The sequence below is a fragment of the Papaver somniferum genome, unplaced genomic scaffold, assembly GCF_003573695.1.
Source record: "Papaver somniferum cultivar HN1 unplaced genomic scaffold, ASM357369v1 unplaced-scaffold_131, whole genome shotgun sequence".
In the NCBI taxonomy this organism is placed as follows: Eukaryota; Viridiplantae; Streptophyta; class Magnoliopsida; order Ranunculales; family Papaveraceae; genus Papaver; species Papaver somniferum.
The window spans coordinates 937130-1008450 of record NW_020622270.1 but is presented as its reverse complement, the minus strand read 5'-3'; the positions used below and the strand labels follow the sequence as shown (position 1 = coordinate 1008450).

Sequence of the window (71321 nt, the reverse complement as noted above, 5' to 3'; positions counted from 1 at the left end):
CAAGCTAGGACAATCCATTTAGTCAATGAACAAGGTAATCTAGGCATCTAATCATGTACCATTTTAAGTATAAGCTACCGCGGTATATATGCTTTTGGATATGATCCTTCCACCAAGGAACACAAAGTGATCTCTCTTTGGATATCCAACCGGGAGCCTAGAAATCGCGAAGATCGGCTTTGCCAGGTTTTGACAGTAAGAAACAAATAATAGATGCCATCCCACCAATATTTATAATATTCTTACCCACCAGTCTGTTTACTAGTGTCTTTACTAGAACAAAAATGATTGCCATATCTGGAATAAAAAATACAATTGTTCTACTTCTACAACCTAAAGGAAAACCATAAGTTTCACAGTTCACATATCATTTATGACAAACAGATAGGTAATAATGAATTAAGAGCACACGACGTTTGCATGGGGGACACAAATTTTCAAAACTATAATTAGTTTCTTGATTCAAATGGTTTTGAAAACTGGACTCGGAAACAGGTGAGCCAGTAATATTTTGAATTCGGTTTGAGCACCAACTCAGTGATTTGTTGATGCAAATTTCCAAACTTTAATTGGTTTCCTAATTCTAATGGTGCAAAGTTAGGAAAGTATGATCGTCGATATTTTGTGTATAAAAAAGGCTTAACCTGTGCCGTAACGGCACGGACATAATTTTTATTTAGTTATGCATTTTCCGACATATGAATATTAAATATAATATGTATTAATATCAAGTTTATCCTTGTTATCGTTGCAAAAGTAAAGGGAAACCCGATAGACATTTTTATTCTTCACTTCACAAATTCTTTCTAACATTTTCCTCCTTGACATCCTCCCATACTATGTCTCTCCTTTTTCGAGTTGTATCCTCAAGTCAGCAATGAAATTATATCGAAACTAATTTTTACATATTTTGTCCCAAAAAAATAAATATTATTTGCTATGTTTTTTAGTTTAAAAAGATATCTTATCGATCTTTTGAAATGGTGTATTGCCTTTCTGCATCTTCCTTATTTTAGTGAAGGATGTTAGGATCTTCATGGACAATACGAACCTATTATGGGCCCGACAACATAGCACCGATAATGTCCCTACTTGGACACCTTGGGATAAGAGGTGTGCGTTTTTAATCTAAAAGGCCTCAGTGCTACGTAAGGAGATGCCCAAGCTTATTAAGCTCTACATGTACTCCTATTTATTCCATGTGGGACTATGCCTAGCTATACTTAAGTGGTTTATCGCGCCACATACTCCAACAATCTCCACCTTGGCGATATTAAACCGCTTCACCAGTCCAATCAGACTTCACCATATGATTACCATCTGCATATGCTACCAATCGATCATGATTATTGTCACTATGCGTCCTACAATCCTACTATACCTTGAGTTAATGAGAAGGAAAGCACCAACTCTAGCTTGAGCATTTTCTTGCCCACATAGAATCCTGCTACTTGAGAGTTAATGTGTGAGACACTAACTCCACCTTGAGCGTCAGTTCAACCTTGAGCATTTCCTTGCCGATCTAGAACCCTGCTCCACCTGAGTTAATGGGTGAGACACTAACTCCACCTTGAGCGCCAGTTCAACTTTGGGCCTTGCCTTCTTCACCTTGAGTATGATTCCACTTGCACCCTAAACCGGGTGACATCTACAACCACTTCTACGTTCGGACAGTAGCCCCAACCACGGGCTCTGATACCAATTGTTAGGATCTTCATGGACCATCAGAAACTACTCAGGGCCCGACCATATAACACCAAACCCCACTTGACCACCTTGGGATAAGAGGTGTGGGTTTTTTAACTAAAGTGCCTCCGTGCTATGTATGGAGATGCCCAAGCTTATTGTATGTTCTTACTATTTCAATGACATAATTAAAAGCTAATTCATTCACTTAAGATATTATATTTTAAAATATTAAGTCATTTCCGATGGTTACCGTTTTACTCACATACAATGTAGTTTAGTTTTTCAAAATTCTCATATATATTATGTACGTAATTCAATTTGGCAGGAAGAGTTCACCGAATGGAATATAGGTAATGGCTTGTCCTTTCGTAACATTGTGGCCTTTTCAATATAGTTGGATCCAGAGTTGGTAAAAGTCACTGAATTTATGAGTTCTCGGGCGAGAGTAATCTAGGGATGGGCTACATCCCAGAAAACTGGTGGCGGATGACCACATCAGTTTTAATTGAAAATCCCACACTGTCGAATAACTACAATAACTAAGTGGGGACAGTATTGGCGGAGGATCAGGTCATTACAAATGGTATTAGAGTCGACCACGGGTTACACGTCGAGGGAGAAAGAATATTCTTGGTGGATTGTGTCGGGAAAGGGTCTCACGAGTGAGATAAAATGCCAGAGTCTAGGAATGAACATATTACGTACCCGAGGACGGATCCAAATTAATTTGGAATATAAGCAATGGTTTGTCATTTCCTAACACTGAAACCTTTTCAGCATAATTTGCTTCGTAGTTGGCGAAAAATCTCTATAGTTAAGCATGCTCCGTATTGAGTAATCTTGGGATGGGTGACCTCCTAAGAAGCTGTTGCTAGATGACCGCAATGGTGACCATTGAAAACCCAATACTGTCAGATGACTGCAGTGGCTTAGTGAGGACATTACCGGTAGAGGGTCAGGCCATTACATTGTACGACGTTTTGCTTCCAAATGTGAGGTTATTTGTTGCATAAAAATAATAAAACCATGATTAGCTAGTAAGTCAAACCATTAAGTAATTAACCTAATAACAATAAGCTCTACTAACAGTAAACTCTGCTATCCATCATCATTGAATAAAAATAACGTTAAACCATTTATCAAGAAATACGTGAGGCGATGCGAAATTACTCACTGGGCACCAATACTTGCCACCGTCACTGTGGTCCACTTATATAATTGTTAGCCAATTTAACTAAGTTTGGTTCTGTTTTTTTCATTAATAAAAAAAAAACTTTGAAAACTTATTTATAGCAATATTTTTTCATCTTAGTGTTTGGTAAAGATTTCATAAAGTGTAAACTTCCAAAATCTATCAATTTTAAAAGTGGGGGGAGAAGGAGCTTTTAAAAGCTTCAAAAGCAAATGCTATAGTTCACCCTAGTTTCATATTTTATTTTCCAATTCTATCCCATCTTTTTTATAACTGACAACAATTATCCTTGAATCTAGGGATGGCCATTTGCCCCACCCAAACCCATCCCCATGGGTACCCGCCCCTATTGGGTAGGGTTTTACCCGTACAAACGGGTTTGGGGTTGGGTATGGGTAATACCCGAAATTAGTGAAGCGGGGATGAGATTCTAGGTCCCCGCCCCATACCTGCCCCGTAAGTTCCCATTTTAGGATTTTATATTTTTATTAATTATTTATATTATATTTAAACTAAGATATTATATTATATTATATTATAAAAGAAAAGGTAAAAGTATAAGATATCATTAATTATTTATATTATATTTAAACTAAGAAATTATATTATATTATAAAAAAAGGGTAAAAGTATAAGATATCATTAATTATTTATATTATATTTAAACTTAGAAATTATATTATATTATATTATAAAAGAAAACGTAAAAGTATAAGATGTCATTAATTATTTATATTATATTTAAATTAAGAAATTATATTATATTATATTATATTATTTAATTATTGTATTGATTATATTATATTATTCAAGCTTTCTTTATTATATATATTATATTACTTTATGTGCATATTACACAGTGATCCCAAAATGACAACTATATCCACACGAGGTGAATCCGAACAGTCTGAACACCATGTCGAGACAATTCCAAGTTCTCCAATGGATGATGACCATGGTGAAACTGCCGAGGCAAACATTACAGGTGATTGTGATAATGCCGAAGGTGAAATTGCTATAGTTTCAGGGAAGAAAAGATCCATAGTGTGGAACCACTTTGAAAAGAAAAAGATAAAAGGGGAAGACAAAGAAGTTTGCAAATATTGTCATAAACCATTAGGAGGAAAAAGCACAAATGGGACTAAGCATCTACACGTACACATGAAAAGATGTCCTCGACGTAAACAGCAAGACATAAGACAATCAATAATCACTCCGAGTAAAAAAAGTGACGGAAGAAGTCAGCTTAGCACGTACAGTTTTGATCAATCGTTCGCTAGGAAGGAACTTGCTTATATGATAATCATACACGAGTATCCGCTTTCCATCGTTAAACATGCAGGATTTAGACGATATTCAAATGCGCTTCAACCGTTGTTTAAGGTGGTATCTCGGAGCACAATTAAAAGGGATATCCTTAAAATCTATGATGAAGAAAAAACTAAAACAATGGAGGTGCTACAAAAACATCAAGGTAAAATTTTAGCGATTCCAGTTTCAACGATAGCTTCCGAATCAGCTTTTAGTACCGGAGGTAGATTTGTGAGTGTCCAACGTAATAGACTTCATCCAAAAACGTTGGAAGCTTTGATGTGCGCTCAAGACTGGCTATGGGATATGTTGAATGGTAATGAAATTCTCTTTTTATTGAAATGTTTTTTTTTTTACATTTAATACATCATTATGGTTATATGATACACTTTCTTATTTTGGCTAGGTGGATCAAAATTCGATGGTGAAACATTTTGGGAAGAAACTGAAGCAGACGATGAGGTGATCAACATGGAGGAAGATAATTGATAAGAAATAATTAAGAACTAAAATGAGTGATACTCGTTTATAGACCAATTTGTTTTTCTTTGCTTGTTTTACGATGAATTTATGAGTTTGAAATTTTAAATTATTATTATTATTATTATTGGTTGAACTTAGGTATTGATTATTAAATTAACTCATCATATTCGAGCTTAATGTTATGGGTAACCCGTAAAAAACCCGCCCCGTACGGGTATTTCCCATACCCGCCCCGTCCCAGATCAAGCGGGTAATGGGGAGGGTGTGGGTTTTATTTTTGAACGGGGCAGTGACTGGGATACAAGATCCCCGCCCCATACCCACCCCATGACCATACCTACTTGAATCTATTTATGATCACCAATTTTTATTCCTTATATTTTATTTTTTAAAGATAATTATTTTTTATTTTCAAACTACATTTTATGTTATATCGTATCACTGAAATATACTTTATTTTCAACAACAAATATTAAGAAATTATTAATTTTTAAAAAGTGGTTAAGAAAAATAACACTTTTTAGTAATAATGCTAATTAGTAAATTTAATACTACATGTGTATGTACTCTAATGGTAGAAAATTTAATTATTTTATTTTATACACAATAAAATTGAATAAACAATTTTGAGAGATATGTATGCTTTTGTCATTTTCTCACTAACTATAGTTGAACCTAATATTTTCAGAGATATGTCTGTTTTTTAAAATAGTTTTAGCTTTAGTTGATAATTTGCAACCATTCAATTGCTTTTTTTACAAAGCTCGGCACAGTAACGTCCATCGACAACCAATTGCTTTTTTTACATAGCTACGCGCAGTAACGTACATCGGAAAAACACTTTTGTAAAGCTCCCTGCAATACTAAACTAATTCTAAGTATTAACTAATAAAAATATATTTATTATCATCATTAGTAGAATAATTTATATATTATCATTTTTAATTCGACATTTAACAAAATATTATCATGGCTAATTAATGGACTATTTATTATGAAGAATTATGGAACCTTAATGACATGATAACTTTTGTCCATTAGATGCATTTCTAATCTCAATCACAACCATCACTTATGACAAACGATTACATCCCTAGATTTATCTCTTGTGAGGAAAAATTTGAACCGTCATTTACATAAGCAAAGTTATCCAAACTGAGCTTTATATTCTTGATTGATGATAATAATAAGAAAGTGAAGTCGCAAATTATTAGTATTGATTTTGCTTAATGGGATTGCATAAAAAAAACATAAACTGTTCCATTATATGAGTTACCGAAATATCCAGGTTTCTTGTAATTGTTCCTTAGATTAGTGGTTATTTATGTGTTTATAGGGCTTAACCCGTGCCTTAATTTGACATTTAACAAAATATTATCATGGCTAATTAATAGACTATTTATTATAAAGAATTATGGAACCTTAATGACATGATAACTTTTTTCCATTAGATGCATTTCTAATCTCAATCACAACCGTCGCTTATGACAAACGATTACATCCCTAAATTTATCTCTTGTGAGGACAAATCTGAACGCCACTTACATAGGCAAAATTATCCAAGCTGAGCTTTATATTCTTGATGATAATAATAAGAAAGTGAAGTAACAAAGTATTAGTATTGATTTTGCTTACGGGATTACATAAACAAAACATAAATTGTTCCATTATATGAGTTACCGGAAGATCCAGGTCTCTTGTACTTATTCCTTAGATTAGTGGTTATTTATGTGTTTATAGGGCTTAACCCGTGCCGTAACTAATATCTACTGATATTATTAGATTAGCGATTCATTCGACCTCCGCCACCGCTTCCACAACCTACGATCGCAACTAATACCCATTGATATTGTTTCTGTTTTTATCAAAATTACTTATTAATAGAAATACAACTATATTAATTTAATTAAGAGAAATTTTATAATGAAAAATTATTTATTATGAGTAATTAGTGAACAAATATTATTATGAGCAATTAATAAATCATTCAATATCATCAATCAGTGTGGAACACTAATTAGTTAGCTATTTATTATATTAATCATTTACTATATTTATTATATTAGATTTCCATTAATGGGTCATTAAATGTTAGTTTTATGGGAGAAATTACAGCCATAGATTTATCAATTGGGAGATGAAATCTTGGCCACCACTTACACGTGCGAGATGAGGATGTTGTCAAGAGAACTACATCTATAGATTTATCTTTTTGAGGACAAATCTGGACCACCACCAACACGGACTAACTTACCCAAAATGTGTTTTGTACTCAACATAGTGGACATCTGACCAATTTGAAAGCACGCGACCGAAGAAGAGATAAGGAGTTAAGAGAGAGCTCCTCGACATGGCAAAAGAAGAATTAACTCCCTACCAAAAACCAACCCTCCCCATCTTGACGATGATTGGAGGTACTGTACATACATTGTAGATCGTGAGGGGTGTGCAATCAAGGATGATCATTTTAGTGAAGAAGAGGTATCCAACGAATCTGATGATGAGGCTGCACTTCGAACAACTTCAGCAACTCGGAAACCAGATGTAGCCAGTATGACCAAGAAGCTTCCGATGAATCCTATCCCCATCAAGATTTGCCTCTTCATAAACCAGCAGATGGTGTATTCCTACTCACTTTTGATGGGTATCACAGAAACAAGAACAACAATGGAGGTTATGGGGCAATGCTGCGTTATGGCGATGGTACTCCTCTTGCTGCTGTTGCAGGAGGCTGTAAGCACTCTATTTCAGCATATTATCATATGTCTTAGAAGGACTCCAAAGTGGGATAAATCTTGCTATGCAGTTTCAAAGCATTCGCTTCATCTACTTTGTGCGCAACTCGCAAAGAGTCTGTGAGACACTACGGGGCTGCTTCTTCAAGAATGCTGCGGGTGCTTGTCGTTATCACCCTAGTCATGGTGCATGGAATGTGGTATGTCTTCCTTGTCTACACCAAAATCTGACTAGTGATGAACCAATTGAGTTCGTCTCTCCTATCATCAGGGATATAATAGTCAAAGGACAACGCTATTATCGCATCGAACGTCCTATAAAAGCTCATCCGAAAGAGTGGAACAAGCCAGCCGATTATCTTGATAAATTGGTGCGCTCCCCTGGGGAGGAAAAGAATTTTGGACAAGGTGAATTTCCGAAGGACTTGATGGCTCTTCTTAATGAGCATGGAGGGCGTAACCCTTCTCTTATCAATTAGTTATTGTTCGGTTAATTATTATCCTCAGAAATGTGAGTATAGGAAGATTACTTTGGGTATACCAAGTAAAACAAAATAGGATCATTAGAAATAAAATTAAGCTAAATATCTTTGAAAATAACTAAATTATCCTTATCCTGGCATTTTTAGGGGCGACCCAAAAGGAATTAGGGGCGACACTAAAAGACAAAAAAGATCACCCAAACGTAATTCTAAGCTACCTCTTATCTATGATTTTTCGAAATGGCCAATATGCCCTCATATAATTGGGAGCCTACACCATAATCGGTAGGTTAGAGGTGAATCGATAGGTTGAATTGAAACTATACCTACTGATTATAGTGTAGATACTTCGGCTAATAATCCCTTGTATAATCGGTAGGTTATCCAACTTGTAAGACTACCGATTATAAGGAGCCACGTATTCAACCTTGTCCAAATTCCATAGGTTCTGAGGGGTGCAAAGCCAACCATAACCACTTGGCTTAAGTTGTTGGTGTAGCCATAATTGGAAACTAAATAGGTTACAAAACCTACCGATTATAAGTTGCCCCAAAATGAAGTTTTTCTAAAATCCTTCACGTAATGAATTTTGAAACCTGTTATAATCGGAAGTTTGTACAACTTAACAACCTACATAAAGATAAATCTTCTTCAATCGTGAACTCCATAGGATTAATGATGGTTGTGCCATTCTGTTGAAGATGATGTTGGAGAGAGTTTAAAGGTATTTGTGTTCCATAGAGGGTAAAAGGATACAATCCTTGTATAGAGTTTAGAGTTCAAACGACTCTATTTTGCAGGGGAAACTGTATAATCGGTTGTTAAATAAGGTACTTTCCCTTCCAATTATACAGTTGCCCCAAAATTTGTTTTTGCCGAAATCTCAATTTTCTCGAATTTGAGAACTAGTATAATCGGTAGTCAAATAAGGTACTATCCTTCCGATTATACAGTTGCCCCAAATTTTGTTTTTGCAGAAATTTCAATTTTTTCGAATTTGGGAACTAGAATAATCGGTAGTTAATACGACTTCCGATTACACAGTTGCCCCAAATTTCTTCTTCGACAAGATCACCAATTTTGGGATTTAGGAGCTACTGTGATCGGTAGCGTAGTGAGGTTATTATTCTACCGATTGTTATACAACCAAGATACACATTTGGCACAAAAACGAACTTAATCGGTAGTATAACCACGTTAAGAACCTTCCGTTTGAGATATATCAATCGGTCAAAAAATAGCTTCCGATTATGTAAGGGAATTAACGTATTCTCCGCGTTTTTGGACATCCCTTAACGTTGTGTATGAGTTGAGAATAAAAAAATCGCCCCTAATTCTTTTGGGGTCGCCCCTAAAAATGTCAGGTTAAATATATAATCATTTCTCATTTTTTATTTATCTTTAAGTCTTTTTAATTTTTTTCTTAATTTTTCCCCCGAAATCATCATGGTCAATGATTTGCAGCCGAGATGTCTTTCCAATGGTGATATTTATGGAAAATTCGTAAAAGTAATCATGGTTTTGAAACATCAAATATTCTTGGAAAAAATTGTAAAAGTCGTTATGGTTAAAATTTAAGACCATGACTACTGTAAAATTAATGGAAAAGCTTTTTCATATTTTAAAATTTGCAAGAGTATCGTCATGGTAAATTTGTAAAAAAAACATTCATAAATTTTCAGAAAGCATCGTCATGGTACTGAACAATATCGACCATGTCGACTGATTAAGTGTGGTCAAATAGTGAAAGTTAGACCATGACGACACATAAGGAGAAATTTTGATCCATTTTGGTTGAAATATATAAATGGAAGTCATGGTCCTAAGATATCGACCATGATGATTAATATTGCGTCGTCCAGGTATTGACAATTGTTGAAAAAATCATCATGATCAATATGTATACCATAACGATTTTTCATGTATCAATTTTTTTCCCGGAAGAAATAGTGAAAAGTCATCATGGCATTGGTACTTACATGATGACGACTAAATATAAAATTGGACGTCATGGTCCTAAGATATCGACCATGACGACTAAAGTTGTGTCGTCAAGGTATTAACGATTGTTGCAAAAATCGTCATGGTTAATGAATATACGTGGAGTATGGTAATTCCCTGTTTCTCTTATCGGTAAAGAATTTGGTTTTAACAGTTTGAACTCAGGGCACTGATATCATCACCCCATAACTTTTTCATCAGTAATTCCATGTATAATATTTGATGAAGAAAATTCATCCAAAATGAAGGTAATCCATCCAAAATAATGAATTTGTTATCAAATCTTTCTAAGAGCAACCACAATCACGACCAAAATTTGGAGACTATAACCAAATTTGGTCCGAAAGTGAAGCACGATGGGATGGACTAAAGCTAAATTTGGTATGATTTTCTAGGGTTTGAGACTAAATGTAATTGCCGATCGAGACTATAACTAAATTTAATGGGGCGTAGGTATAGTGAGCGTTGTAGGTTAGGCGTGAATATAACGAGCGTATAAGATTGGACGTAAGTATTGTGTGCGCTTGAGAGTGGAGCGCTAATCCAAAGAACGTCTCAGCGGGGCGTTAATATAAACTACACCAAACCAAACGTTCACAAAATGTATGCATGATATCAGGCGTTGATATTATTGCCGACTCATGTTTTTTTCCCATCAAACTCACTTGATACTCTCGTCTCTCACTTGGAATTAACACTAGGTTGGTGATTTTGTGAACGCCCCACGTCTGGCGATAATAATACTTACGCCCCACATGAAGCGTGGATAATACTTAGGCCCCGTTCATATGCGTTCACAATAACGACGCCTGACCTCCATATGTTCATTATAACTCCGCTCACTGTCAAACGCTCATTATAACAACGTCAGACTAAATTATAGTCTTTCACCGCTGCGCTTTGCTTCTAGAAAAGTCAAAATATTTTAGTATTTAGTCTGTTTTTTACTCCCTCCGTTCCATTTTACTTGATGTTTTAGGGTTTTTTGATGTTCTCACTAATTTACCCTTTCTTTGGATTCATTACCATACCATTAATTTTCATTGATATCAGTAAATGGATAATTAATCTAATTTTTAAATCCACCCCATGGAGGATAAGTACTCCATCCCAAGTAAATTACAATAGGATTCGTAATTTACACTAAATATAGAAACTAAAAACTAGGTACTTTTAATTTTTAGAAAGCTATTAATATGGGTAAATTTGGAAAAAAATTACTCTCTACGTTATTCTTAATCAGCGTGAAAAACTCTACAACATCAAGTAAAATGGAACGGAAGGAGTAGTATTTAGTCCCGTTCATGGTTGTGGTTGCTCTAACACATAAGGGAAAAATTTATTAGTGTCTTAATTTTCTCGAACAAAAACAACTTTGATATCAGTTATAAAAAATATACTACCTCCGTTTCAAAAAAAAATAGACTTATTTACACATGAAACGGAAAGAGTACCGACTACTGATACAATTAATTGTTCTACCTCTGCGCCCTAAGTTTCACATTTCACATAACATAGTCTTTGCATCTCTCGGAATAGAAATCTGTCCACGAGATTTGCTTAAAAATAACACCACACTCTAGAACTCTCTCTAAACCAAGTTAATGCAATTAATTATCCACATAATTAGGGGTTGACTTGACTAAGTATATTGTATTTATTCACTAAATCATAACCGTACATCCGAGCCACGTGTGACGAACTGTCCTCAGTTTCAACTCTCTATTTCTCAGGAGTATATTCGTCATCCATGGTTCTCAATCAAAATCACATTTTTCTCCTCCTTTCCATCAAAGACTGATAGGAATCTGATTCATAAAATTTCCCCAGTTCAAACCCCTTTAAAAAATCCCCAAATCCAATTCCAAAAACCCTAGTTATCAGCACACAAACCTTAATTCAATCAAATTCTAATTTGGGTCAAAACAGATTTGGAAACATTCTCATCAGGTATGATAAAAATCCGATCTTTTTGAATTTTTTTCTTCATTTTTCAATGAATTCATCAGATTCAGAAAAAGGGTTTTTCCCAGAAGAAGTTATACTTCAAATCCTTGCAAGATTACCAATCAAATCACTATACAAATGTAAATCAGTTTGTAAAAATTGGTACAGGATACCTTCACAGAATTACTTTATTACCCTTTACAATGATATCTCCTCAAAGAATCCAATGATACTAGTTGAAGTCATCAAATCATTTTATGTCAAATCTAGTTATATATGTGTTGATAGATTTAAAGGTGTTGGTGAATTTTCTTTGGATTTTATTAAGAGTGACAGGGTTAAAGTCAGAGCATCATGTAATGGTTTGTTATGTTGTGCTAGTATTCCTAATAAGGGGGTTTACTATGTTTGCAATCCAATGACTAAAGAATATAAGTTGTTGCCGAAGACTCGAGAGAGGCCTATGACTAGGTTTCATCCTGATGATGAAGCTACATTAGTTGGTTTGGGTGTGGATATGGTTAAAGGGAAGTTTAATGTTGTTTTAGCAGGGTTTTACCGTCCGTTTGGTAGGAGACCGCTTGATTCATTTGTTTGCTTGGTGTATGATTCTGAGATGAATTGTTGGAAAAGATCGGTTACGTCGTTGAATGAGGAATTTACACATATGAACAAGAATCAAGTTGTGTTTGTGAATGGGTATTTGCATTGGTTGACGTATAATTGTATGTATGTACTTGTGTTTGATATTGAAAATGATGTTTGGAGGAAGATTTTGTTGCCGAAAGAAGTAGTGAATGGGTGTGGACATAGAGTTCATTTGTTGGAGTTGGATGGGTTTTTGTCAATGGTTCAGATCTCCGATTCCTGGATGACAATTTGGGTGTTGAAAGATTATGCAGAAGAAGAATGGTATGAGACGGATAAAGTGAGTCTCAGGTGTATCAAAGGACTTGTACCGAGTGTTTTTCCAATTAGTCAGACCAGTGAATTTGTATTATTGGCAACTCAAAGACAGGTATTGGTCTATCATCGAAAGAGTCGATTGTGGAAGGAAATGTATTCTGCGAAGAACAGTTCGACTTATCCATTATGGTTCTCGGCCCATGCTTTCAAAAGCACTATCTTCTCTTGTCGTGATGGTGCTGTGGACAACTCTCCTTAATGCAGGCATGTTTCTCAGGTTAATTGTGTTGTTGTATATAGGCTTTTACTGTTATGTTCTTAAAAGTTTGATTTTTTTTCTTTTCCCTTACTGACGAATCCTTGAAAATAGAAATTTCGTTTTAAGGCTTGAAAATTTCACAGTTCGTGGTTAGTTTCCTGCTGTAATATTAGTAACATGTTTGCTCAAATGCTGGTTGTCTGGAGCTTGTTATCTAACCTATTGTCAGTTGATTTCACTATTCTATATGTAACAAGTACTTCGTTGGTTTGAAATGTCTATCAAGCATGTTATGTTTTGCATTATGTCTGTTTGAAAGAGCTATTGGTTATGTTCCCATCCTTTTTCTATAAATGAGATCATGCATAAATAGTTTATAATATATTTTGCGTTATTGTTATCATACTGTTATCCCATTGGTATACTGAGATACCCATATCTGGTCATGTTCTGCCACCTGAATCTCAGTATTTACTTTCTAATTCTTTATCTTTTCGAGAACTCCTTTCTTTTTCCCGTGGATCAGAATTGGGGAAAGTTTTATGGGGAACCTACGACCCTTGTCTCCTGCAGACAACTTCAAGACGGTGGAGTTTTGCTTAAATTAAACACTTTGTAGTGTTTAACATTATAGAAATTTTCCACACACTAGCAGATGGCCCAGCGGTCACCCTGCAGTGACTGCTGACGTATAGGCAATTCCTGGTCCTGCATTGACATTTTGACCAATATGAATATGCCACATAGAGCAGTCAAATTCAACTTACTTAACTTGCCTGACACAGTGTACTTGTTTTCAAGAGATTTGTGTTATTGAACGGCTGTCCAAGCTTTAGACAGTCTAGATTACTGCAGCTGGATCAGCTGGATTATATTCAGCTCAATTATCTAAACTGCAGTCAAGTAAATGCCTGCAGCAGTGGCATATTCGAAAGCTCAACCTTGAAATTAGTCTTGATGCTAACAAATACAAAAAATGATTGGCAAGCGATTCTAACTGTCTTTTAACTACCTAATAGCTTGGTTATGTGATACCAGTAGGCCACCATGGAGGGAAGCTCATGTTGACACTAAAAATTCCCCCAAAATGAATACTGTATATCTTCTTGCGTGGAGCTCTTCGTTTGAGAGGAGTTCCTGTGAATGCAGGTTCTGATTTTAATGAAGTTGTTGAAGCTTTTGGGTATGAAGAATTTCCTTTTGTTGGTGTTGCTGCTGATGTTGGTGGGGTTTTCACTGCAAATGAGTCTTCTTCTCATCTTCTGATCAGGTTTGTACTTATCTTTACATGCGGTTTGTTATGTTTTTCCCAATTTACTTTCTTTTATTGTGATTATGCTGTTTTAGTTTAGGATACTAGTGAAACACTATCTTCAGTATGTTATTAATTTAGTATCAATATATATTCAAATTGGAATTGGATTTTCTTAGAGAAGGCGAGGATTCAGACTGTTGGAATTGGAACAGAAATTATTATCAGTATAAATTTGAGTAACACACAAATTACACTAGGAATATATATCTTCAGTATAGTTGCGATTGGTTCAGGAATAGAAATGTGTTGGGAATCAGTAATAGGCTTATAGGTTCATTCTTATTGCATTCTTCATCATTGCCGAGGAAACAGAGGATGCAGGGTCCACTGCTTTTCGGATTTTTACGATGTTGAAAGCAGTGCTTGCAGCATGCCCTGCAATGGCAAATACATCTTCTGTTACCTCCCCTGCACTTTCTCCAAATCTATATATAAGAACCAGAATAGCCAATAGCCAATAAGTTGACGAATCAGGGTAAGCTGAAATCAGGTTAAAAGATGTAAGTGGATGCAACCAGTAGGTCGAATGGGCTGAGCGGAGCTTTTACTTTTAAATCTTATACTAGTAGTTTATGTTACCAATTTATTATGAAAATGTAATTAAAAGCACACAAAAGAAAGTCTCATCAGTATATGGGTATTAGATACAAGTGGTTGGGTGATTATATTTTGAGTATCCTCACCTTTCACTGACCATTTTGGTTGCAGCTTTGGATGAGGCAGAAAGAGCTTTTTTTTCAGCAGCTTCAGCTGCATCCATAAAGTTGCCTGTATTTTCAAGGTGAGAATTTTTACTGAGCATTAACACTTGAGAATATTGCATTTGCTGAATGTGTGGAAAACAGTGTTTTACTTACTGAAAGCACCGATAGAATCCAAGAGGACCTTTCCAGGTCCTGTGGCTAGAATTTTCCCCCCTGCACGGGAGCTGATTGGTCCAACTGCTGATCCAGTGCCCATCTCGACGATATTAAGCACAGTTTTGCTCCTTTTCTCTGTGTTCTCTGAAACTGCCCTCACCCTGATTAAACAGCAAGATATCTTGATATGATATATGTTACTTTTTTTTTGTTTTTATGGTCTCTGCTTATATGTTAATTTTTGTGTATAACAGTGGGAGAAAACTTTCAAAAAAGGAAAAAAAAAAGGGTTTAGGAAATATTTCTGCCTGCGGAAGTTACCTTGCTAAGCCCTTACTGAGTACACACCTCTTCTTACCATCTGTGGTTTTCTTGCTGCTCTTGTTGGTTTCAGTTTCAAGGTCAGCCTTTGTTTCCTCAGTTGCTTCGGTTATAACCATTGCTCCTCCCTTTGCAACCTGCATTTTTTATGTGACAGGTTAGCATTGATATCATCAATAAAGCTAATAATCTCAATTTACAAACGATCTTGTTACCTGTTGGGTGTAGGCATTGCTCAACTTTGAAATCCCTTTAATAATCTCACCGGTTCTTCCTGGCATTACTTGTGCCAAGATTGCACTGTACTTTTCAATCTTTGGTGCAAGCTCTGCCCAATTAAGAGCCTGGGCATTCGAAGTAGTTTCCGAAGGACTGGAAGAAGAAACCCCAGAGAAGCAAGAGTATTCTTTAAGAAATGAATCAAGATCAGTCAAACCACTACCAGATTGTTGTGAGAAAGAAACACCATAGTTAAGATTCATATCTTCCATCGACAACGAAAATAAGTAATTAAGCTCGTCAAGTTTCACCACTGGCTCATCTTTTGTTAAAGGCCACTGAAGTTCATTACCAACCTTAATTTGAATAGCTAAAGTTACACTCTCAGCAGAAAGCTTAGCAAGATTGAAGTTTCCTTTTGCGATTTCTTCAGCTTCTCCTTCTTGAGCCAAATTAACGGTGCATCCAGGGATTTGTAACAGCAGTTCTTCTTTGGGTGTTGTGGTAACTGGGGATGATTCAAATGCATTTTCAGGTGAGGGTTTGTTCGAAGATGGTAGACTCTTACTAAGAAAATTGAAGAACATCATGTCGTCCGTATTTTTGTTAAGATTTGATGCAGGACAAAATGAAAGATAAAAACTACTTTTTATATAGCAAATTATAAGATATATATAAGAGGGAGAACAGAGGAAAGCTGTAAATGCATCAAGTGTCCTTGCCCTTCCAGTGGAAGTATGTCACGTAAGGCAATGAGACTTTCGGTTGTAGATAACTTTACATTAATATATCATGTTGGACAATTCTAATTATTCTTCCTACTGAAACTCTTACGACATAAATTGTCGGTACTGGCTGGTAGGGATTCTGCTGAAGCTAATCCACCACCTTGGACATTTTGACTGTTCACTTTTCAACTTAAATCTATTACACCCCTTTAAGTTGGATTGAACAGCAGGCTCTGTAAGTGTTCCACCTGTAGTACAGACCATAATGGTGCTCAACAAAGTTAATAATTACAACTAGGTTGCTCTGGAAAGGCTGATTCCCTTAGTCATTGCTAACATATTTGTTTATTTTTGTTGAAGGGCTGTTTTGAAAGTTGAATAAGATGCCAGTTTTTTTGCTTAGTTGAATAAGCTGCCATAATGAAATTTTCCTGTTTAGTTGAATTTTCCTGGATGAAATATGAGCACTACTAACCCTGCTAAGAAAATCGTGATACAGGGCTGCTGGAGTAGGTATGGTGTTGGAAATGTTGGCGCAGGAGGATGGTGTGGCAAAGGTCATGGGTCCAGTCCTGGTTATGTGATACCAGTATATGACCAAGGAAGGGAAGCTCATGTCGACACTAAAAATTTCCACCTTTATATGGAACTCTTCTTTTGAGTGGAGTTCATGTTAGTATTCTGATGTTAATGAAGTTGCTGAAGCTTTTAGCTATGAAGAGTTGGTGGTTCTGCTCTGATTGGTAGGGTTTTCGCTGCAAATGTGTCTCCTCCTGGTTAGAGAACACTTTTCATCATGAAATGGCTCAGGTTTGTACTTCTTTTGCATGGTTTTGTTTGGTTTTGCTCATTTACTTTCTTTTATTGTGATTATGCTAATTTAGTTTAGGATATTAGTGAAATACTATCTTCATTATATTATCATCAATGTAAGTTTAAATAACAATTAGATTTTCTAGAGTAAGAGAGGTTTCACACTGTTGGATAGGAAATTATTTAGTATTACACTAATTACACTGGGAATATTATCTTCAATATAGTTGCGATTGGTTCAGAAGTAGATATGTGTAGGGCACTTGTTGCCTCAAAGGTTCTTCTTTATTGCATTCTTTCCCATTGTAGAGGAAACAGAGGATGCGGGGTCGATTGCTTGTCGGATTTTTACAATGTTGGAAGCAGTTCTAGCAGCATGCTCTGCAATGGCAAATACATTCTGTTGCCTCCCCTGCACTTTCTCCGAATCTGTTTACACAAACCAATGGCCAATAAGTTAAAGAACCAGGAGAAGTTGAAATCAGTTTAAAAGATGTAAATGGATGCAACCAGTAGGTAGAATGGTCTGAGCCGAGCTCTTACTTTTAAATCTTATAGCATTTTATGTTACCAAATCATCATGAAAATGTAATCAAGAGCACACAAAAGGAAGTGTCATTAGTCGATGGGTATTAGACATAAGTGGTAGGGTGATTATATGTTTGCATCCTCACCTATCACTAACCATTTTGGTTGCAGTTTTGGATGAAGCAGAAAGAGCTTGTTTTTCGGCAACTTCAGCTGCATCCATAACCCTGCCTGTATTCATGAGAAATACTTGAATGATTTTCTGAACATGAACATTATTGCATTTGCTGAATATGGTGTGAAAGCTAGTGTTTTACTTACTGAAAGCACCGAAAGAATCCAAGACGACCTGTCCAGGTACTGTGTCTAGAATTTGTTTCCCTGCATTGGGGCTGATTGGTCCAGCTGCTGATTCAGTGCCCATCTCGACGATATTAAGCACAATCTTGCTCCTTTGCTCTGTCCTCTCTGAAATTGCCTTAACCCTGATTAAACAACAACAAATCCATATATGTTATGTTTGATAATCTCTAGTTATATGTCAAAAGGAAAAAAGGAAAGAAAAAAAGAGAGTTCAGGGAAATTTGTGCTTGCTGAAGCTACCTTTCTAAACCCTTACTCTGATGAGTACACTCTTCATTGTGCCATCGGTGGTTTTCATGCTGTTTTCTGTTTCAAAGTCGCGCTCATTTCCTCGGTTGCTTCGGTTATAACCATTGCTCCTACCTTTTGAATCTGTATTTTTTTTATGTGGTAGGTGCAGGTTAGCACTAGAATCAAGTAAGCTTAATAATCTCAATTGACAAGCAACTTTTTTTTTTGAGGATTTATATATTTACCTGTTTGGTGTAGGGATTGCTCAACTTGAAAATCCCTTTGACAGTCTCACCGGTTTCGCTTGGTATTGCTTTTGCCAAGGCTGCATTGTAATTTTCGTTTCTTGGTGCAAGCTTCTCCCAATCAAGAGCCTGAGCATCCGAAGAAGTTTTAGAAGTACTGGAAGAAGAAACCCCAGAGAAACAAGAGTGTTCTTTAAGAAATGAATCAAGATCAGTCAAACCACTTCCAGATTGTTGTGAGAAAGATACACCATAGTTAAGATTCATATCTACCATCCGCAACGAAAATAAATAATCAAGCTCATCAAGTTTCACCACTGGCTCATCTTTTGTTAAAGGCCATTGAAGTTCATCACCAACCTTAACTAAGACAGCTAAAGGTACATTCTCGGAAGAAAGCTTAACAAGATTAAAGTCTCCTTTGGCGATTTCTACAGCTTCTCCTTCTTGAACCAGATTTACCGTACATCCGGGGAGCTGCAACAACAATTCTTCTTTGGGTGTTGTGGTAACTGCGGATGATGCAAATGCATTTTCAGGTGAGTGTTTGTACGAAGATGGTAGACTCTTACTACGAAGACCAAAAGACATCCTGTCAACCGTATTTTTGTTTTTAAGTATATATATCGATGCAGAACACAATGAAATATAGAGAAGGTACTTTACTAGAGGAAAACTATAAGTTATATAGGAGGGAGAACAGAAGAAAGCTGTAAATGAATAAAGAGAAGAGATGTTTTAGCACAATGATAAGAAGATATGTCATGCGTCGAATCTCCTTTCCTTTCCTGTGGAAGTACTGCACGTAAACACAATGAGACTTTCGGTTGGAGATAACTTTATATCATGTTTGGACAATCCTAATATTCCTACTGAAACTCTTACGTAATTGTCAGTATACTGGTTGGTTCTCTGGAAAGTGGGTTTGTTCGGTCATTTCTTTTTAAGGTTTCCATCTCCTTCATACACTACATCGGTGTTCAACACTACTCACAACTAGCTCCATCTGGAAAGTCTGGTTCCCTGGTCATTGCTCACATATTTGTTTTTTCTTGTGGAAGGGTTGTTCTGAAAGTTAGATAAGTAAATGCCATAACGAACCTTTACCAGTTGAAGTTTCCTGGATAAGAAGATGCCTCTCCAAGCCTATATAGTGTACAAAGTGTTCCGCTAGAAATAAACTACTTTAACTTGATTGCGACAAATTACAAAGAGATCAGTATGATATACCTGGTAAGTCGTGATGCCTTCGACATTACAACTTAATGCAATTCTCTACTTGGAAGGTGTCGTCTATGGATACTGCATTCACACTCCGTTAGATGGAATGGACCAACTGGAACAAATGCTTACGTACCAGCAAACTAACAAATGAAACCTATTTTCAGGCATACCCAATCTTTTTTTTTTTTTTTTTTTTGTGACATACTTAATAAGGACAAAATAGAGTCACTAGGTAGTAAAACCAATAACCCGTCTCGATGATATTTGATAATGAAAGTAATGTCCTTATCATTTATATATTTTAGTTTTTAAAATTTAATTTTTAATTTATTTATTTTGTTTATTTATTTATTTTGAATTTATTTCTTTAGTTTTTTAAATTATTTTCTGTGTTTATAAAACCTAGATCTAGGTTCGGCTAATAACTTATCAAGCCGAGCTCAATTTTTAAAATATACTTAGATTCGGCTAATAAGTTATCAGCCGAACTTTATTCTTTAGCTGCCGATTCTAAGTTCGGCTGACTCGAGAAAAAAATAGGACATCCGAACTTAGCATCGTTCTTCATAAAATGAAGTTCGGCAAACATTTTTATGTTTACTTATCAGCCGAACTGTTACACTTTTAGAATGAAGATCAATGAGTAGTTCGGATGATAATTCGTTTCAATTGTATGCCGAACTTCACTTTGTAATTAGTCGAAAATGATGAAAATCGTAGTCCGGTTAGTGTCGGTTGGAGCATGGAAGAGAAAAGAAAAGAAAAATGATTAAGAAAAAAATTAAATAAAAATAACAAAAAAATCTTATAAAAAAGTTAATATTTCAAAAATAAATAAATAAATAACTTCAAAAAAAAGTTTCTAATAAAATTTAAAAAGAATAATTAATTAAATTAAATTAATAAAATTTAAATAAATTTCAGATTGGAAGGATTATTCTAGCTGTTCAGCTTTGATTCATAGATTGGTTCACCAACCTGTCCCATTGCCGCGCAAACAGCCTATAAAGAAGAAGCAAGACAGTGCCAATTTGAATGCGTGTAGGAAGAAAATGAGTTGCGGACATTTCTCAGCTGTGATTCGGGTGTTGTCTTCAAGTGGTGTTGCTCCTCGCAACGAATCTACTTTCGTTGAATTACAATTGAAATATCCAGCAGCCCCGTCCCCTTTTATTCCACCGGACTCAATTGGTGTTGATTCAATTGTGGTTGATTCCAAGGCCGTTCTTGGCGCCATCAAGAGTTTCCCAAAAGGAATTTCTTGTGGTCGTGACGGTTTGCGTGCACAACATTTATTGGATGCTTCAAGTGGTGCGGCTTCAGCAGTGGCGGATGAGTTGGTGGCTTCAATTACAGGGGTTGTCAATTTATGGTTTGGCAGGGCGATGTCCCAGTGGTTTAGGTGAGTTCATAGCTAGTGCACCCCTAACACCGTTATTGAATCCGGATGGTGGTCTTAGGCCCATTGTTGTTGGTACCATTTGGCGTAGGTTGGTCTCTAAGATAGCTGCTTTCTCCGTTGGCAAGGCTATGACTTCTTACCTGGGTGATCATCAATTCGGGGTTGGTGTGTCTGTTGGAGGTGAGAGTATTTTACACGCTGTAAATAACATGCTGGGGTTGAAAGGTCAATCCACAAATATGTCAATGTTGCTCGTTGTTTTTTCAAACGCGTTCAATATGCTTTGCCGTTCTCATCTCATTAAGAAAGTTCGACTTCATTGTCCAGATATTTCACGGTGGGTGGAATTTTTCTATAGTAGGCCTGCTAAACTTTATTATGATCAATATATTTTGTCCTCGGCACTGGGTGTTCAACAAGGGGATCCCCTCGGTCCGCTGTTGTTTGCCTTGGCACTCCATCCTTTGGTGAAAACCATTGCCTCTCAGTGCAAACTTGATTTGCATGCCTGGTACCTTGATGATGGGACTATTATTGGTGACACTCTTGAGGTAGCTAAAGCTCTGAGTATTATAGAATCTGAGGGCCCGGGTAGAGGGTTACATCTTAACATAAAGAAGATGGAGGTCTTTTGGCCGACCGCTGATCCTAGAAGCCTTGATGAAGATGTTTTTCCTCGTGATATATGCAGACCGACCAATGGTGTTAAACTTCTGGGGGGGGGGGGGGGGGGGGGGGGGGGGACAATGAGTTTAGATTTGGATTTTATTAGTGATATGGCGGTGGCTAGAGTTAACAAGACCATTCAGCTAATGTCTGCTATCAAAAAACTCAAAGACCCGCAAAGTGAGATGTTATATTACTTCGCAACTGCACCGGAGTGTCCATATTGTACTTCGCTATGCACACTACTAATCATGCATCTTTACAACATGCCACTGAACTATTTGATAATCATTTATTTCAGTACTTGAGACTGCTGGTCACAGGTCATGGGTCAGGCTTTGGGCCTTTGCAACGGCGAATTGCTACTCTTCCCATCAAGGAAGGTGGTCTTGGCATTTACACTATGTCAGACACCCGTAACTATTGTTATCAAGCATCTCAGAGTCATACGGTCTCGGTTCAAAAGGTGATCCTTGGTAACTTATTTTCTTCATACAAAGGTTTCGTTTATCAGGCGGCGCTTCAGAACTTCATCCAGGTATGTGGTTTAGCTTCTAACTATTGCGTTGATGATACTGCCCCCCCTTCTATGCACTCCCTGACAGTCACTTATTTTGACGCAGTTAAGAAGCAAATCCCAAACCAATTCTCTATGTCTGCAAGAGATTCTATTTTGTGGAAATGTAATCGTGTTAAGCATGCTCAAGATTACCTTTTGGCCGTACTCATTAGTGGTCTGAATCAATGTCTTGGACCAAGACAGTTTAGAGCCGTAGTTTGCTATCGCCTTGGTATCCCATTGTTTGCTGAAGGTGACCTATGCTCAAGTTGTAATAGACCCATGGATATTTTTGGTGATCATGCTCTTCAATGTGCCAAGGATGTTTGGATATTTAGGATATGTGTCATGATGTAGTAAAAAGAGGGGCTTTTAGGAAAGCTTAAAAAAGAAAGGACAAGGTACAATGGAAAGGCAACTCTCTCTCCTACCATATTTGGAATTGTGAGGTCATTTGGTGTGTCTAGGACGGGTAGGACCAGAATCAAATTCACCCATCAACACTTGGCGACCACACCCGGAAGCTCGTGCCTAGATCACCATGATGCACCCAGGAGGCACCGGCTCAGACGCGATAGAGAATCTAAACATACCTCCGCTCAACCCTGAAGGCGAGAGAGTAGGAATAGTAATAGACCCGATCACACAAGTAAGAAAACCAGGAGCTACTCGTGAAAAAGACAAATAGCAGGAAACTGAGGAGGTGGCACCTACCCAACCCTCTCTCAAAGAAATCCAGAAAGAGCTAGAAGACCACATACGCAGGTAGAAGGAATTGAGAAAGCTTATGAAGGCATCCAACGCGGCGAAAAGCGCCAAAGAAACAACGGAGAATGCAAAGGAACAAGATGAGGCACCTGTAGCTATGACACATGAGGCAATGGCAAGATACTTAGAGATGAATTACAGAGTCGTAAAACAGGACAACTACAACTTCATGGCGAGTCCTTATACTCTCGAAATCACAGAATACCAGTATCCAGAAGATTACACCTCACCGAAGTTCAAAGTCTACAACGGCCAGGGTAACGCGAGGGAACACCTCAGCCGGTTCCTATCCGCTATGAATGATCGGGCAACCGATGGGAAACTGTGTCTCACAGAATTTCCAAAGTCGTTAACCGACACAACATTCTCGTGGTACGATAACCTAAAGCCATGAGAGTCAGCTCATGGACGACCATGTCCACACTCTTCATTAGAAAATTCTATTCAGCGAAAAGGAAAGTCACGACCATCGACTTGAGCAAATGTAACCAGCGCTCAGGGGAGGAAATAGGAAAGTATATTTCCATATTCAGCCTCCTCACTCTGGATTGCCACGAGGACGTCAAGAAGGAATCTCTATTGGATATCTGTATACGAGGAATGACCCCATCCTTCAAGAAAATTTTGGTCAACTTTCGCTTTCCCACATCCGTAAATTAGAAGAAGAAGCCGCAAGAATCGCCGACTGCATCGAGGAACCAAGCTCAGACTACATCTGGCGGAACTCGGTTAACACCGTATCAACCGTACCCAGAAACACTTGTGTAAATAATAACCGAGAGGGTTGGGGAACACAGGCACTTCCACCACCTTTGCCCTGCAGCAAGGAACAAATCGTAGGATTATTAGAACAATGGATAGCAAACAAAGAAGTTCAACTGACTCCAACAAATATGGATCCGAGCACCATTGATACAAACGGTGCTAGATATTTCCACTTCCACCGCAGGGTACAACACCCCACAATTGACTGTTTTAATCTTCGAAGAATGTCCCAGAAAAAATTGGAAGTAGACGAGATTGAGATGGGTAACCCGGAGGGTGGTAGGGCGATACAAAACCAAGTCATTATGCTCACCCATGACCCAAGCGGAGATGACTGGAAGCCTTGGGATGACGACGAAGGGGAAGCATGCACAGTTGAAGTAGAGAATCCAGCATTTGCAAACACAGACAGCGTGGCTAGCCAGTTTGCTAAAACGGTATTAGCTCAACAGTTCTTCGAATCGCTCGTCTTCAGCGAGGATCAGATCAAAGAAGCGTCTAAGTCTATAGCAGCCATAGCAGCAGGGAGGCCTTGCGGTCTCCTTCCCAAGGAAGAAATCGTATTCACAAACGAAAACATTTGTTACCCGGGGGAGCACCTCAGGCCTCTATACCTCACAGCGCATATCAATAGGCAACCACTGAAGAGAGCTTTTATCGATGGAGGCGCGCCTTTGAACCTAATTTCGGTACACACACTAGAAGTTCTGGGAGTACAACGGTATGAAATCAGAATGCATACTACGATGCTTAAAGGGTTTCACGCGCAGACAACCATTGGGATTGTAAACCTGGTCATGAAGGTTGGCCCCATCCAAGGCCTACACCATTTTATGTACAAGAAGACGATACCACATTCCATGTGTTGTTGGGGCGAGGCTGGCTACTCAACCACAAGGTAGTTGCATCGACATACCACCAATGCGCAAAAACCAATATCAGAGGCAAACAGTACCAAATCCCCTCAACGAGCAACCCCTTCGACCCAGAGGAAGCATATATGGAGGATGCAATTTTCTACGATGTGCAAAAGAAGAGGATGAGATGCCAGAAATGAAGCTCATCTCGTTACCAAAATGGGGAGAAGAGGAAAAACCGAAGCCAGACAAGTCCGTGTTTATCCCTTCCAGGATGGTATTCCCGACAGAGAAGAAGAGGAAGCAAGAAGAGTAGCCCAGTTTTCAACGTTTTTCCAATCCAGATGGGGGGCATGTATACCGCTTATAGCAATTAGCCGAGGGAGAACCCGCAGATGAACCAGATTAAGCTGATACAACAATGATGGAAGTGGAAGTTCCCAATGAAAGCATAGAACAGGGTCTGTCGGAACTCCATTATAACACAATTGACGACGATGAGCTACGAAACCAGTTGATAGAGGCTACCGTCAAGACCACCGGAGAGCGAACACCAGGGGACCTCACTCTGGATGGGACAGAAGAAGTCAACATAGGGACACAGGAAGACGAGCTCCTTATCACAATAAGCAAGATCCTAGACGAAGGGGAGAGGGCAGCTCTGATCGCGCTACTCAAGGATTACAAGGATGTCTTTGCCTACGACTATGACGAAATTCCAGGTCTAGATAGCAATCTGGTGGTACACAATCTTTGAGTCTCTCCAGAATTCAACCCCGTCAAACAAAGGAGAAGGGAGTTCCCTATAGCTACCGCACTCGCGATAAAAGAAGAAGTGTATCGATTTCTTAAAGCCAAGTTTATTAATCCTATCCAACACCCCACCTGGCTAGCCAGCATTGTTCCCGTCACGCAAAAGAATGGAAAAGTCAGATGCTGCGTAGACTACAGAGACCTGAACCGAGCATGTCCGAAGGATGATTTCCCGCTTCCGAACATCGATATGACGCTAGACGCGACAGGAGGGAAGGGGAGTCATTCCTTCATGGATGGCTTCAGCAGATATAACCAAATAAAGATGGATCCTTCGGACGCCAGAAAGACCGCCTTCCAAACTCTATATGACAACTTTTATTATGTGGTAATGTCGTTCGGCCTAAAGAATGCTGGTGTCACGTACCAACGCGCCATGACGTCCATATTTCATGATTTGATGCATCATATGGTAGAAGTATATGTCGACGACATCGTAGTCAAGACGCAAAAGTCCGAGGATCATACCTCCCACCTAAGAACGGCTTTTGAAAGATGCAGAACGTTCAAGATTAAAATGAACCCCCTCAAGTGCGCCTTTGGAGTAACATCGAGGAAGTTCCTAGGATTCATGGTGACTACTGAGGGAATTCGAGTGGATCCAAGCAAAGTTGAAGTGATCACGATGATGACGCCGCCATCTAACTCAAAAGAATTGCAATCTTTCGTAGGACGAATATCGTACATAAGGCGCTTCGTGCCTGGTCTGGAGCAGCTAATGACAACATTCCTCCCGCTACTAAAGAAATATATCCCTTTCGTGTGGGGAGAAGATCAGTGTGTTGCTTTCGAGAAACTAAAACAATGCCTTGTAAGCCCCAAAATTCTGAGGCCTCCGATGCAGGGGTCCCCCTCTACCTTTACACGGTGTTCACTGGTTTGGCGATAGGCGCAGTCCTGGCACAAGACATGGGAGGAAACGATCTATCACCTATCTACTACGTCAGTCGAGTCCTACGGGATGCATAGTTGAGGTACCCACGCGTATAGAAAGCGTGCCTAGCCTTTATATACACGACCCAAAAGCTACGACCTTATCTTTTGATCCACGAAATTATCGCGGTGGCAGCAGCGAACCCCATAGCCTACTTGGCCTCCAATCCCGTCCTGACGGGGAGAACCGCCCATTGGTTGCTACAATTGTCGGAGTTCGAGATTAAGTATCAACAACCAAATGCGATGCGAGGACAAGCGATATCTGATCTCATAGTTATGTTTCCTGGAGAAGGAGATGATGAAGTACATGAGTATGTACCCGGGGAAGTAGCGGCTGCAAACGCTGACAAACCTTGGACAATGTTCTTTGATGGGCCAAAATGGTGTTCGAAGCGCCACGAGGGGATCTGCTCTCATGCTCATTTAAACTGGACTTCCCCTGTAACAATAATGTCGCACAATACGAGGCATTGATCTTGGGACTCCGAATGGAAAAAGAGCTTAACCTAGGAAGCATAGAGGTTAAAGGCGATTCGAGACTTGTAACAAATCAAGTGAACGTAGATTTCCATGTCAAGGAGCCACACCTAGCACCCTATCGGACGGAGGCTCAAAGATTGATGAACCAAACGGGATCGACTCTGGATCATACTGGTAGAGGCAGAAATAAGCACGCGGATGCCCTAGAAACCTTGGCAAGCAAATTACAATTAAACGACGAGGAAGAGAGCATGGTCGCAATAAGAAGAAAGTAGCTCCCCAGTACTTGGAAAGAAGACCTGTCTTTCAAAGAGGCGGATGATTGGAGACGGGTATATATCGAAGAACTAACCCGAATGGATGAAGGACGAGTAATACCCGTTCAAGCTTTGAAGCAATTCGTAATGATCCAGGGAGCCTTGTATTACAGGGCAGCCGGAGGGTCCCTTGCGAGATGTGTAAATAAAACAGAAGCTGAAAAGCTACTCCAAGAACTACACGCTGAAACATGCGGGAAAACCGGTGCCATACATCTTTATAGAAGACTCCAAAGGATGGGTATGTACTGGCCAAGCATGTCAGCTCAAGTATCAGCGCTCCAGGACAACTACGCTGACTGTCAAGCACCGCTGCAACCAGCAGAGGTCTGCACTGTCCAAGAAATAGATTGGAGGCGACCCTACCTCGATTTCATCCAACACAAGAGATTACCAAGTGACAGGCATGCAGCTATCAAGATCCAAACGAAAGCGGGACATTTCTTTGTACACGAGGATATCCTTTATCGCAGAAGTTACAGTAATGCCGCACTATGGTGTTTATCGGAACAGGAAGCAGTAGAAGTAATGACTCGGTCCCACGATGTCGAACACCAAGGGAGGAGGAAATTGTTCCTACAACTTTATGAAGGGGGCTTTTATTAGCCAACTATGGAAAGCGACACCGCGGAACACGTCAGGAAATGCCAACACTGCTAGACATATGGAAACCTGATCCAAGCGCCGCATACCTTACTGCATATCATAGTGATACCTTGTCCATTCCATAGTTGGGGACTTGATCTCATAGGGTCGATCAACCCGTTGTCCTCGAAACGTCATAAATACATAATAACAACCACGGAATACGCGTCCAAGTGGGTCGAAGCGATACCCCTGAAAGATTACGCCGGTGCTACAACAGTCGCGTTCATCAAAGAACATATCATTGATAGATTCGGCGCACCCATGATAATCAGAGCAGACAATGCAAAATCGTTTGTAAACAAGGACGTGATCGACCTGCTCCGCCAATACAACATAAGGCTCTACACATCGACTCCCTACTACCCTAAAGCGAACAGACAAGCGGAGGCAACTAACAAGACGCTCATCCGCATCCTTAGTAGAATAGTGCATGATCATCATAGATAATGGCACGAACAATTCACGGAGGCGCTCTGGGTTGTACAGGATATCAAAGCGCAGTTCCACGGGAGCATCCCCTTATTCACTCGTCTATGGAGAAGACGCGATCTTGCCTGCAGAAATAGTGATCCCATCCGCGAGGGTAGCAATGTCTAGCCACACCTCACCCGATGAAATAAGTCTCTTCGCCCATCTAGATACGATAGAGGAAAGGAGAACGAGAGTAGAAAGATTCGCAGAAGCTTACAGAAAACGCGCAGCTAACTATTATAACCAGAGCGAAAAAGAAAGAGTATTCAAGGTGGACGAATTGGTTTTGAAAATCGCACCACAGGTACAAAGAAATGCCAGTGCCGGAAAATTTTCCGCGAACTGGGAAGGCCCGTTTATGATAAGGAAGGTAGCAGAAAGCGGATACTATAAGCTCAGACGTATGAATGGAACCAAAGTCAAGACGCCCTTCAATGAAAAGTGGCTGAATTTTTTTTACGCATGAGTCATACCATGTAAACAACCGTTATGAGCAATAAAAGTAAGTTGACAAAAATAGCGCATCTGCAACAGGTCTCAGAGAAGCCAAAGGCGCCTGATCGACTGAAAAATTCACAAAAGGTCTCAGGGAAGCCAAAGGCGCCTGATCGACTGAAAAATTCACAAAAGGTCTCAGGGCAGCCAAAGGCGCCTGTTTGACTGACAAATTCACAAAAGGTCTCAGGGCAGCCAAAGGCGCCTGATTGACTGAAAAATTCACAATAGGTCTCGTAGCAGCCAAAGTCGCCTGATCGACTGACAAAATTCACAAAAGGTCTCAGGGGCAGCCAAAGGTGCCTGATTGACTGACAAATTTTTGGCTGATTGACTGACAAATTCACAAAAGGTCTCAGGGAAGCCAAAGTCGCCTGATTGACTGACAAATTCACAAAAGGTCTCAGAGCATCCAAAGGCGCCTGATTGACTGACAAATTCACAAAAGGTCTCAGGGCAGTCAAAGGCGCCTGATTGACCGTCAGATTTACAAAGGTCTCAGAGCATACAAAGGCGCCTGATTGACCGAAAGAGTCACAAAGTTCTCAGGACAGCAAAAAAAAGGAGGGGGAGTAGGCGCGTTTAACAAACGCCCGCCCCACCCGAAACCCCTTTGAAACAATAAATAAAAAAGAGGGGGAGTAGGCGCGTTTAACAAACGCCAGCCCCACCCAAAACCCCTTTGAAAAAGTAAAAAAGCGGCCATCGTCCCACTGCGCAGTAGCCAAACGAAGGTCCTGACCAGCTTCATGCACTAACTTAAGGACGTCATGGATAACATCACCCTGAACCTCAGCCTCATGGGAAATAGAACGGGTATCCTCATGATCGTCGTATTCCTTGCGCACCTTATCTCGATGAATCAACCTGAGCGTCCATAGTAGGCCCGCTTCCTCTTTCAGAATTAATAAGCGAGCCAACTCATTCTCGAGGTGGGAATAAGATACAAGCGTAGATGCAGCCGCTAAAGTCAGGGTATGCCCAAGAAGTGGTAAACCCCCCTGATGAGAAATCCAAAGATGATAATCTGATATGGCGCGATCCATAGCAGCCACCATCATCAGAGAATCCGCGTACAATTGGTTGGTTGCATCACAAGCGGTAACAGCCTCGTCCAACGCCCACTGGATCTCCAACGACACCCGACCGGACGATTCGGCTTGCCGAGCAGCTTGGTACACCTCATGCTGCGCCCTGAAATTCACGCGCTTAGCGTCCCTATTTACCTTTCTCTGGGCCCGAAGCTCCTCAATCTCGGCTTTCATAAAAAGAAGTCGCTTCATCTGATCACGCTTAAACGTCTCCGAGACTAACATGGAGATAGGTGTCAAGGCTAGTATATACCCATGAAGAGAATTAGCCATGCTGGCGATTTGCTGGTCGATATATATACATATATATACAATGGCCTAAACTGAGAGACAAGAACTACACACAAAGATATATATACAAGAAAGGCTGGCGTGGGTTACGATGCAATTAACCACGTTCCCCCTTTGAATGCCTATACACGTGTCAACCCACACTAAAAGAAAGGTGGCAACCCCAATGTAAACCAGATGTAAACACCGGGGACTCAGGAATTAAAGTTCATAGCCAGCATGACAGCATTCATAAGATTAAAGGTAAGCAATTAACCAGAAGAGAAAAATTTAGGACAAACAACAAAAGGAGATAATATGAGAATTGAGAAAGGAAAAGAACTCGAAGAAAAGCGCGTAAAAAAGAACAATAAGGGAAGTCATCCTCAAAACAACGCGTAATTCAATCGTCTATCAACGCACGACAATGAGCGATGTCCATGTCCACAACCTCTGTCATGAGCCTACTCTCGTCACACTGAGTATTGGCTTGAGACAACCCCCAATTGGCGTCACTCAACAACTTATGGATATCTCGAACGCTCTTCCCCTCGGCCTTCGCCTCGCAAGCTAATGCAAGAGTTCCCTCATGCTCATCACGATCCTGGCGTGCCGCGTCTCAACGGGCTTGTCTAAAATCGCGCAACACACCTATCTCCTCCCTCAATACCAACAAGCGTTCGAGTTCGTCTTTAAGATAGGACGGGTTCACGAGCGCAGAAACAACAGTTAAGGATAGAGGTGTCCGAGAAGACGGGGAGCCGCATGACCAGAAACATGCAAGCGACAGTCAGCAATGGCATACCCAATGGTCGCCTTCATCGTTGAAGACTCGGTGAGTAATGAAACAGCAACATTATGAGTTGTAACAGCGTCGTCCAGAGCTTGCTGAATCGCATACGTCAATCGCCCGGCCTCCTCGGCGGCATGCGCTTCGTAATGATCTGCAAATTGAGCGCACAGGAAATCTCTTTTGGCTAACCTATGCTCGCAAAGCACCTCAACCTCGGCTTCTACCATCAACAAATGCGCCAATTCCAACCTTTTTAACATCGAAACTAACGCGGGAACTGGTGCTAGAGTTAACACGTATCCGTAGAGAGAATGAGCCATTTGAGTAAGGCGACCGACAAAGGATAGGGAGGTGAAGATAAAAGCTTGAAGTTGATGACTAGACTTGGAGCCTAACGTTACTATATAAAGAAAAGAGCGTCATAAATGACCTACGACCACTCTGTTTCCGGCGACACGCAGTGCACGAAGACATGAAAGAATTTGACTATTGGATCATCTGATAATTGATCCAATAGTCAGGGGACTAATGTTGATACATGAAAAAATACCCCCTTAACGAGTTGGGGTGCCCCTAAGAATAAAGGTGAGCTTGGGTTGCGGTATGGGGACTTGGGGACTAAACCCAAGTCCAAGTAGGAAATACCATGAAGATGGGAGGACAAGGGAGGAATTAATGGAGAAGAAAAAGGTTATGTTAAAGAACGGCATTACGGGTAATTAAGAGGTGTTAGGACATGTGTCATGATGTAGTAAAAAGAGGGGCTTTTAGGAAAGCTTATAAAAGAAAGGACAAAGTACAATGAAAAGACAACTTTCTCTCCTACCATTTTTGGAATTGTGAGGTCATTTGGTGTGGTTAGGACGGCTAATGTTATTACAACTTTGTTTATAAATAAGTAAGTAAAATAATTAATTAAGATTATCCAAGTAATTTAAATATCATTAGACACCCTTTACTAATTAGGCTAAGCATTGAGTATGCCTCGAAAAAATTTGACATGCCTTAAAATAGGTTTCTAACAAATGTCTTCAACTATAAGTACGATAATAGGCCCAAGTGCTGTGATAACATGTGTGAATCGCAGCAGTATGCTCACTTCTTTTGGAAGGTTGGTTGGAGGCATACAAAATGATTAACCTTACTGATGTAGCTTGTTATAGGGTGTCTAAGACTAGTTGAATTACATAGATAACATTGACTAATTAATTTATTTACTTTATTTTTTTTTAAATTTTCTTTTTCTTTTTGGTTTTGCTAAATATTTTATCTTATTATATCGAAAAATGAATTAGAAAGAAATATGAGAAATTTGCGGATAATCGGAAGGGAGCCTAGCAACGAGCTGTGCTCCAATTCCTTTTTGAATAACAACTCCTAATATATGAAAAAGAATCTCCGAAACTGACATTCACACCATGACTAGCAACATAATTATGCCGTCTTTTTAGAAAATCTATAATATATCCACCAAGTTCCCCCATAGTAGTGAAAAGAAGAACACCGAAACCAAGTCCTTGAGCCACAAACCTTTCCAAATGTTGCGTTTACGAGTTACAACATTGTTGATAGCTTGGCCAGGGACAAAAGTACGTACACCACCACCAATAAAAGGAGATACACCCGTTATATCCATGCACATGTCATGTCCGTTATCCCAGTTATAGACCAACATATCAGCAAGTCTCAAAAGAATTCAATTTTTTATCATATTTTTAATTTTTAATTATCTTTATTATGGTTTTTCTTATTTAATTCCTTTAAATTTTAAATTGGTTTTAAATTTTATTTAATTTTACAAATAATGAAAAACTTACAAAAAAAAGTTATAAAAAATATTAAAATAAATAAATAAAAGCATTAAAAAATAAATTAAAAAATCTTAAAAGTACAAATGATAAGGGCGTTATTGTCATTATAAAATATGCCAGATAAGGGGTTATTGGTTTCACTACCTAGTGACTCTATTTTGTCTTTATTGAGTATGCCTTAATCAAGTCTTCTTTTTTTGGGACAGAATTGAGTATCTGCACACACACGCAACAAAATAAAACAACAGATAGCCATGAGTTTTAAGAGACAAACTTGAAAAGTTGGGTTCTACATTAAAAGTGAAATTTTTTGAATGATGATGGAACATAGAGGCACACCATGAATATCATGGCGCGTGCAACCGGTATGACCAATGAGAATCCATAGACGAAGAAAATTGATAGATTTATTAAGAGATAATGATTAATTTTATTAAAGATTTGATAAAAACAATTACAAATAAAAAACAATCCTAATATGGGTTGTACAGAGGAAAGAGAAAGAAAAGCTATCATAGATGTTAAAAGTTATTACAATAGTAATATTTTATAATTCAGAAGTATTGACATTCCCCTCGGGTTAATAGTGAACCGAACTGCATTAGTTTGTTAGCCAAAGAAAAAACACTTCATGCACAAGATCCTTTGTGAATATGTCTTTAATTTGATCATTAGATGGTGTAGGAGAAGAAAATATACAAGCATACGTGTCGAGAGATCTAGGAAAAAGTAGCTTAATTAGATACAATTATTTGTAGGAAACAGGACATTGTTAGCTCTTATCCAAACTAGTCAGCCATAAGGGCATTATTGTAACTCGTGTACATCCCCACGGACCCCACCCCTTTATAAGGGAAAGAGAGATATGTTTGAGGGGACCGATCTCCCTCCTCCTAACAAGAACTCCAATCCCTTTTAATGGAGTTTGTATGTAACACCGATTTTGTAACACCATCGATCACGTAATGGCCGATGATCGAACTCCAATCCCTTTTAATGGAAAGAGAGATACGTAGGTTTCATTAATGGCCGAACCACGTAAAAACTCTTGTGTTCATGTTTACTTTGATGCACTTCATCTCTTCTTTGTTGAGTAGATCTTTATCTTAGGTGTTAGGTTTTATTGGGTGTGGTTGTTAGATTTTTAGCATCTACATTCTGGAGCCGACTAAGGGGACCGAAGTCACCAATATGTAGTTTTTATTCTGGAAGTAGTAGTTCCAGTGAAGCTACCGAGTGTTGAAGTGTGAAGAGTAAATGTGGAACTCGAACTAAAAATAATGATCTTCAGACATCAAACAGGCGACAAACTAAGAGGAGGGGGACTTGAAGTTCTGTATGCGTAAACCAGAGGGGAACATGGAAAGAACTTCAACAAATTGGAAGAGGGAAAATCATCACCGAGAAACAGAGGACAAATCTACTTTCTTATCTTCTCTTATCTTGTTCAAACACTGAAAGTTTCAAGTTTTAAGATTTTCAAAAAGCCTTCTACCAAACTGGGTGTTGCTCTTGAGCAAAAATGGGATTTTTTTTCTGAAATCTAAGCACGATTTTAGTTCTGACTGGAGATTTACTATTGTGAAAACGTTGAGTGACAAAATCCCTAGCCCATTTGGGAGTTTATCTGTTTGTTCATCTAAGGTTTTTCTATCTTGAATGATAAAATTTATTTTTGACTATTCACTCAATTGATTTGATGTTGCAGCGATGATGGTGAGATGGTGTGATTACTAACAGTACGACTTCACCCTTGGAGAGTTGCATGAATACCAGAAAATAGTTTGAGACGATCTAACTTGTAATATAGCTCGGCATCAATTCCCATCTCGGGGCAATTCCAGACCAGTGTTGGTTCAGCTGCAACTTAGGGCATCATCGGACTCTGATCTTCAAGCGAGCGACCACGTGGATGAAATTTACAATCACTTTAATCGGGTCGTCTCAGTACAATATTGGAGGAGATCGTCATCGCAACCAAATATTATGATCAATCAAACTTTGGTCGGATTGTTTTACTCATGTTGGTTTATAGCATCAACCTTAGGTCTGGCCATAGCTGGGTTCATCGGGGCAGCCTCAATCAATGACCATCTCCACCGAGTCTGTTCGTAGCATGAATGGAAATTACAGCAACTCAGCTTTGTGTAATTCCATGTCGGAACAAATTGCAACACGATTCAATCTCGATTTTGCTCATCAATGGAAATTACAGCAACTCGGGGCCAGCAACATCGCCTAGTTCCGTTCGTCCACAAACCCTAGCTGGGGCAATTCATTTTATCTCGGGAAAGATCAACCATATCGGACGAGACTGTAGTTTCATATCAACTCGGGTTGATCAGTTCAGGAAGATTCAACTGACTCGCCTCGGGAACTCAGTTCGGGAAAATTGAGTCTGTTCGTTCTAGGATAACACATCTCCATCGGGTTCTTCCTCTATAACAGGGAATATGAAGAAGGATGCCTACCGGGTCAACTGTACAGATAAGTTTAAACCCGTTTGGTTGTGTTATTTCAAATCCTTAATGGTTTATTGTCAATGCTGTTAGTTTGATTAAATAGTGGCTTGTACGAGTTAGCTGTTTTCTGTGTTTCACATCACTTACCCTCGTGTTTTTGTTTGGGTCACTAACCATTGCCCTTTACTTTGTCGTTACTTTTGGATCCAGAGCGATCGTTACGAGGTTGTTGCGGATTTAGTACAGACAAGCCTTCTTTTTTCAATTCCCATGGATGTACCCATGTCTTTTGCGACTCCCCTAGTTTCCATGCAATGGGCTCTTCGGTTCGAATTCTTTGCCACTCCTAAGAACGTGGATTGGACAAGATACGAGCATCCCCTTCTTATTGAGGGAAGAGATAAAGGGGAATGGGTACTTCCGATAACTGTACATGCACCTCCACCACGAGCTCAGCCTGCTCATACAAGATGTGAAAGTCCCGATTCTCTCGGACCCATATGGAGCCGTAACTGAAGGTGCACAAATTCAATGCCGAGCATCACTGAGAAGCAAAACGGTGTTGGCAGCACAAGCTCGAGCCTCAGGCGTTGACGTTGACGTACTCTCCGAGGAAGGGTTAGCTTTGCTCACGGAGACGAATCGATTCTGTCTGAACAAGCCACCACATGCCTCACCAGTACGGATTGCGTCGTAATATGTAACTTATGCTTCTCCTTAGCATGCACTACTGACAATGGAGAGAAAGACCAGTGGTGGTGGCAAAGTTCCGAGACAAGAACATACCATTGTGCTATGTTCGGTTGGTTCTCAACTAACCGAACTTTGGTGTACAAAGTTTGTTTGGTTCGTAACCTGCATGCACTTTTGATCTAACCGAACTTTACGTAATATAGGAGTATATAAGTTTACAAAGTTCGGTTCTTTCGTAAACTTGAACCTAACTGCTAACTAACCGAACTTTGAATTCGGTTTCTGCGATAGAATTGTGAAGTTACCGAACTTAACAAACAAAAAAAATGTGAAGTTCCAGCATCTATTGGCTAAGTTCGGTTACTTTGTAGTTTTAAAATTTTTTGCGAAAAAACCGAACTCTATTGGCTAAGTTCGGTTATTTTGGAACACAACATAGTGGCCACAACAACACAGTTCGGTTAGACTGGATTTGTTTTTTTCTCGGTTCTAAGGGTGGAGTTCGGTTACTTTGTAGTTTTAAAAATTTTTGCGAAACAACCGAACAGAGAGTTCGGTGACTTAGTTATAAATCCAATAGAACCGAACTGTTCTTCGTGTTCTTCATTTTCAAGAAGTTCGGTTAGTAAACTAGGGTTTTTTGGAAAATCGGCCTAACCGAACATGGCTCTGTAACTCCTATTAAAACCCTATTTTAATGGTTTCTATTCGATTGAAGCAATCAAAATCAAATTAAAGTGAAGGGTTTGTTGGAAAATACCTCCGGAGTGGTCCCATGGCAGAATCAGGCTGCGACTGGCGTCTTTTATACTCGATAAAATTATCACGTAACAGAACTTAATTGTGATTGCATTAATGTTGTTACATTTCTTAAATAGGCGGTGGTGGTGGTGGTGGGAGGAGGTGGTGGTGGTAATCGGTGGTTGGTGGTGGTGATAATCGGAGGTGGTGGTGGTGGTAATCGGCGGTGGTGGTGGTGGTAATTGGTGGTTGGTGGTGGTAATAATCAAAGGTGGTGGTGGTGGTAATCGGCGGTGGTGGGCGGTGGTGGTGGGAGGAGGTGGTTATATATATAGGTGGTTATTATGTTGGTTTTAAATTAAATTAGGTTAAAGGTAGGTTAGTCATTTCAACGTTTTAGGACACCCCTTATCACTATATGGAAGGTGGCTGAATAAAACCATGGTTCCCTCAAAAAAACCATGGTCCCTAAAATATCATTCAACTTTAACCAGGGGGATCAGCTAGAAGGGAATTTTAGCTCAGGCCCGTTATACAAAAAAAAAGGCTGGTGCTGGAACAGAAATTTTCTTCAGTTTTACAGACAGGTAGGAGTTCGTCTATTTGGAAGGGTGCATTTACCGACTTTAGAGGGAGAATACCGGATTACATTGTCGGCTTTGTCAACTGCATTTACTTACATATTATTAACAAGTGGAAGTTGGTTTTTACTAGGCAAGTAGAGGGAGACAATAGAGATTCAACCAGAACTTCAAATGAGAGCAGAAAAGCCAAAAGGATCAATTATCAATTCTCCACAGACCATTATCGTGTTTCCTCAAAATCTCTGTTTATATGTCAAGCACTACCAACCCTATGTAAGTTGCAAGAGGGAAGGGTTTATATATATATATCGTGAAAAATATAAGAAAATTTCTGGATTGATATTTCAATTATTTTGACTTCGATTTTGATTTTTTCTTCCTGTTTCCTGAAAGAATGAGTGAGATCCCAAGACCTCGACTAAATGCTTGGTTAAAGAGAAGCCGAGATTGGAAGGTGGATGCGAATGGGAACCATGAAATAAATACTACTGGAGCAAATATAACCAATCCCATTGCAGCATCATATAGTCGAGCAAACTCACGTACTGAATCCCATAATCCCAGATGCTTTATGATCCATTTCCATGTAATAGCAATCTGTGTCAAAGAGATCAAAACAATAATGTGGTCAGCTTTCAGTGTTAAATTTGCTCCAAAAAAAAAAAGGATATACCAATGAGATTAACATGGGTCGGAAAAGCAATATAGATGAAAAGGCAACAGGAAAGTTAACTTACAGATAGAATGGCCCAACCAGTTGGAATAAATGCTAAGATACCAGCAAACAAATCTGGTACTGATAATTTAGTGAAAACAACGACCAATGTAACTAAAACAATAAGCCCAATGGCTGTGAGTCCCTGTACGAATCGCAGCAGTATGCTCGACTTTCTTGGGACAAAGGTGAATATCTGAAAAAGAAAAGAAGAAAAAATACCCATGAGATTTAAGAGACAAACTTGAAAAAACCAGGCCTAAAGCAAATGTCAAAGAAAAGTCCTATTAAAGGTGAAAATTTTAAGGATGATGGAGCACTGAGGCACACCTTGAATATCATGACAAATGCAACCAGTATAACCCATGAGAATCCATAGACCTGGAAGAAAATGAAACAATAAGTTGTCAGATCGAGAAAAACTCAAGCAGGATGGTAACATCCAAATGTAAAACTTATCTGTCCCTCGAAAGCAAAAGCATTGGAGTGAGAAGTTACCGTAAGTGATGTGTTCGTTCCAGTTAAATGGAGTTTATAAACAATGCCATACTGGAAGAAGAAAAATCTCAGACTCAAGATTGTTTCCAAGATACGTCCTCTCGTGGTTTGGATATGACTCTACAGAGATAAGAATGTTTTGTTCCATTAAAGTGCTCAAACTTTCCCAATTGACAAAAACATTTCTGCAGAGAATTATCAGTGGAAATATATTTAAACTTTCCCAATTGGCTTATGAGAAACTTCATCCTTTAAAACTAAACAAATATATTTAAGGGAAATTGTGCTACTCAACCTGCTCTTCCTCCCACCAAGATTCCCAGCTTTTGTCTCCCTTGGCCCCTACTCCACCTTTATAAAGAAGCCAACTTGTCCAATCATCGAAGTCCTCCACATTTCTATTTATGACATGAAAGTGATAGTAACTTTAGATTAGGTGGCTGAGAAGCTATCAGTTTCGACTACCCTTCAAGTTAGACGTTAAATAATTCTTTTGGGTGAGAAAATTCTACAAGGTGTAATCCATAGTCAAAAGAATCTCATCCAGCAGTTTCAAGCACATTTTGAAGTTAACAAAAAAGTTTCAAACATCCATTTTAAATAAAGGTATTTTGTGAGGATGCTACAAGGTTATATTTTCACAAGAGTCTTCTGCAGCTTTTGGATCATCTCAAAGTGGACCTAATCAAGCATAGAGCATCCACAACGTTGTATGCTAAAATGGTATGGTGTAAGTTACCATTTTAGCATACAAGTCACAACGGGGAGAATATTAAATATAACAGGTGGAGAATCAAACATATCCCGTAAGTCTACGCGGGGTTTAAAACTCATCTTAAAGTCAGGAGATGTTTAAAACACCTCCTAACTCTAGGATGAGCTTCAAACCACACCAAAAAAATTGATTTTAACATGACGGGGTTCTAAACTCCGTGTTCCATTTGATTTATAGATTTTTGGTCATGCGGAGTTTAAAACTTCGTCTACCATTTGGGTATACTATTTGATTTATAGTCTTCCCACTGCCACCCTCTATACGGTACAAATACCAATTAACCAGACCCGTTGTGGATGCTCTAATAAAGTTAATTCAACGTCTATAGAATTTAAAGAATGTCATAAAACTTACTTTTGCCACTCAAACCCAGAGGGGTTGAAGATATAAGGAGCAAAGAGCCATGAGAAGACTAGGAACCAACTGCTTATTGTAATCAATACATAGGAAATACCACCACCGTCTGAATAACCATAAGCTATGAAAACAACAAGGAGTAGCGCAACTTCAAGCCTGCAAACAAGGAAAACCAGAGTCAGAGAAAAAATTGTAATGAAATAGTAATGTAAAAACAAATCGTAAACCACAAAGAAAGCTACAGCACGAAATAGACTTACGCCTTCACAAAATGACTTCGTGAATAAAGCCTATAATTCTCAGCAAACTTGATATGTTCCACAACAAATCCTCTACCAGTTGCTTTGTACTGTTTGAAAATTTAGAATAGAATGTAATTACAAGCGCCATGAAAAAGAAAACATTCTACGTAAATAGACAACATACTTTTGCCCCGCCATGTAGGATTGTGCGACCAAAATAATGAGTTCTGGTCCCAAGAGAGAATGTGAAGAAAACTGAACACAGCTGGAGCTGCATGACAATGAAACTCAAAACAGCCTGCAAACATTTAGACCAGCATTAAAAACAAGGAAGTTGTAAAATCTTATTGGGCCGGTGACTCCATACATAAAGTTCCAGAATACAGTCTAACTGTAAAACTTCCATATATGAATACTCTGTATAGAAATAACCTTAACCTCCATATGGGAATAAAATCCTAGAATATTGAAAAAGTATGTACTAGGATATTGAAAAAAATCTAGTATATTGAAAGTCATACTTTTTCTACGTCCCAATTAATATATATTTACCTCCCATACAAGAATAAGTCACATATCAGAGAAAATGTAGATCCAGATTGAAGATTATATGAGTTGTGCTTATTAAACCTAGTATTTATGCATGCAAGGTAAGCATAAATGAAACTTTAATTACTACATCTCTGGAGACATAATTGTGGCTTCTTGGTACTTGTATAGATAAAATCAGAATGTCATGTTTTCCAAGTAAATAACCTCTTTATGTGAGTAAATTTGTATAGTCCCAGCTCAAAAACATTAGGGAATACCTTCACCAATCCCAACTCAAGTATAAAGCCCATAATCATTGGGACTGCAGTAAATATTCCGATCTGGACCAAAAATTGAGCATTTAGAGCAGCAGTCAGTGAAATATTATCTGACATCTTTGCTTCACGTGAAATTCCACTATCAAGTCCAGAGAGAGCCTGAAAAATTATACGTTACGTAACATTAGACTAAGAATTTTGAAAGCAAAGGTACTTCAACAATTCATGTGAAAGATGGAAGCAAGTTTGTAGACTTACAAGGTAAGCCCTTCCATATAAGAAAATGTATACAGTAAGAACAGTCATCTGCATCATACCAACATTTTGTTAAAATTATCCACATACAACTGTGTAAGTACGTAACACTATCAAAAAGAGAGTCTTAAAGGTGCAAGGAAAGGAATAAAAAGATGCAAAAAGAATTGCTTACCATGGTGCACACATAAAAACCCACTGTTGTAAAAAAGAAAGACAACATTCTAAAGAAGTCGAATAGTTGGCCTATCCTGTACACATCTCTGCTTAAGACTTGCTCACCATTCCCACCTGCCACTTTACCTTCGAACAACGCAATTTGATTGAGACCAACATCCCTTCCTTTTCCAACCTGCAAAATGATCCGCCTTCAGAAAATTAGTGGAAGGGTCTTCTTAGAGAAACAAGCATGAGACTGCGGTGAAATTTAACCTGAATGTATTCATGGTGTGTGATGTTACCCTGTCGCAGGGTGGAGTTAAATCCTGCACAATTATGTAATCAGAACTCAATTTGGAAGGAGGAACCACTCATGAATAAGTATAAAACACTTACATATGAAAGGAACTATTTCATAAAGACACTTGCATAAGATGAAATTCGAGGCGCAGCATTTGTATATAGTTGATTACGTATCCCGGAAATACAAAATAAAAATTGACCTAAAAGGAGATGGGACAATTAAATTCTTCTTACCAACAAGAAAAGTGAAAATTGTTGTCACTAATACCCAGAGATGATAAATTTTGAAACTCCTAGTAAGGATATAATATATAAAGCATATGGGTTCAAGAATCAAAATCAATATGATCCACCTACTTAATTTGAGACCACTTGACATGCAGAATGAAGAAAGATGATGGTATCTGTGAGAGATATGGGTATAAAATTAAGCTTCTAATTAGGTAATTCCAAGGCTGATGATTGATTGGAGAAAAACAAAATAAGACAGACAAACTGATGAAGCCATGAAACACTCTAAACAACAATCAAACAACTGCGAAGCTACCTTAAGAGTTTCATTCTTGACGGAGGAAATCTTTAATTAAAAGTGTCCCAATCAAGACAGAACATTATCTTTGCTGAAAACGAAGCACATCATAAAAGACAATTGTTTGAAAACTAGTCCACAAATACCTGCAAAAATATCCTCACTGATATTGATAACACGCGATGCCTTACTAATTCCACCTCGGGATATATGAAATATCCGATCAAACACATCAGGATGACCATAATGCATGCGGACCCTGTAAGAAATAGAAAGGCGTTATCAGTGCTTTCTTTCAGTGAAAATATTGTGCCCTCTCCAGAAAAGTTATCTAAACCTCTATGTTGTTTAAATTTTCAATAGAGGGAGTTGGTGCGGTTTGTTTTTGTCTGGAACGTTCAAACTACACATCGGATTTTTAAAAAAATAATCACTTCGATTTTTGACAGAAGTTAATATCTGACATCAGTATGAGCCTATGAGGGCTGAGTCACACAGCCCAACCTAGGTCAAAGTAATTCAAGACGATGAAGGCCTGTTGGAAGGGGCCTCAGAGAGGGTGCTGTGGACCTCAAAATATACAACGATATGGCTCCTTAGCAATTGACACTTCCAACTTCTCTATAAACATAAAAAGGAATGTGCGGTAATTTTTTTTACACTATACGATCAACAACTTGTACAGAGAATTTCAATGCATCTACCACAATGTATACATCAAAATGCTTAAGAAAAGTATTAATGAACCACTTACTTGAGAGGATATGCCAGAACGCGTTGACCCAAGGTGACAAAACTAGTTTCTTGATTGGACATAAACCAAGCTAAACAAGAAACACTGCAAAGATCCCCCAATAATTGATAAGAGATACATTCGAGAGGAAAACTGATAAACATGTGACTGTGAAGATAAACAATTCCCTCCCTACCTTCCAGTAAATACATGCTCTCTAACCCCGAGAATAGTTGGAGGTCGAAGACCATGATCTCCTTTGAATTCCTCAAGAAGATTTCTCAATTTCATAGCCTCCTCAAGGTAGTTATCCTACACCCCACAGATGTATGATTACTACGAGTAGAACGAAGAAATTTGCAGAACTTGTTACTGGGAGGTGCACATAAACCTACAATTGTAAGTTAGGATATGCTAGGGAAAATTTGTTACATGGCACATGCAGGTAGCGTCGAGTTAATTATAACTTAACACTACTCGAACCATGGCTTCCACTCAGGTTACTCTTAGAAGGTAGTACTTTTTAAGTTGGCTAAGTTATCGTCCTGAGAGAATATTAATCTGAAAAGACTTTCCAGTATTTTCTGCTTTTTTTTTACATATAGCCAAGGTCGCCAAATCCTTTTGTTAACCATTTTTCGGTAACTTCACAAGTGGAGGTATATACTGACATGTTTTCAGGTAATACAAAAGCAAACTCAACTCACATGATATGCTCACCTGATTCATGTCGATAGTTTGAATAGCTTCTCCCCGAGTGAAGATTATAGCATGGTTTTGGTTTTCAGGTTTCCCTTCTCCGAGCTTTGGATTTCCAGGCAGCTTGATAGAATATATTTCCTGCATGAATGAGACAATTTCAATTATCAGTTTTGAAAAAGAAAGGAAAACAACATATAAAACATGTAACAAATGTAACATGAAAAAACATGTAGCTTTAAACAACCGAACAGATGGAAGTCGCGGAACTCGGGTCTCGAACTGACAGAAAAAAAAGGCCATTTTAGATATAAAAAGGTTGCTTCAGGTTTGCCAGACCAGCAAAAACAAGGAGTTCCAAACACACTGCCCAACACTAGGCATCTTGAGACTTATCAGTGAAGATAAATATTATTAAACAAACCAATAATTTTTACATATATAGACTGCTTGTTAGAACTCACCTGATCCTTCCCATTCAGATCAGCTTTTACCAGCTTTGAGTAAAATTCTTTTTTGATCTTTCCATCAGTTGTACCACTCTCTTCCTCGTGTATAAATGCAACTCGAAGGGCTTCATTTCTATTAATAAACATATAAACGAAACCTAGAAAAGTGTTAAAAGGATATACTTATTTTGGACCTTACAAGTATGACCAGTTAAGCATACAATAACCACATGCAATAAATCGTTGCAACACACAGATACCAAACCAGCTTAAGTACTTGACATTGGTATTACATAAACAAGATAGTAGTTAAATTGTTGTGTGTGCTCTCAACTTCATAGCACAAAAAGGGGAGCAAGATATTAAACCATATACTGTAAAAGAGAAATATTAAAAGAAATAGTAATATTTGAAAAATAAAATAAACCTCTGCAACAGAAGTGCGATATCAGCTGCTTGGGGAGCTTTATCCTGTTTCTGCTTCCCATAAATTTGGCATGAAATCACATATGTAAATTTTAGATCTGCCTGGGCTCGAGCTTCACGAGATAATTCAAACCCTTGTGTTGTAGGAAATCTGGATCCTGAATAACCATTGTCTGCTGCAATGAGATCAAATTTTATGCATTAATATCACCCGACACCCATTCAAAAACAATCCCCTCAACTAGACACTACTACTTGCAAGGGCATTACCTTCAATTCTTCTCTTTTCTAAATAGCTTTGTAACATCAGGGCCCTTCTATAATACATCATACCACGTACTGCATAAGATAAGAAATGACCAAGCACAACCGGAAGAAAATGGCATGAGTATTTTCAAATGCAAACGCATACAAAGCACTAAAAGTCCCTAAATTTCCAGCTGTAGCGATTCGGAGTCTCCTGAAAAATATTTGTACTTTAAGTTTAACTAACCTGTCCTTGCTAAAGTTTGGCCGCGATAAGATACCCAAAACCGAAGCTCCAAGTTATCAGTGGGGCTCGCCAGCAGTTCTTCATCTTTGATGGATACTTCCCGACCAATCCGTTCCAAAAAGTTAAACCACTCATCTATGAAGTAAATTGAAGTCATTGTTGAAATACTAATCAGAGAAACAACAATTTTTAACCATTTGGAACTGAACTTTAACTACCATGGGTAGCATCTAGGAAAAAAAAATCAATTATAAGCTGAAACATATGCTAGCACAAGGAGAAAAACGTTACCTTTAAATATTGTCTTAAGATAAAAAAGAGTAGAAATTCCATCATCATTTTCATCCATCAACTCATCTGAGCTATATAGCACAGTCTCGCCATAGTATGGGGTGAATACACTGTTTTGAAGAAAAAAAAAGAACATTCAGAACATTTAAGACAGCATCGAATAAAAATCCAAAAAATCTTCAGTTTCTATGTTATTATACGCACCAGAATGGAATCATTTCTGAAACAGGCTTCGCCACAGGCATGTCCATGAATAACGAATTCGTAAAGAACTGTAATCTTCTCCGTGCTTCAAGATTTTTTGGAATATTATCTCCTGAATCCGTTACAGTAAGAAATAGGTATAATCGGTGCAACTGCTCTTTCTGTGATGAAAATACAGAATATATTGTCAAATTCTGTACAACAAAATCAAAATAGGAAGCAGGCAAAACAACAGGCTAAAAAACTCACTATTTCTGGACTGTTGGGCCACTGTATCCTAGAAAATAAGCGGCCTTCATTTCTAGCTTTCACAAGAATATTCCATGTATCAAGCTGCTCCCTGAGATAGTAAGTTGGTCCATTAAAAAGATTAGGTCAAAATTGTGTGGAACCCATGTTACTATTATTTTGAAGTCACGTCTGCATATACCTTAAATTGGATGACACCAGATCCTGTGTAACAACTTCATACAACTCATACATTGCTTTTGCGGCACCTCTTGCAAGCTCAGGAGTCGGATCAAGTTTCTGCACATACCCATTTTTATAGTTCAGGTCAATAAATTTATAACATGGTACAGATAAATAAAAGGGAAAATAGAATAGTATGACATCTGCAGTGATTGAAAACTAGATACAAAACCAATCAACCAAGCTAAACACCACTGTCGTATAAGCCCCATAATCACCTAACTGAATTGTGCTTGAGAAGCTTGGGAAAAACCAAGTGATCAACCTAGGCCAAATTCCATAATAAAACACCTCCATAACAGTCTTAATAACCGAGATGATCAATTCTTGGCCACACCTCTAGAGATCACTTAAGCAGTTGTGAGGTGAGTTGGCTTAATGGAATTTTTTATGCTACTCCCTACGTTGTCAAAGGCGAGCAAGGCGACGCTTAATATACAATGCAAGGTGCATGATTCATAGGGTGGGGTTCTTGCATCATTTCAAATCCTCATATTTTAGCTTGCCAAGAATCACTGCCCTTTCTGATTGGAAAGCTAAAACATGCAAATCCTTACTACTCCTAATTGCTTAGAGCAGGGTTGTTAATTTAAATGGTTCATGGGCATGCACATCAGATTTATGGAAAACAAAAGCATAAATATTTAGGTTAGTAGAATTCATAATAAGTCCAAAATTTAGAAACAATTACCAGGAGCCCAACCAATGCAGTAAACCTTGACAACACTAGGGGAAGCTTCTTCATATTTAAGGTTACAAGGAGTGAACCATTCAACACGCTGTCATTGATCTCACGGAAAATCTTTTCAACCCTACATGACGTGAACCAGGTTTAGAGCATTTCATTTTTCAGGATGTATTAAGCATAATATGGTACAAATAAACATAATTTGGAGCACATCAAACAAGCCGATAATGTTGAAAGGGTTTAAATAATCCCATACCAAAGTCTTCCTTCACCCTCTACTAAAGAGTGCAAGATCTTTTCTATACTGTAGTAACATTCCCTAACGGCTTCTGCCATATACTCTTCCCTACATATGCTGGCCCAGAGATCTGCTTGTGAATCCTTGCACACCGTAGCTAAATCCCTTGCTAGCAAGATCTGGAAGGTCGGAGAAAGCAATATTTCTATGTCAAAGAGATGGAGAAGATAATACTGCATTGGTAAAAAAGATGCCCAAGATATACTCAATTAATTTTAGGATTGCATGTTCAAAAAGCACACCTTACTGCTCAAAAGAAACAAGGGCCACTGAACTAATCTAAGACTTCCAGAATTGCTAGGTATGCAGAGCAAGTCCCTTTCCCTGATAAACATGGAAAACACAAAATAATCAGTAGGTACCATATTCATATGTGTGGTAACATGAGTTCTAAGTAGTTCTAAGTAAATTATAAACGACCCCATACGCATTCTGGAATTCCATTTCGCTGATAGACTTTTGCTTTGAAAAAGATTGGTTTGGTATTACAAACTGTCATGCCACTTACCGGTTACTAATATAATCTTCTTCACGCAAGCTTTCGATGATCTCATTCCAGAAAGGAGAGAATACAGATGCATAAGCCTTATTTATTTCTTCGGAATCCTGAATTAAGCATATAAAATATTCGCTTGCACGATTAGTACATTGTAAGTATGTCAGAAAATTGTTAAGAAATATCCAAATATCCAAAGAGAAGGTCCGAGGTTTTTCATTTTCTATTTTTTAAGAAACGGAGAAATTTAATGTTGATGCTTGATTATAGCATTATTGAATCCTCTGCCACTTGCATTCTGGTTTATATAAATATATATGCAGAGGACTTCACTTAATATCGAAGCAATTCAGAATAAGAATATCAGAGAGTTACCTGAGATTCACTGTCAACAGGCATCCTGTGAGATCAAAGATCAAAGGTGTTTTTTAAGATTTAAAAGACACAAGAGTATAAAATCTGTTATAAGCTAATAAATATAAAGGCAGATACCTTACTGCCTGAGAAGACACAAGCTTTTTCGCAAAGGCTGCTGGAAAACTTTCAAAACGTTTGTGTAGCATTTCAAGTGTCCGTATCTGCCATAGGCCCATAAGTAAACATGGATTCTTCAGTAGTCTTAGTAACTAAAGTGGATATTCACAAGTGCATGGAGGCTCTTTGATGCAGTCATTATGTATGAAGGTACTGTAGTTAATTTTATGCCTTAAGTGGTTGGATAATCGGTCTGTCCATCTCACATAAATCAATTTCGAAATTTGAAAAGAAAGAGATTGTTACCTCCCCTAACCGTGCACGAGCACCCATCACACCGCCAATAATAGCAGATAAAAGAGTGTACCAAATGTGAATGTCCATAATGTAGATCTGCATAATATCTTACAACTTTATTATGGATGTCTAAAAACAAGGGCATATATTTTAGGACTCTAGAGTACTAATTTACTATGACATTTGCCCATGAGGGAGGTTCCAGTAACATGTTAATTCGACATTGTGTTGACAGTTTCGACTTTGTCGGATCCGCTGGGTCCACATGGGAGCTGATTAGAGGCTAGCTTTTTCGAAGAATGATCTTTTCATTGCAAACAACATCCTCACTAAATAATAGTGGATTCAGGAACATGTAATCTTACCAACTATCGATATCAAATCAATGGTTGATAAGTTATTCATTCAACCATTAAATTTCACTTATAGCATGATATAGTCCAAAAATCTCATGAATTCGTGATTCTTTCTAAGTATAATCTACCTTACCAAAAACAACCTTGCCACAAAAAATTTACATTTTCATTCACTGCCCTGTGGAGACCACAAGAAACTACACCACAATGTGAATATATATTAGCATTTCTACGGCTCTCTCTTCTTTATCCAGACACTTAGGTTTCATGGGACGTCACATCTATCCTTGTAAGACATTAATACTTAAGCATACCTTCTCATGATAAATGGAGTTTAAGAATAAGGAATTAACTCACAGCCACAACAGGAGCCCATACGCTAAGAACCGTCAAGGCATTACCGTTGTCTGCCAAATGATATCGCAGACATATTACTAAAGTAAATATCATTCCGACTCTAATAAAAAGATAGTTTACCGGTACAAAATCAAGCATCAAAGAAGTGGAAAATCAGAGCAAAGATGGGCAGCAGTTAAGTTAAAATTTCATCTGGTTTCACGCAAATAACTAATGAAGGAAAATAATCAATCAACCAAAAATTGTCAAAAAAAATAAAAAATAAAATCAAAATTCTACATAAATATATAAATAAATGACTTACTCTTTGAGATGATACTATGCCAGGAGTACTGTAAATTCCGGAGGCCGATAATCACATTTGTAGGCTTGACTAGAGGCTGTATCTATATAAGGAGATAATGACAAGTCAATGGAATACTAGTCAAAAAATAGTATTTGATAGTTGATTGTTTAATACAATGATAAGAACATAGGAACCTCACTGAAGGAGATCAATTGTGTGACATTAAGGCGTACCTGAAGAAAGTAGGCAAATGTGAATTTACACACAAAGACAACTAACCAGTAGCACACGTATCTGCATTTTCGCAAGAACTTGTTAATATATTTCACAGAACTTGAAAATGTTTCAATTCCAGGTAACAGCTGTAACAGGCAACATTGGCTCAAGGCTTCATTCAGATCAAGCGACTAGCTCATGGTCGAAGGAGGTAGGCCCAAACCCAGTATGTGGCGAAGGGGAAGTAACCAAATGTTTAGGCATTACAATAGCAACAATACATGTTTCTATATTCCTCAAAATGCCAAAGTGTGAAAGAGAGTCGGGCAGTAGAAAAGAATGCTACATATCAAGCCAGTATATATTCATGATGTATTAATAGCTAAACAATATTCCTTCACCGCAATAAGAAATTGACTATGCATTAATCATGGAAACTACACCTATATGGTATACCAAGCCAACGAATAATGGATACAAAAGTTTTGGAGTATATGCACATTCGAGTTAGTGGTTACCTCGAATAATCACCCATCCTCTCAAACAGGCCACGACCCACAAAGTATCGCTCCTGAAAAACAGCAACAATCTCAATAAACATGGACAAGCAGATCTTGGTTTTCTAATACAATTATGATCTAAAAGGTCAATTGGGAATAAACATACCTCATAAATCCACTTGAAAAACTGAAAGAAGGACTGATTAGTCCTTTCTGACAAAGTGTGAGAAGCCGGAAACTTAAGAAACAATGCAAGAAATACTCGCAAAGCAGCATAAACACTCAAAATAAGAATATATAACCGAAAATAGTTAGAGTTCTGGTCCTTCCTCTCTTTAAGAACCATCCTGAAATATGTAAAGGTCTATATTAGTTATGAAAAACCTTTTTGGCAACACTACTTTTAAAAGGTTTCCTAGGAGGCGAAGTGGATAAGGGACTCACACGTAAATATATGTTATAGCTACTGAACTGATGCCAAACCAAAAGAAGCGAATAAAAAGGCGTGAGAGCGCCATTCCTCTCGCTGTAGTATAAGCCCCAAACATAAGCAGGACATCAAGAGAACCTACATAGCAACAAACAATAGTTCAGAATATTTTAAGTTGAAAGATAGTGATAATGAAAGTACAAACTGCAAAGGCAAACAGCTTACTCTCTATGAAGCACATGACAGCAAATGTTGGTCCAATACTGAGTACTTCCTTGAAAGTATTGAGGTCCATTCTTCCGTCATTGAAAGCTATAATTGTCAGACTCTGTAGATATAGAAACAAGCACGCCTCTATTACTAAACCATTGAAAAGCAAATAATATGGACCGGCTGACCAACTTTCGTCAATCGAATGTAACACACCTGAAACATTAAGACCAAAAATATCCATAGTCGATGGAAACTTCGATAAAGGTGAAGAAATGTCCGGTGCTCCACAAAACTGCTTTTAGCTGTCTGCAAGAGTTCAAGAAAAAAACTGAGCACCCAAAAATAATTACTACGAGACAAGGGGATTACATAGAAATGAGTTCCTCTTACCCTTTTCCGCCCTTTAGGGTGCAATAGAAACGAACTGTCCTTCTTCATTGGCCATTTCAACTCAAAGCAAGTAGGAGACCTGCAAATACATCGAGAATGACAACAATACGAACAAGTAACCAAGTAAGAAGCCTGAGCTTATAGAAAAGTCAGGAAAGACAAACCAGAAATACTCATTGAAGTCGTCGTAATTCCTCCAATCTGAGTGTGCAGCTTTCCCACTGTTAAGTATAGAAGTTTCCTGCAGATAAATCAGTGAGATGGAAGAACTGTTCAACTAAGAACAAGCATACAGGTAACTTAACAGGTTAGTTAGCAGATATAACATGTTGGCGAAAAATATTTATGGTGTTTAAAATCCATTCACATAGCTTATGTCGTATTCTCCCACTGATTCTACAGAGTGCTTTACATAGAGGAATTCACCTACTGATAAATAATTCCAACTCAACCTCTACAGATCCGCCACGATAAATGATAGTGGCAGCATACAAAAGACAAACTAGCATTACATGCATAAACACAGTAGAAAGCATGCACATGTCTCCTATCTTAATTAATCCTTAAGATGGGAATTCCACTGCTGTACGTGGTATCATAACCAATGGTCATATAATAAAGAAAAACCACTTTATTAAATCTGTCATTGATTTGGTGAACCCATAAGTACTTGCAGTTACACATCAAATAAGAAAATGATGCACTAACCTTTGCCATTGTTTCATAAATGGGAGAAATGACTTGTTCAAGGTAAGACACAGAACCATTATCACCAGTACAGCTTTTAGCTGGTTGCGCCTCGCTATGGTCCAATTTCTCATTTAGCTCTTCTGCCATCTGCTTATCCAAGAAAGTTGAATCTAAGAAGGTATATGTGGAGTTTTCAAATACTATTAGAGGGGAACTCCATCTTAGGTAAAAAATTATGCCAGCAGCCTTATAATACACATGCTACTTTAGTTAATCAATTTGATTATATATTATATCGATACAAATGATAGAATCAAATAGGCATTAGACAACTTACCATGGAAAACAGACACATATGTGGCTGTTACTATGCAGGTGAAAATCTTTTATAATCAAATATTTTAATCTGAACGTATTTGTGGAAAATCTGAATGCAGGTGAGCTAGTCTTGGTCATAGTTACTGGATAAATTGGTATACGTGACTAATCAATATGCACAGAGACACTTACATGGTGAAATATATAACAAATGCATTCCGGAAGAAAGCGGACATTTGCAGCCTCCCCCCAAACACAGAAGTATAAAGAAACCAAAAAGAGTTTCCTGTCCTTGTTTATCGCTTCTAAACTGCTGAAAGTAAGATATGTTAGTTTCAATATCAGCATATGAAGAACGGGAAATATTTTTGAAAATACATGAGGATTGCCAACTTCAGGAATTACCTGTTCCAAACAGGGTGTATGTGCAAATATTTGCACCATTTGATGTAATTATCCAGTACTTTTAACAAAACCTCAGTAACAGCTTTCTCATCTATCTTCTATCAAAGAGTAAGAAAGAGTATTGATCAGTTTTAGCAACATCTTACCTATTGACAGTCCACCCCAAAACCTGGTATCTAACTTAAGTGTTCCATTTTGGATCAGAAAATAGTATTCCCTCCTTCCCTAAAAAATTGATACTTTTCCTACTTGCACATTTTTTAAGGAAACAATACGAAATAATAACTTTTTAAGTTTTTCTTCCAATTATTATACCCTTGAATGTAATACCGTAAAAACACTTAGAAGTGGCATATATCTCAAATTAAAGAAAGATGTATGTAAATTATATATCATTGGATGCTTTTTAAAAGACATACACGAGTATAAACATGACTATCACATTATTTGCATTTGCTAGAGTAAGATTTAACAACCCTAATTATAAAAAAGAATTACTTTGTAAGTATATCATCTAAAAAAAGAAAAGTATCAGTTATTAGGGGACAAAAAAAAAGTATCACTTATTTAGACGGAGGGAGTACAAGATAATCAACACAAGTTTAAATGGTAAAGTTTAGTTAAAGTTGGGAGCATCTTACTGGCTCAGTTCCAACAGGTAGGCTAAGACGAGTTTGTGCGTTTGCAACAGAAAGAATTACATTCTCGCGCTGGTTCTTGATATTGTCTTTCTGTCAGCAAAAAAATTGGAAAATAGAGTGCCGATCAAGATTCAGAAGAAATATTTCCGAAAGGAGAAGCCATAATATATTAAAAAGGAGTAGCCACATTGGAATCTGATTAACTAAAACAGTTTATATATCACACAAGTTAATGTGCACATTTTGGTGCATGAACATCATTTCTCAACGCATTCTAAAGATGAAAAACAGTTCACAAGCACTCACTCAACCAACATATCCAAGCTTGAAGCGAAATGACAACTCTTATGTATAAAATTGTGTAAGATTGCCAATGAACATACGGGAAAATCTTTGTACACACTAACACACATACCTGGAAACCAAACACATATTCCAAGAGATCAAACATATCGAGATTTCGCATCCCAGAAACCTCGACGTCAGCAGGCAGTCTAGGAAAAGATTCGGTGTATCTTATTGCAGATGTTGCAGCTTTAACCTGGGAAGGTCACAAACACAAAATAGAAGATAATCACATACAGTAAAAACTCCATATATTTATAAATAATCATGGTCCCAACTTGGGCCAGTTGTAAATAGTAATAAACTCCATATTTTAATATTAATTGATTTTTCTAGTCCCACCATAAGGAATTTACCTCCATATATTAATATAATTTACATAATCGGAAAATTATTGATCTTCTTACATCAAAATTTAAGATAAAGAAAAATATGTAGCTATTAGTTGTTTGAGAAAATGATGCAATTTTTTGGATTGTTATCGCATCTTTTGATTTGCGTATGCGTAAGACCTCGTTATTATGTGCACCTTCTTGTTGAATCCAAAATATTTCCAACTTGTCGAGCAAGTTTAAAGCTTCTTGTCGAGCAATTTTTTGTTGGTATACCTCCCTATATTAATACACTCCATATATTAATAATTTTGTGAAGTCCCAAGGCTATTAATATATGGAGTTTTTACTGTACAACTCTTGAGATAATAAAGCATAAGATCATTTCAAAGTTTCCATAATATTATGAGTAAGCTGGTAAAGATGTAGAGTGAGCTAAGGACATAACTACTAACTAGGTTAGGGAAGAGCACTCCCAGTTCTAACGGCTGTTACCTCAGTTATAGCAACTAATTGGTTACACTAAGTACATGACCCTGTGACTGAATTACAGGAGCGCCTGAACATGCAAGCTTGACAAGTTGTCTTTTAGACTTTTACAGTTAACAGTTATAGAGACGGAAGAGGTAAATAAAATGAGAAATCATAACTCACTTCTGGGAACATCCCTATAGCATTGGTCAAAGATGGTGCGCCCAAGGGCACTATATTATATGTATTAAGTTCTCCTGTCAATGCTCCGTCTGTTTTTTTGATTCTACGCAACTGTACAAACAATAAAAAAAAAGAGGGTAGTCATTTTTCAGTATAGCTGTACAAGCATCAACTGCTGATAGCAACTAAAATTGCAGCCTGAGCAAGAGGAATAAGACAATGCATTGATTTCAGATTGTTGTAAGAGTAAATGCACCACACCTCCTCCATAATTTTCTTGCCCACGCCATCAGGATCTGCACCTTTGTGTAGTGCCTCCATAACAACAATTAAAGCCCTCAGGGTGGCGAATATCTTTTTCATTTCTAATGATCTGTGTTCCAGCCTGCAAGAAGGAAAAACATTCTGAACGAAAAGGCTACATTAACTTAAAAACTAGCAATTATGGTGGGTCTCCTCAAGTCGACTCCAGCATAGAATTCCAACGACGGCTCAAGATAAGTGGACAGCATGCTCAAATGACACACACACACACAGAGAGAGAGAGAGAGAGAGAGAGAGAGAGAGAGAGAGAGAGAGAGAGAGAGAGAGAGAGAGAGGTTCTAAGTTCGAGATCAGGATCTTAATAGACAGCCCAAAAAATGCCTATGCATAAGCACATACTTCAAAGAATAGAAGAAAAAAAATGTGACTACAAGAACATACTCTCCCAGTGTAACACTAAATGTTCCAGATTCTCTCCATTTCTGTTCTTCTTTCTGAATATCATCCACCCTGTGCCTTCTCTTGTACAGGAGATAAAATTCCCATAGGCGCTCAATATCACGGTTGCGATCAATTCTTTCCCCATCTCTCTTGGAAAACTTTTGCTGCAAAATATCATCAACCATTTGAAAGTACGATATGAAATTAAAACAAAGACTGAGATGACTATAGTTAGACTGAGCTTGCATAAAATTTGTGTAAGCCAGAAAAGATGCAGATGAAAAGAATAAAGTCAGAAAAGACAAACTGCGGTAATACCTTAATAACCGACAATAAACCAGTTTTGAACTGGAGTACACCTCTGCCATCACTATTGTGATCCAGATCATGTGCCATTGAATATGCTTGCTCGCACACTGAATATAAAAAAAAACACAATGATAAATACCAGCATATCAACAGCTCCAACTCCCAAAACAAATACCAGCTAATAGTGTGGAACTCCACTAACATGAACATAATCTCACCAATAACAAAGTAATAACTTTGTAACCTATGCAGGTGATAGAGTCCGCAAACAAAAATAAAAGACTTGTCTGCTATCAATTCCATAAAAATTCCTTTTCATGCAAGGACAGGTTGGTTCGAGGACCCCTTGGTCAATGTAAAGTAGGTCCTGATTCCGGGACGGAGCCGTATGACATGAGAGGGTCACGTATGGTTCCTTTGAGAAGGGTGTGACACCACCAAATTCAGGCCCGACGAGTGGTCCAAGGAGAAAACTGAATTAAACAAGACACTAACCAAATAGAAAAAAAAAAAGAGAAATAATCTTGTTTCTTCTGGACATGGATCCAGCAAGTGTTGATATCTTCTTTTCTAACCACGTATCTATCTTCTAAACATAGTTTAAAGTCAAGTACAAAGCCATTGACATCAAAAATGTTGCAACTCAGGAACACAATTTCCACTAATCACATTTAACTTCACTAGATAATTAGTACAAACTAATTTATACGTGTTAAATTCATCTAATTGTACAAAGTACAAAACCTGCATTCCTCAAAATTTTAGTTTTTTTTACCAATAACCTGGATTCTTCAATTTCCAGCACAACATTCATATAAACACAAGTATTACAGGTGAAAATGGAAAGAAAAACTGAGTTCCCCTACTAACATCAAAACAACCTTCTGATTTCTTATGAAGACTAATTTAGACATGTAAAGTTGACCATGGATAAAAAAAAAATGTTGAGTTGACTTACTGATCCTGGAGACATTTGGATCTTCAGCTTGGATCTCATCAGCAGCTTGTAAAATCAAATCAATATTATTCCCACCGCCTTTAAGTGAAGCTGGTACAGCACCAGCAATACCACTAGATTTCCTTTCAATACTACCCTGACCACTACTCAGTAGTTGTTCTCTTTGTAATGTTGTTCTTACTAATCTTTCCCAATTACTAATTGCTCTCGCCATTCTCTCCAAAAAATAGACAAATTATCTCTTAAGATTTAATCACTGAAGAAGAAAATAGTTGAAATCGATGAAAACAAAAGCATCTTTTTCGTCTCAAGAAGGAAGAGTTTCTGAGACTTCCAGGAAATGAAGAATGAGACTATTGAATGGATGAGGGGGGGAACTGAAATGTTCAACTAAAAGTGATTTGATTTTTCAAATGAAAAAAACTACAAGTGGTAGTCATTGCACAGAATTGGACATCACATTTTGTATTCACATTAATCAATTGACTTCTCCTCAAAAACAGGAGATATGTCAAACTTACCATTTGTATCTCCTCCTCCGGTAAAAACAGCAATTTACCGTTCTCAATTGAAATCTTTCCATACTTGTTTTGTGGATTTGCTGCTTCTTCCAACATTTTCTAAAACCCTAAACCCCCAATTTTCATTTTCAATCTCTCTCTAAATAAAATCAAACTAAACAAGAGGAGGAGATTTGTATTCATATTATACCTCTTGTAGATCACCATTTCTCTTCTCGAAGTGATTAAACCCCAAATTTTTCGAATCCTTCTTCAAATTCCCCAAATTATCACGATGATTAGAAAACACATTGACAAAAACGTAGAAAGCCGAGAGAAATCAATTGGAGCTCTCGAGTCGTGCTACTGGAGCAAGCCGCAATTGTCTCCCTGAGTATTCTACATTCTCATCGCTGCTTTCTCCCAATGACATCCTACTCCTCTGGAATCCCCAGTAATTTCCTCTCTCTCTCTCTCTCTCTGGGAGAGATTCTCCGTTTTACTAACATTTTGACGTTTTTAACCCTGCAGTTACCCCTTCACCGCGGGACAGGAAGCCTAATTAGTAATTCTCGTAATCATTCCCGAATGATTCGCGAACGTATCCGTACTGACCGAATCCGAAAGATATTTCCGAACTATTTGAATTCCGAACCTAGTTCCCCGATTATATGGACCTCACGAATGATTCGCGAACGTATCCGAACTGATCGAATCCGAATGATATTTCTGAACTAGATTTGAACGCCCAACCTCGCTCTCCCTAGGTAACTCTCTAACCAGAGTTTTGTTGATTGGTTTTTGTTTGATTTTCTATATACTTTATATTTAAATACAATAATTCAGTTAAAATTTTATATTGGTAGTTGTTTAACCAGTGTTTTATGTGTTGATTTTTGTTTAAAAGTAAACTCGTTTTGTAATACATTTATGCGATTAAATTGTTTACTTCTTGTTAAATAATCACGCTAAAATGTTTTTTTTCCATCTGATAAATCATATACAAATAAAATTAGTCTCGTAATAAGGTCATAATACTTATCAATTTATCATATATGTAAGCTGAATTTTAAGTGCCGAACTCACATTTATAAACCGAATATACACGTACGGATGTCGTTCCGAACTATTGTCCGAACAACGAACCGTTGACCGGATTTTTGACCGAAACCGACCTATCTGAATCCGTATAATTCACGTGCGTATGCCGTCTCGAACTACTACCCGTACCCCGAATTGCTAACTAGGACAGGAAGCACCCACGAGAAGGGTATAAATGGGGAATAATTTTTGGAAACGTGCCTTTTTAATGTCTCGTAGTCTAAAGCCCTGAGGCCTCTAACTCGATCTCCCGGACTCCAACTCCAGGTTGTTGTTTTTTTCTCTAACATGTTTTCTGCTAGCAAGCAAGGCATATATGTCCATCTTCGCTCAGGGTTGATGCAGCGTCTTTCCAAACAAGGGAAGTTTTTGATGTGACAAGAACGATGGCTAGTAACAACGGATCATGTGTTGTTCCAGGAAATAGGGAACAACAATCGTATCAATATGCTCCCAAGGGATCCAAGAGAAAGCTAAAGCTTTGGAGAGTTATAATTATGCCCAATGACCTGCTAATCCTGCCAATAATAACGACTCATTATGGCCTTTAGAGTCTTGTCCAGTCCCCAATGACCTTCTAATCCTCCACCATGAAGCTCCCTAATGATTTTTTTCTCTTAAAGAGATAATAGGAATACACAATTAGTTTCCTCGAAAGAAATAACCACCATGGATGACAAAAGGTATACCTGGAGTTATTGATGATGACAAAGGTATACCTGAAGTGAAGTTTGGGTCAGTTGAATATTGTCCTTTAATCTCTTCAAAACCGACCACGTGAGCTTGCATCGACGTCACCAGCATATGTCGGCGACTAAGAGCGTCAGCCACCTTGTTCGCTGCACCAGATTTGTGTTTCAAGGAAAAGGTAAACTCTTGAAGATAGTCAGCCCATTTTGCATGACGAGGTTTCAATTTATTTTGGGTCTGCAAACAACGTAAAGCTTCATGATCCGAATAAACAACAAAGTATTTTTATGGACAAGATAATATCTCCAATGTTGTAAAGCACGGATTAGGGCATAGAATTCCATATCATAGGTTGAGTATTTCCTTTTGGCTTTTTTCAGTTTCTCGCTGAAGTACGCTGCTTAAAACGGCACCAATTCCAAAATTAGAAGTATCACGCTCCACCACAAACAACTTTTCAAAGTCGGAAGAGCTAATACTGGAGCTTCAGTCATCAACTTCTTAATATTCTCAATCGTAAATGATGCATCCTTCGTCCATTGGAAAGTTGTTCCTAAGACATTCAGTTATGGGGCTCATAACACTAGTGGAAAAGAGCAGTTTCACAACCGCCAGGACAAGTCATAGATCCGATTAAATGACTTGCTTTAACCGTCGCGGAAATGGTTGTTGTTTGAGCGTCTTTTTCATCTATGACGTGGCTATGCGGGTCGCGGAACAACCTATATCAACAATCGATTTTATAGGTCAAGGTATTAAGACTGACCTTCATCAGTCGTAGATATACATTTTAATATAAAAAAATAATAGATTCAGATTGGATGACTTGCCTGCACTGAATCTATCTAAGATGAAACAAGTCTGACTAAGACTAAAATGAAATTCAAATTACAATGAAATGAAACCTGGATTCATAAATTCAAATGTCCATTTATTCAAGAACCGGTATTCATTGTCAATTCATACATGTTCAAATAGCAGAATTTCAAACCTGCACTTAGCTTCAAAAAAAAAAACCTGAATTTGCACCAATACAAGTCTTAGCTGATAGAGTCACATGTTTCTTAAAGACAGGTGCGAGTCTGAATACCCTAGTTTACACTGAGTTGTTGAATCAACTTTCTTCTTTGGAACCGCCTCACAAATAGCAAAGACATGTGTTTGGTTCTTTTTGTGGACCCATATCTGTCAAGTATAACACATCCCTGAGCACACGCTGGATTCCAACAAAACTTATCTGCAATATTTGAGATGAACCTAATCACAATGGTGAACTGAGACAAAGTTAACATAAGGAAAAAATTGAGATGTTAAGGAAATAGTATTACCTCACTGCTTGTCCCAAAGGTAGTAATCTACTGCCATCATCTACAAGTCCTTTAAACCTAAAACAGAAAATGTGAAAAAGAACGGGTGGGGTTTTCAGGATTCCCATCCCTTCCTACTACTTCAACAGTTACCTAAGATCACCAAATGGTATTCCACATTATATAGTACTTCAATTTTACAGAAACATAAAAGAATAGAAGAAAAAAACATGACCTATCAGATCCTGGAGCAAATTATAAACCTCAGACTACTTTGAGTTGCAGGAAGGGTAATGGATCGGAAAGACCAAAATTTTCGAGCTCATAATGAGAGTAATTTTAAGAAAACTATAAAACTTCATGCATAGGAATCAGTATCCCACGGCTAATTGCACTTCATATGAAAGAATGATATGTCGTCCAAGGGTATCTAACAAATGTAAGCGAGGAAGACTGGATCTATGAACCTAGTAGATAAGTACCAAATAATCAGAGTAAATTCTCAAACTTAGTAATAAATGCTTCACTAACTGAAGATGACAATATCTCATGGGATGGTTATTCATACCCCTCCAGTGTTAGTAGCCTTTGTTGAAGTAATAAAAATATTAGATTTCCTCATAACATCAACTGCTTAGGGACTACAAGTGATAGTTCACCTACGAACCAAATCATAATTCACAATTATAAAAGATATGAGTACCAGTTGTATGTCTCAAGCAAAACAAACTCACCAAAATTAAAATTAAGACAAAAGAAAATATCCCATGAAAAACTAATAAGTATATGATCTTGTCTGCCTAAAACAGAAAGAGAGGACTAACAATGGCCACTCATTAACTTAAGCTTACCTCTTCTCCCATATGAAGTAACAAAGTCTAAAAGTCATTTTCTGGAGAGAAATGTCCTTAACGGTACAGATCTGCTCCTTTAAAACACAAGGTTTTTTTCCCTCTATAACACTGAAACAACATTATGTGAAGGTCATTCGAATCTGTTCGAATCTAATAATTTTACTACAACAAAGACTATCTACATTCTGTATGTAATCCAAAGAAGAATCAACTTTATAATAATCAATTAACATTAATTCTGGCTATCTAATTAGATCAATGGAAGAAGCAAAAACAAAATTAAGTTACAGAGTCATCAACTTGGCTATAGTTTACATGATAAATTAGATGTTGAAACTTAAAATCAGAAAAATGAGAGAAAGAACGAGATCTTACCTGTTGTTGGTGATATTGATTATCCAGGACCACCATATCCTTGGTAAGAATACGTGTTAGGATCTTGAGAAGCTGAAACATATCCATAGGTTTTATAAACTCCATTTTATTTGTACATGTTGCAGCATGCCACTAGTTTGGATCAGCATGCTGCTGAACCATACACCAGATGAATCAAATATTTAGGAAGATTAGTTTGTTACCCATGCGTATAACACTTAAATAGAGCAATATTTAAGAAGAATGGACATAAATCATCTTTCACTATCATCCCTGAGCTAAAACTGCATTTCCAACGATTACAATCCAAGGCTTAACACAATCAAATACAAACTCAGTTTGAGCATCAATCCCAGAATTTTACTACGTACTACAACTACATTTGAGCAAGAGGATGTACAGTCATGCAGACCGGACCAATAGTATGCATCACTTTGTAGACTGCACAACGATAAATCATTGAGTTGTTAGTTAACCCAAGTTCTGATGAAATGTGAAAAATGAAGAAGAACAAATCAAGCATGACATGAGGCCAAAGCGACCACAGCAGTATGCTCATAACCTTGCAAAACTTTTCGCTTTCCAACTGTTTTGGACTTCTCCCTGAATTTGCAAACAAGAAAGTTAGTGAATCAAAGACTGTTAATTACATACAGAATTGTAGAAAAGATCCAAATTAGGAGAACGAACAAGTAATTGTTTTACCTCCTTTTCGTGACACATATGCAGATGCAACTATCTTGGCCGCTAATTCAGCTTTCTTCACTGAAGCCGCCTCTTAAAACCTGCGTTTGTCTCTCTGCTTGCTTCAAATCTAAACTACCTGAAAAATAACCAACAATAGCAATGAGTGGGTCTATTTTTCCCTGTCATAAACACACAAAAAGAAGACCGTCATGCATCAGAACCAACAAAACAGAGGAAAATAGAACCAACAACTCTACAACAAACCTACATTAGCAGCTCGACTGAAGCAAATTCAAAGACCAGCCCTGGTGTATTGTAGATCATCCCTAAGAAAATGTTTGTCCTGAAGGTAGTAAACTGATGCCACCATCTACAAGACCTTTGAACCTAATTAAACAACAAAAATGAAAGTAAGTAAAAGAAAAATTTAATGGAAAAGATTCCATAAATATATATTTCTTGCAAAAATGGAAAAACTGCATGATGCAAGGGTAAATAAAGAATACAAGTATGCAACAAGTGCATTTATCTTTCCATCACCACCTGCAAGAAATTCAACAATTAATTTCAAAAAATGTTCAACGTAAAGCAACCCAAGTATACCATTGCATCCACATAACTTAAACCTTCATTTTGTACCTGGCTGAAGCTAAGGTCTTTTCTATCTAAAGTTTAACTCCAATCCCGAATTCAACTACATAAATATAAGTTAATCGTAACAATCATAAGACAATGAGAATGTAATACCAGGAACAAGACAAAGTATAGGTATTTATCAATGAGAGAGTTGGCAGAATACGGTAAGGACTTTAGTGGTTGAGGAGTCCAATTTTGGGACAAAAAGAAGTCAAAATTAATATTTTTGAACGGGGTAACTTAAAGGATCAATTAGATATTACCAATAATCATGTGATGTGACAAGACATTCAACGACGATTTCTTTGTTGAGTAATATAGTTGAACTGGCATAGAAAATCTAAGAACACAACAAAATGCAACATCGGAGTTAGAGACTGATACAGACCCACAGGCTTAAGCCTACTTCACCAATTATTGGTTTTGAAGATCTTGTTGAATTGCTCTTGCAGAGCTGTCTTCTCCCTCAAAACCTGATTCGATTGCATTTGCATCATACTTCCAAAATGTGCCAGACGGGTCTGTGTAATATCTACAAACATAGCCTCACAGTTTATAAGTTGTCTAAAATAAATACCAATATGAGTGTGTTAATACAAGATAAAAATTTGGAAGGCCATTCTAATTTCTAATCGGCCTTACAAAAGAATTATAAATACAATACTTGAAATATATGAGGAATATAAAAAAAGGCTAAAAACTTGCAGGCTCGGCCCGTTTCCGCCATGACCAGCAATGAGAAGAGTGATATACCAAAAGGATGAGACTTTTGAGAACCACAACATCCAAGACCAGAACTAATTCATGGACCTAAAACAATAAGGAATGACGTAAAGAGAGAACTGACCGTGGACTTTTCTTCGCCTTGACCTAATTGTAATGCAAGAGCACATAAAGCTTGTGTTGTGGGTTCACAAGTCAACCTAAAAATTAGAACCATTTACTGAACTACCCAATATTATTTATCTAGCGTCCTGTATCCAATAGTTCACCTTCAAAAATCAGATTTCTTATAGCCACAATTTTCAGTTCCTATAGCAAAGTTTACAATCAGTCCATACAAGTGGCATTGGCAAGCAACGCTTACATCTTACTATTTACTAAGCTTTGTAAACTAACCACCAAAATGACAACACACTTTCCACAATCCATTCTAGCAACACACTTTCCAAAATCCAACAAAGAAGAAAGATCTCACTTCCAAATAGTGGTGGTAGGTTTTCTACAACGTACAAAGAAAAGAACAAGTCGAAAGTTGATCATGATGAATAAGATATGAATATGTAACCTACTTTGTTTTGAAATAATATGGAATTGGAAGTACGTTTTAGTTGTTAAACTGATAATAAATTATTTATTTGAATCAGGAGGTTATTTTATTTATATACAGTAGAACCTCTATATAAGAATACTCCATATAGGAATAACCTCCATATAAGAATAAAATCTCTGGTCCCGATTTAGGCCAGTTATATTTAAGAATAAACTTCATATTGGAATAAGTCATATTATTTTTTGGTCCCGTCTTAAGGAACTTACCTCCATATAAGAATAATTCATAATAATATATAGATAATATAGGTCATTTCGTACATCAAAGTTTAAGACAAAAAAGATTTTTTTAACTAATTTGGAAAATCCTTTTACTTTTAGCAGGTGTGATGTTTTTTTTTTGCACGACTCATTGAAATATCTTTGATCGTATGATTACATTTGTCAATTTTTCTATATCGTTTTTGAATTTCATGTGGATTGTGTCACTACCAAACTTCGTATATTTAACTAATACATGTGAAACTAAACAAATTGCATATGTGAAACTAATTTTTTTTTTATGTTTTCTTAGGTATTGCATAGGTCCATTGTGTTTTCTTATTTAACTTCCTGTATCATATATGTGAAACTAAACAAAATTTAACTAGTATTGCCTATGTATTTTGTGATGTTTGTTGTGCGTAATTATATTTTCTCCTAAGTACATATATAGCAATTTTTTATTGATCACTTCAAGGTAGACCTCCATATAAGAATAATTTCTTGTGGTCCCTAGGATATTCTTATATAGAGGTTCTACTGTATTTTGATGATTTTTAATAAAATAGTTCAATACATCAGAATTTTCACATTGAAAATTGATAAATTAAATCAAATGAGTATGAACATATTCGTATTAAGTTATGTATAAAAATCAAAAAATCCATGTTGAAACAAAACGAACTTGTAATATGGTTACAAGAACCTCTTTTGTTTAGACTTGGTATATGTGCTTTCACTCTTGATTGAGCAGGAATTTCAGCTTACCATGGGTTTCATTTCTCAATATTGCAGTTGGATTCATTATGTTGATTTACATAATATTATCATCCCTATTTGTTATTGGGAATATAATACTTTTGATTACATAAAATTTCCTATGTTTTCGAATAACCTTTTCACTTCCACTGGTCAAATATATGAAACCGACAAGATCCTGGCACCACAATATAATCTTAACGTTGCGTCTTATGAAAATTATGGCAAGTTATTTCTCGGCCCATTATCCGCTCTTTCAACTGGGTCAGGATTTGCAAGATTTTCAGCTACTATAGTTGATGTTGCGCTCTTTCATGGCAGGTATATATATATATATATATTACGTAGTTCTTTTGAATCATTATGAAACACTTTTAGAATCTTTTATACTATGATGTCCTCTTTCTAGTGTTGTTCAACATAAGCATTTCCCCAATGTTCTGCTACAGCAGAAAATTCTGTATCAAATAAATTGTTGGTATTTTATATTGCTTGCCTTCGAATCTTGTTGTTTCATTCACACTACATCCGCATGGAAAAATGTGAATGTGAAATCATGCAAAACTAATGAAGGCTTATGAAGAAGTTCCTCAGTGGTGGTATCTCATTCTATTGGGTGGAAGCATTGGTTTGTGTCTCTTAATGCTTTTCATTTTGCCAAAAGATATTCAGCTGCATAGGCCGGGGATGCTCTTTGCATTCATGTTGGATTTTATCGTTACCTTAACCATTGGAGTCATTCAAGCAACTACCAACCAAGTATTTACTTCCAATTTCTTTTAGATTTTCCCTTTTTCCATTGATTTCCAGTACAAAAAAATAAGACATCAGTAAAATCAAATATTGCACTAACTATTGGATTGATGTGTCCATTATTGTGTATGGATTGATTTCTTTGATTCAGTTGTTTCTGGTTAAGAAAAAATGTGTCAATTTATTTGAATTTAGAGTTGGTATCTTCTTTATTGCTTGGTATAAAATGTTTTTGCTTAACGAAATTCGGTGTGATTGCGGTGTTGTATTGTATACGTTTGTTTCAATTGCTTCCGGTTAAGAAAATAATTGTGCAAGTCAATTTATTTGGTTTGTATGAACTGTTTATGGCTTAACGAAATACAGATCATTTGTTTAGTCCAATTGGATTCTGAATAAGATAAACTAAGTTAATTCTGATCTTAGTTAACTTATCAAATTGGAGGATTCGGTTATTCAAGTCTAACCGAATGCCTTGACAAGAAAAACTAGTTAACTAACCTAGTGTTTGTCTTGTCTAAAAGAAAGGTCTAAGTTATTGTCTGAATAATTAGAGCCTGATGAGAAAAATAGATTTAATTTTGATTCTTTATTTTGGTCTTATCAAAATAAGCGGTTGTACATACATAATCGGTTTAACAAGGGAATTGAGTTTCTTAGTCGATTTGTTAGTCTATTAGGGAAAATTGCACCAGGCAATTGTTTCCTTGATAACATATTAAAACTAACAGGAGTTTACTCAATAAATACTTTTTGTGATTTCCAGAGACTTTAATAGATTTCCAAAGTATTGTATTATTGGTTGTATACTTTTGAAAACTCTTTGTAAATATATGTTACTCATTATATACTTGTAAAACCTCGTTTAAAGTTTGTGTTAGTCGTTATAAACAAGAAAATTTAAAGACTTTGCATACTTACCAATTTTTAAGACTTTGAATCACATTTATGTGTATATTTGCGTTAGAGAAAGTCTTGCAAAATATGAAAGATTTTGGGTGAAATCTACAAAAGTTTAAAACTTCATTTATTATATTTTCTTTTTTTTTTGATATTTTTTTTTTATTTCAAGTTGATGCAAGCGCTTGCACGTATAATCTAGATCCATTTTTTTCTCTCTCTCTATTTTTTAATTATATCCTAAATACATACATATATAAATATATATCATATATGAAATGATCAAACTTTTGTGATTTTGTTATTCGGTGAAATGAAAATTTTCATTGATGGCTAAAGTGTTTCAGATTATGATTGTTGCTCAATTAAATTTGGAATCAACATTTTTCAAAAAAAATTTTGATATGATAAATTTTATAGAACTCTACAAATCTCTAGATTTGTCATGTTTGGTTGTTATACAATTTGTTAGAGCATTGGTCGGTCGAACTCGCATGTGTTGCTATCTCAAGCATGTTTGTCAATGTTAGTGATCAAAACTATATGTCTTGATTTCTAGCCTATTTATAGATGTATCGGACTAAGACATAGATAGTGTAGTTGAGCTTAGATCTCTCAGCGTTCATCATTTGAAGACGAAGAACTACTAAGGGGATCTTTTGGAACTTCATCAATAAAAGGTATGTGGAGACTTAAACTCATCTATCACTTGAAAAGTATATTTCTTCTTTATCTCCTATATTGAGACGTAAGTCGTGTTACGATATATTTTTCTACTATACACATTTGAGATTTCGAGCTGAGTTTATCTCGCTTATATATTTCTCGAAATATGTGTTGGCAAGCTTTCTCTTTAGTCATGTTCATCTTACATTCGTGATGAAAGTCCGAATAAGATCATATGAAAACTGCCGAGTTACATCTAACATGGTTTGTGTGATACAATCATTTGGTGTTGCCTTGGAATGTTTCATTATGATAATTTCAATAAATTGAAAATTGCTTTGAAGAAAAATAATTTGTGAACAACAACTATATAACGTCCTCTAAGAAAGTTTCAATGATTGAAATTAAGAGTTGATGAGAAAACGAACTTTGAATATAACAAATATATGGTGTGTTCACACATTAGTGTACAAATCCATAAAACGGAAACCAAGTGTATGCATATGTGTATATACAATATTGGTGAAGGAGACAACATAATTATGCGTACCCGTACGCATACTGGTAGAGGTTTTCGAACCGAAAACATCTGCTGTGTTTAGGAATTACAAACTCCTAAACTAGTCACTTTAAGTATACGTACCCGTACGCATACTAGAGGAAGTTTTCGAACCAAAAATATCTGCTGGGTTTGGAATTACAAACTCCTAAACTAGTCACCTTAAGTATGCGTACCCGTACGCATACTGGCGGAAGTTTTCTAAACGAGAATTTCTGCCGAGTTTGGAAACTTAACAAACCCAAATCTGGTTGCTTAAGTACGCATACCCGTACGCATATTTAAGCTGGTTATTTTGTCAAATCGGTTTGTTCATGAACTTAAAAATTTAAATCTTAAGGAATGCAATCTTTGCAAACTGTGGCTATAATCTTCACGATTGATTCAAGTGAATCAAACCGATCTGGTTTCAATTGTGTTCTTCTATGCAATTGAACAACTCTTTAACTAGTTTCATTTGAGTCATTTACTAGTTATGGATAATATGAATAAGGTTAATATGAGAGTAAACATATGGCTAACCTCGGTTAACTAAGTGTTGAGCCAACATGAGTGTACATGTTTGGGAACGGTTACATAAACCTAAATGAGGGTACATTTCATTTGTGTGTAACAAGCTAAGTTCGATCTAACAGTTAAAAGATATTAACTTGGTTGAATCAGGTTTTTCATATAACGGTGAATATTGAATGCTTTGTTACCAAGGTAACTTGGATTGCAAACCCTGATTTGAAAACTATATAAAGGAGAACTCTAACAACTGGGAAACAAAATCCCCACACCTTCTGTGTGATACTAGTTGTATATCTAAAGTCGATTCTCCTTTAACCTTAGGTTTCTTCTCGAGATCCTGTAGGTTAACGACTTGAAGACTGCATTGGGATTGTGAAGCTAAACCCATACTACTTCTCTTGTAGTTATGTGATATGATCTTGCTGTTTCTATCGTACGAGTACAATTGTAAAATTGTCTTGAGATTTATTTCTCCGATAGGCAAGATAGAAAAGTAATCACAAACATCTTTCGTCTCATTGTTTGTGATTCCACAATATCTAGTTTCGCCATCATACGATTTAAATTATTGTGAGGTGATTGATAATACTGAGCGGTTCTTCGGGAATATAAGTCTGGTTTATCAATTGGTTCCTGTTCACCTTGATTTATCGAAAGACGGAACAAAAACTCTTGGGTATTTCCGTGGGAGACATATTTATTCAATCCTATAGACTTTTCTGTGTGAGACAAATTTGTTTATCAAGTCTTCGACTTTGGGTCGTAGTAACTCTTGGTTGTGGGCGAGATCAGCTAAAGGAATAAAGAGCGTAGTATCCAGCTGGGATCAGAGATGTAAGGAGCGCAACTGTACCTTTAATCAGTGTGTGATTGATTAGGGTTCAACTACAGTCCAGTCCGAAGTTAATTGGTAGTAGGCTAGTGTCTGTAGCGGCTTAATACAGTGTGGTGTTCAAACTGGACTAGGTCCCGGGGCATTATATTTTGTTATATAATTGAAATATCACAGGTTGTGCGTTGTATCGATCAATTAGGAAATACAACCTTTGGTTGTTGATTGAGATTGATTGAACCTTAAACATTGGTCTTTGGTACCGTTCAAGTTTACTCCTCTTATATTCAATCGGGCTCGCATATTTCTATTTGCGGATTGAATTAAGAGTTAGAGATATTAAACTCTTTGATATACTTTATTCTAGATTGAGTCTGATTGTCTAGTTGATTCTCAAGAAAGTGTATTAGAGTAAGTCCTCTCAGACTGCCAAACGAATTGTTGGGTGTGGTTGTTAAACCCCCGCATTTTCACAATTCTCTAGAAATCTTGTTTTCATAACTTTTTAGAACTCTACAAATCTCTACAAGAATTAGGCCAACTCTACAAAACTCTGCAAGTATTTTTCCAACTACGTAGAACTCTCCAAAAGTTTTTATTTTTCATGACTCTTTTTAAATTTATACAAATCTACAAAAGTATTTATTAAGTAAACCCCTAAAAATTGCTTTTGTAGATTCGGTTTAAATATTAGTTATCTAAAATGGTATGTGAAACCCTCGTTCTTACTCTTATAGGTTGTTACAAGTCTTTTAGAGTTGTTAGATTCTTTCGGTTTGTCCATTATTTGCTCGTATCTTTGTCACTTCGTGACAATAAGGGGGAGAAATATATGGAGTAAACAAGTGATATGCAATCACTAAGGAAAGGACAATTGGTGCTTAAACGTTTTATCTAACGAAAGAGTTATGCATTGACTAAGGGGGAGAAACATATCATATTACTGTATTCACTATGGATAAAGAAATCCAACCTTATGTGAACGAAAAGAGGGAATAACAAAGATGTAAGCTAGGTAATAAGAAGATCTTACCTTTAAGGGGAGTAAAAACTTTTGATATTCATATGTCAACAACGACATTTATTATTGAATACATGCAGGTTACTGTGTTGTTGAATCTCGGAATCATGCGTAGTTTTTTTTACCATATGTAATAGGAGTTTTTTCACTAAAATTGACAAAGGGGGAGATTGTTAGAGCATAGCTCGGTTGGACCCAACAAACGTTGGTATGTCAAGTTTGGTTGTCATATTTTAGTGTCAAAATCTCATTTAAGAATTGCTTGATTATGTACTAGAGTCAACTTCGTTTAGGCTAGACTAGAAAGTTTAGGAATTTTGAGATAAACAAATATTACTCGGAAGACCCGAATAAAGTGAAGAAGCAACAACTACAACGACAACATCATCCTTCATCTTGAGGTTAGTAATATTGACTTGAATATTTCAACTTCTAACATATCTTTCAAGTCGTGCTATATTAAAAACACAACATGCGAAGCTGGACATATTGTATATAGTGTATATCCTACTCTAGTATAGAGACATGATCAAATTAGTTGATTATAGTATTAAGGAATTAGGATACGAAGTATAACGTTTATTTATTGAACTTCGTATTATATGACATCAACATAATCTTGTATATATTGTTATGATTATGTGTATGGGTTATGGTGAAGATTTCATCTTAGGAAACATTGCTTTACAATTGTTTAAAGGAAGTACATTCATGAACTCGTTTTACGAACTGAAAGGGAAATCAAGATATATTGGTTCGGGTATTCATTGCACATTCATTGATGACCAATATGTAAATTATGGTTTGTTAACTAAACCTGAGTAATCACCACGATATGGTATGATCGATCCTTGTAAGTGGTGTGACCGATTCATGTAATTGGCGTGACCGATCTCAAGCAATTAGTGTGGTCGATCCTTGTGAGAGACGTAACCGATCCCAAATAATACCATGAGAAGTTGAAACCGATCCTTGTGAGAGGTGTAACTGATCCTTGTGAGAGGTGTAATCAATTCGTATTAGGAGTGTAAGCGTTCCAGTAAAGATATGTGACTTATCTCAAGTATGACGAACATATTAAGGTAGAACCGATCCCAGTGATTGGTACAACCGATTCAACCCATGTAAGTGACTTGATTTGATCAATCACTTAAGTTGTCTTGTAATTTTGGTAGAACTGATTCTAAAATTGTTTGGAAGTATCGTAGAAACGATTCCAAGAATACAAATCCATTGTGATATGAAATAAGGATTTGTATTGTAAAGATGTCAACATACTTTAACATGAGCATTCACTCTTATCATTTATTGTCCAAATATATTCCTTAGTACTCAAGGTGATCCTTAGCCGAAATAAATTAAAGATCTTTTAATTAAGATATTGTTATAAACGTG

General features: G+C 37.3%; 4 protein-coding genes and 1 long non-coding RNA gene across 17 annotated transcripts; 2 read left to right on the top strand and 3 right to left on the bottom strand.

Annotated features, from left to right (window-relative positions):
* Positions 1-11597: 11597 nt before the first annotated feature.
* On the top strand, positions 11598-15567 carry LOC113332352 (F-box protein At5g49610-like). Of its 2 annotated transcripts, XR_003351446.1 has the most exons (4): positions 11598-13010; positions 14155-14275; positions 15029-15101; positions 15435-15567. XR_003351446.1 is itself a non-coding variant. In XM_026578900.1 (1 exon), exon 1 carries the CDS (start codon positions 11890-11892, stop codon positions 13003-13005), a length of 1116 nt encoding a protein of 371 aa, XP_026434685.1. In that variant the 5' UTR covers positions 11598-11889; the 3' UTR covers positions 13006-13344. The 2 variants fall into 2 exon arrangements, 1 of the variants encoding a protein (XP_026434685.1); XM_026578900.1 differs by lacking the exons at positions 14155-14275; positions 15029-15101; positions 15435-15567 and having other exon boundaries at positions 11598-13344.
* LOC113332351 (senescence/dehydration-associated protein At3g51250-like) lies at positions 14458-16369 on the bottom strand. 3 transcript variants are annotated; one of them, XM_026578897.1, is made up of 5 exons: positions 15717-16369; positions 15502-15638; positions 15178-15341; positions 15004-15088; positions 14458-14745 (listed from the first exon to the last, which is right to left on the bottom strand). In XM_026578897.1, the coding sequence occupies exons 1-5, from the start codon at positions 16308-16310 to the stop codon at positions 14586-14588; spliced, it is 1140 nt and encodes a 379-aa protein (XP_026434682.1). In that variant the 5' UTR covers positions 16311-16369; the 3' UTR covers positions 14458-14585. The 3 variants fall into 3 exon arrangements, with proteins under 3 accessions (XP_026434682.1, XP_026434681.1, XP_026434683.1); XM_026578896.1 differs by having other exon boundaries at positions 14458-14695; XM_026578898.1 differs by having other exon boundaries at positions 14661-14800.
* LOC113332354 lies at positions 16118-19599 on the top strand. The gene is made up of 3 exons (XR_003351447.1): positions 16118-16255; positions 16948-17258; positions 18642-19599. It is a non-coding gene; the product is annotated as an uncharacterized LOC113332354 (long non-coding RNA).
* On the bottom strand, positions 17273-19265 carry LOC113332353 (senescence/dehydration-associated protein At3g51250-like). Of its 3 annotated transcripts, none has more exons than XM_026578901.1 (4): positions 18629-19265; positions 18111-18524; positions 17936-18020; positions 17273-17690 (listed from the first exon to the last, which is right to left on the bottom strand). In XM_026578901.1, the coding sequence occupies exons 1-2, from the start codon at positions 19217-19219 to the stop codon at positions 18447-18449; spliced, it is 669 nt and encodes a 222-aa protein (XP_026434686.1). In that variant the 5' UTR covers positions 19220-19265; the 3' UTR covers positions 17273-17690; positions 17936-18020; positions 18111-18446. The 3 variants fall into 3 exon arrangements, with proteins under 3 accessions (XP_026434686.1, XP_026434688.1, XP_026434687.1); XM_026578903.1 differs by lacking the exon at positions 18629-19265 and having other exon boundaries at positions 18111-18274; positions 18393-18619; XM_026578902.1 differs by lacking the exon at positions 17273-17690 and having other exon boundaries at positions 17784-18020; positions 18111-18274; positions 18393-18524.
* An 18016-nt stretch (positions 19600-37615) lies between the features above and the next one.
* On the bottom strand, positions 37616-57197 carry LOC113332526 (callose synthase 10-like). Of its 8 annotated transcripts, none has more exons than XM_026579068.1 (51): positions 56241-57197; positions 55292-55389; positions 54974-55137; positions 54530-54653; positions 54269-54379; positions 53353-53478; positions 52938-53027; positions 52297-52394; positions 52084-52204; positions 51592-51720; positions 51048-51124; positions 50884-50962; positions 50707-50799; positions 50506-50608; positions 50295-50418; positions 50017-50197; positions 49869-49921; positions 49368-49428; positions 49153-49234; positions 48849-48898; positions 48145-48231; positions 47857-47942; positions 47740-47764; positions 47377-47474; positions 47111-47192; positions 46827-46987; positions 46574-46694; positions 45842-45939; positions 45661-45751; positions 45412-45572; positions 45208-45317; positions 44917-45051; positions 44694-44762; positions 44425-44599; positions 44013-44130; positions 43570-43689; positions 43046-43161; positions 42871-42954; positions 42263-42375; positions 41558-41610; positions 41301-41477; positions 41129-41176; positions 40871-41029; positions 40246-40359; positions 40080-40168; positions 39817-39975; positions 38983-39085; positions 38688-38807; positions 38520-38570; positions 38212-38385; positions 37616-38071 (listed from the first exon to the last, which is right to left on the bottom strand). In XM_026579068.1, the coding sequence occupies exons 1-51, from the start codon at positions 56452-56454 to the stop codon at positions 37823-37825; spliced, it is 5724 nt and encodes a 1907-aa protein (XP_026434853.1). In that variant the 5' UTR covers positions 56455-57197; the 3' UTR covers positions 37616-37822. The 8 variants fall into 8 exon arrangements, 6 of the variants coding, with proteins under 6 accessions (XP_026434853.1, XP_026434854.1, XP_026434855.1 ...); XM_026579069.1 differs by having other exon boundaries at positions 52084-52201; XM_026579070.1 differs by having other exon boundaries at positions 44425-44596; positions 52084-52201.
* Between the last annotated feature and the right edge of the window lie 14124 nt (positions 57198-71321).

What these genes read in the sequence shown, in the direction of transcription:
- LOC113332526 (XM_026579065.1), bottom strand. Translation starts at nt 56,454, where the DNA reads ATGGCGAGAGCAATTAGTAATTGGGAAAGATTAGTAAGAACAACATTA. An exon ending in TTTGTTATATATTTCACCAT is followed by an intron (nt 51,721 to 52,083) that starts GTAAGTGTCTCT and finishes TTGGATAAGCAG; the next exon opens with ATGGCAGAAGAGCTAAATGA. An exon ending in TTTTGGTCTTAATGTTTCAG is followed by an intron (nt 50,609 to 50,706) that starts GTGTGTTACATT and finishes CTATATCTACAG; the next exon opens with AGTCTGACAATTATAGCTTT.
- LOC113332351 (XM_026578896.1), bottom strand. Translation starts at nt 16,310, where the DNA reads ATGATGTTCTTCAATTTTCTTAGTAAGAGTCTACCATCTTCGAACAAA. An exon ending in CTCAGTAAGGGCTTAGCAAG is followed by an intron (nt 15,342 to 15,501) that starts GTAACTTCCGCA and finishes CTGTTTAATCAG; the next exon opens with GGTGAGGGCAGTTTCAGAGA. An exon ending in ACCAAAATGGTCAGTGAAAG is followed by an intron (nt 14,696 to 15,003) that starts GTGAGGATACTC and finishes TTGCCATTGCAG; the next exon opens with GGCATGCTGCAAGCACTGCT.
- LOC113332352 (XM_026578900.1), top strand. Translation starts at nt 11,890, where the DNA reads ATGAATTCATCAGATTCAGAAAAAGGGTTTTTCCCAGAAGAAGTTATA.
- LOC113332353 (XM_026578901.1), bottom strand. Translation starts at nt 19,219, where the DNA reads ATGTCTTTTGGTCTTCGTAGTAAGAGTCTACCATCTTCGTACAAACAC. An exon ending in GCAATCCCTACACCAAACAG is followed by an intron (nt 18,525 to 18,628) that starts GTAAATATATAA and finishes AAAAAAATACAG; the next exon opens with ATTCAAAAGGTAGGAGCAAT.